At 45.9% G+C, this 72089-nt stretch overlaps 1 protein-coding gene across 1 annotated transcript; it reads right to left on the reverse strand.

Annotated features, from left to right (window-relative positions):
- Window positions 1–29804: 29804 nt before the first annotated feature.
- Window positions 29805–34460, reverse strand: LOC147725773 (uncharacterized). Its single transcript, XM_086964497.1, has 2 exons — window positions 33324–34460; window positions 29805–30161 (listed from the first exon to the last, which is right to left on the reverse strand). Exons 1-2 carry the CDS (start codon window positions 34458–34460, stop codon window positions 29805–29807), a joined length of 1494 nt encoding a protein of 497 aa, XP_086820623.1.
- Window positions 34461–72089: the final 37629 nt, after the last annotated feature.

Below are 72089 nucleotides of genomic sequence, written 5' to 3' on the forward strand. Positions count from 1 at the left end.
TGAGGCAAGAAGGGCATTGCAAAGGCTTATTTGGAATTTACAAAACCAAGCAAGACCTGCTTTGTGCGGCCTTGTGTGATTTCATAAAGAAATGTAATACAATGCAGCCGCTTGAGCTTATTGTGTAGTGGAGCATTCCAGCTACCTACAGGCAGCAAAATCATTAACTTCCCCCAGAGGAGTAATGCTAATGCTAAATTAATTTTCACAGGTTTCTCCTACGTGTGAATACATTAAAACACCACAAACCTACAGTAAAGCATTAAAAGACTAGTACTCTAGTATGAAAAGAAAGGGCAATATTTATTTTTGGAAGCCCAAATAAATTAGAAGTGGTGCACAGGCCATCACCCGGCCCTGTAAACAGGTCCTGGGCCAGGAGGACTTTCGGGTCCCTGGACCAAACTTAGGGGCCGATTATGATGGCGGACGGACCTGAGTCCGTCCGCCACCATAGAGTAGGAGGGACCATCCGCAGGGGCTGCGGCGGTCCCTCCGTGCAGATTAGGATGTGACCGCCAGGGTGGCGGTCACATCCCCAATCTTTAACATTGCAGCGGGTGCAGCTTCAAGCTGCACCCGCCGCAATGTTAAAAATGCATGCACGGCATTTGCGTGCACAAAGCAGCAGGCACCGCGCGGTGCCTGCCGCTTTGTCCACGCAAATGCAGGGGGTTACCATAGGTACTCCCCATGTGCACCCCCCACCCCCCGTCACCAAGGGGGCCCGCAACGGGCCCCGAAGTCAATGTCCGTATGCTTTTCCACGGCAGAAAAGCCGCTGTGGAAAAGCATATGGTTTCCGCTATCCTAATATGGCTGGCGGTGTCTGATAGACACCGCCAGCCATGTCAGAGCTTTTCCGCCGCGGTCGGAAGGCGCCCGCAGCGGAAAGCTGCGGGCGGATTTTGAGACCCACCGCCATCCCAATTTGGCGGTGGGTCTTTTGTGCTTCCACAGCAGTTTTCCCGCATCCTCAGGGCCGGCGGTGGCTTCCGCCGGCCCGGAGGATGCGGGAAAACCGCGATCCTAATGAGCCCCTTATTTTGGGGCCCCCTGTTCAAAACAGCTTTGCATTTATGATCTCTGTTTCAACTCTTTCAAGCTGTGCTTGGCCAGGACACTGACAGTTTACAGGCACGATCTTCCAAATTCTAAATGCATTTACATCTAATATTCAGGGATAATGATGTGTGTTTTCAATAAGTTAACATCGCAGCAGCTCACTTACATAATATATATCTCTGGGACACCCTCCCATTTTGCATCTGTGAGGTGCTGTTTTGATCTAAAACAAACGTTCCCTTTCTGGATGATGCATGAAACATAAACTCAACATTTCTCTGCAAAATGTATGTATCAGACTCTCACACATAACCGGAATTTAAAATAGATTAAAGAAAATCGGTATTTAAAACAATTTGTTTAAGAATTATTAAAGGTCCTCGAGGCAAAACTCTCTGCAGAACAAAGGTGGCTCCTTGAGGGGACCCACTGAAAGGCTGAGGCCCTGGGCCAGAATCCACTTTGCCCATGCTTTAAAGCATCTGAACCGGTCCTACCTGCACGAGGTTCACTGTGTACAGATAATGGTCTGAGGTGGACAGTAGCCCAAATCACGCAGCCCTAAAATAGGGGCAGCCAGTGGGTGTATGTGTTCTAATGTTGCAAGCACTGAGCCTATTGCCGTATATGCACAACAGTGGGTGTCCATTTTAAATGGTTGGTATCACTCACTACCATTTTACCAGAAGCATACAGTGAGTACAACTCAATTATTGAGACTCACTCAAGGCAAATATAAAAAAATCAGAGGTTTGACATCAAAAAATGTAACAACGTTTAAACAGGGTCCCTGTGCTGCGTTAGTTTGGAAGCACAGGGATGCAACATATTTACAACAATATGTCACATCTCTGTGCCACCCCCTGAGCTGGCGCACAAACTGCTGCCATGCGCAGGCGTAGGCACCCACTGCTTGGGTCATGGGCCGATTGTTTTTGTGTAGGAAGGGGCACCTTCCTGCACAAAAACAATCAATTGAGGTTATTTCCTCTGCGATGCGTGAGAAAATTAAAAAATGTCTCTTTGTTGCAACTCTCGGCGCTACTCCTAGGGTGGAGTAGTATTCTGACGCATTTGCCGATTCACGATTGCTCCTAAATCTGGAAATGTATCAGTGGACATGTGTGTTGCATGCGAGCACCCACAGCAACACCCATGTCACACCCCTAACACACAAAGTGTTGAATGAAAAGGAGCAATATTTACAAGCACAGATAAAGTCACGCAGGTTGGCTTTATGTGTGCTTGTAAATATCACTCAGCAGGATGCGCTTGCTGGTGCGTCACGCAACATGACGCACTGGCGGCGCAAGGGGCTTGTTAATCTGCATCTTTGTATTTAGTAATGCCTAATCCACAAAACGTGGACTGCACAGATATGTGTCCCTTTAATTCTGAGGGTGGTACCTTCCAAAATGAAGGCACATGTTACAATTAGTTGATTTGTTGTACAATTTTCATTAGATTTTAGAAATCTTCTTAATAAAAGGATCAGACTCCCTTTATCGAATTTCAAAGTGACTTTTATATCAATTAACGTATTATTCAACCATCCGCAGAAGTTTTACATGAGTCTGTTGTCTCTTGTCAGTAAAGACATCTCTGATCAATAGCCATGCATCCTCAGAATAAATACATTTATTAGTGCATATATGAGAGAGGATGATTAGAACATGATTAGAGCATGTACTTCCTTAGAGTAAACGCTGTATCCCTTTAAGTTAAATAAAGGTATGTGTTCTAAGTTTCATGGAGGCACATTTAGTTCGGGTTCTAGGTGTTGTAAAGAATTTGATAAAGGATAACCACGACTGAATGATTTTGTCCACTCTTCATGGGTACAGATCTCTTATTGTGTTATTATCTCAAAGTGAGGCATTGCTCTAACAAATGAATACCCATTGACCTTTGTCTGTCATCCATTGATCTGTTCAGCGGCAGTTGTTTACACAGTTACATTTGGGTTGTGAGGTGGAGCTAAGTGGAGAAGTCAAAATGTCATTTAGATAGTTTGGTAGAGCGCACTTCTCTACAGTGGAAGATAAATCGAAATGATCTTCAATTACATCTTGATTTAGAAGGCCAATTTTCACAGTCAGTATTCTTTTGGAAGAACAATAGGTTCACTCTGTAAATAGGGTACTTTAGTGGAAAATGAGGGACACCGTCCCATTGAGTGTTCTTGAGCAATATCCTTGTGGCTTCACCTTTTCGGCCTGCTGACTAAACTTTGAGTTCAATTATATGCAGTTGGTGTGGTCTCAGGGTGATCAAGAACTCGCTCAACCCAATTTCACTTTTATCAATCAAAGCATATACAGCCGCAATATTCTGTTACCTGGAAAAATGATTTCTCTTCAATCAAGACATAGTTTCTTTATCCATTATATATTTTGTCGAGCAAGCTCATACTAATATACAGGAAACCTGGAGCCTGCAACACATGGCCTGCATCGTGGGCAAGCTTCGACCATTGGGGCATATTATCAACGCTGTGCAAAAAATATCGCACAGCCTTGATAACGTGGAAAAATCTATCGCCGATTTCACATCGCATGTTAGCAGCGTATTCTCAACGCTAAAGTCAACAGGCGATGTGAAATCTTCGATAGGTCGCATTAGCGCGTGAAAACAAGCGCTGCTTTCACACGCTAATGTGTGCCTTGATAATATGGGGGGGTGGATTCAGCTTTATGATCCACCCCTCATGTTAGCGATGCCTAACACATACTAAAAGCAGGCGTTGGTAGACCTGCGATTAACACGTTTATCGCAGGTCTCCTTCTCCCAAGGCCTGCCTTGTGAATAAGGCAATCCCACCTCCAACCACATTTTATATGTGGTTGGACGTGGGAACGCCCACCCTGCATCTCATTAGCGTTATTCATCGCCCTCAGCGTGGGGGCGATGAATAACGGATGAAATGTGTCGCTAACCGGAGTTAGCGACGCTTCGATAATAGAGCGATAATTAATTCATGCGTTAGCAACCGGAAAAGGTCGCTAACACATGAATTATATGATTGGCAATCAACTAGAAATGAATACGGAAAAAACCCTGATAGTTCCATTCGGTAAGAAACGTTACAGTGGTGGTGGCTGGTCAATTAATAAAACAAGTCTTTCAATTGACCAATCATATAAATATTTAGGTGTCCATTTAGACTCAAGGGGCAGCTTTTCAAAGCAAAGTAATGTGATCGCAGCTAAAGCCACGGCCCTAGTGGTATCCTTGGCCAAGCTATTGAAGAAACTTTCAGGTACAACCTTTCTCCCTCTATTAGAAGTCCTTAGAGCAAAGATCAGGCCTACACTTTCATATGGCATAGAGATCTTTAAAGGCAAAATGAACACTGTCCTAAATAAACACACAACTAAAATCTACAAAAAGGCACTCCATTTGCTGAGTACCGCTTCCCCGGCCCAGATCAGATTAGAGCTGGGATTAACCAACTATGAAGCATCTAATGTTGGTACCTATCTCAAGCTGTGTCATAAATTAAGACAGGCCGAACCAGGTACACTAGAATCTCTAGTCTGGAAAGAAATCAATGAGATGAATCCAGGGGGAACATTCGGCTGCCAGTTGAATGACTACATCCATCAAATGTCAGCTGCCAAACTTTGGGCTCTTAACCCCAGTCAGACTGTTTTTAAAAATACAATCAAAAAATGTGTAAGACTGAAATCTCTGGTTTCAGATAAAGCTCTTATCACAAAACGTAGTCATTCCTGGGCAGTAGTTAACTCTTACAAACGATTAACCCCTGCCGCCTACCTCTCCACGTCATTTTCATTCTATTTAAAGCGTTGTCTGATTGCCCTAAGAATGTGAGATTGGCGCTTTCTTCAAAACCTACTCACCTGGCGTCGCAAGAAGGAGGATACAACATGTAGAGGATGCGGGTTAGCAACAGAAACAATCTTGCATGTGCTCTGTATCTGTCCTTCATTCAATTCCCAACGCAGGTGTCTGCTTAGGCCAGAATGGAACAGGTTGGGAGTTCGGACTTGTAGGCATGCCATTATTGCTGCTTTGTCTTTAGATAATATTGTCTTAAATATAAAATTGGCCAAATTTATTCAGCAAGCATATTGCAATCTAGATAAAAATGGACACGGCAAAGGCCTCATTGCTCACTGTCTAGATTGAATATGTATTTTAATAGAACTTGCAACGATTGGGAGGGCCAAACCACAAATTGAAATGTTTTAACAAGCATGTTTACGGTCAAATTTTACTTTTTCTACTCTTTTAATTACTTTTATTCACAAAACTGTATATAATGTGACTTGGGAAATCTTTTAAAGATATGCTTTATATCTAAATAAAGAATTATTACTACTTACTATTACATGAATTAAGGCCCTTGATAATATGCCCAATTATTGCTCAACCTATGATGAGAATGAGGCAAGAGTTTTTGTCTTTGAGGAGGGAATTTAAACTGGGAAATGAAGATTGCTTGTGATTCTCAAAGGTAAGGTTGACATATTGCATATGTGTTTATCATAATTCCCGGATGTTTCACATTTTTGCTTTCTTATTTTCTTATCTTCCATCCTAAGGGACCTAGTATTGCCTGTAATTGCATGTAAATGCTTGGGACACTGTACCTGCTTTAGGAGATCGCTTCCTTTTCCTGTTTTGAAGCAAGTGTGTTAAGGTCTAATAATGTGGTGTAAGGAATTTCCATTATTGACTTTACCTTGTGTTAGACCTGACAGGCTTAGGGTTCTCTTCCCCCTAAAATGTTTGCTACTTGCCTCACAGTTTTCTGATTGTTTTCTATTGACCTTAGGACTCTGAGCACTTTACCACTGCTGACTAGTGCTAAAGTGCATGTTCTCTCTTCCGTAAACATGATTTAATTGAAGATGTCTACAATTGGCATATTTAAATACTTATAAGTCCCTTGAAAAGTGCACTAAATGTGCTCAGGGCCTGTAACTTAAATGCTCTTTGTGGGTCTGCAGCACTGATTGTGCCACCAACTCAAGTAGTTCTTTAACATATCTCAGGACAGCCATTTTTACTTGGCATTTTAAACACTTGCCAAGCCTTAAACTCCCCTTTTATTACATATAAGTCACCCCTAAAGTAGGCCCTCGATAGCCCATAGAGCAGGGTGCTAGGCAACTAAAAGGTACGATATATGCTTTTAAGTTTTACAAGTCCTGGTAGTGGAAAACTCCTACAGTCATTTTTCACTGCTGCAAGTCCACCACTCTGATGGGATAACATTGGGGATTCCTTACTACACTTAACACACTGTAATTCTTGATTGAGGGGGACTAGATCTGTCATTTTTTAAATCTATAGATTTGTGATGACAAATCCTCTTTAATGGTAAAGTTGAATTGATAATTACAACCTTGAAAACGCCACTTTTAGAAAGTTGGCATTTTATTGCTCATAGCACTTTTGTGCATGATGTCTGTCTCTGATCATTCTGGTGTGGGTGACAGCTGGACTTTGTGTATTTCCACTAGACCACCACACAAAAATGAAACTTAGGTGTGACATGATGACTCTTCCTGGGAGGATGGGAGGGAGGAGCTGAGCACAGCCTCACATGTACACCCAAATAGGCTGGTTCCTGTCCATATACAAAGGGCATTATACCCCCTGTAGTGAGTATGGAGCCAGAGCAGGACATGAGGACCACTGTGCATTTCAAAGACCCTTCTTTGAAGTCAGACCCACTACAAATGCACAACTGGGTATAAGTACTGGACCTCCGACACCAACAATTCAGGACGTTTCTGGACCTGAATATAAGAGCACAATCTATGCACCACCACCAGTTCATCACCCTCAAAACCAGCGCATCACCATCGGAACCGCATCACAGCTACTGCAGAGAGATAATCAAAGCATCCCCTTAACTGTGTGGAGAAACCCGCCAAATCGGCTTTGGAACCATTGGTTCTTGGAACCGGCCCATCGTCTTTGGAACAGGTACATTGCCATTGTTGTGTAGAGGAAAATTGACGCAGTAACTTGACTGCAGGAACGACACTGACGTATCGCTCGGCTGCGCCGCGCATCTTCCCTGCTGCGACCAGGAACAAGGTACTTTTGCTCAGCAGGCTTTGCAGAATATCTGTATCTAGCTCACGCTCCGTCGTGTTTGGCCAGAACTTTTGACTTTGTCCCGGTTCAGTGTGACCAGATATCACAAATAGGTGCTTATTTCTCGTTAGCACTATTTTCATATTTAATCTTTAAAAATTCTTATTTCATATTTTGACTTCTACTTATTGGATTGTTGTTGTTTTGGCCTTGTTTTATTTATAAAATTGAGTTCCATTTTCCTATCTTGGTCTTTGGAGTCTTTTTGTGGTGTTTTCACTGTGTTACTGTTTAAAGTGTTGCCCAAATATTTTCATTACTGCCTCTTAAGTTAAGACTGACTGCTATGTGCCAAACTACCTTAGGGTGAACACAGGATAATTCAGGGTGTGTTGTGACTTACCCTGACAAGGAAGGTGTTTCCATCTTGGACCAGGTGCATAGCCTGCCAACCAGAATCCCAATTTCTATCACCATGGGGGTGGTATTTAGAGACAAATATGTGACTCTTGGATCGGAAGTCTTATTTGGGATTGGACATATTTCTGAGTAGAGACTATTTTTCTTGCTTTATGGATGACTGATCACCTGGGACCATATCATGATGCTGTTTTCCATGTGACGTTGGATCAGAAGGGATCTATGATTTTCTTTTGCAGTCTTTCGTGCATACATTAACTCGAAATAGCTCTGAGTTAGTAAATGTACTGCTGACAGAAGGTTTTGAAACACACAGCAGAAATTGTCACTTTGAGCTCCTGATCTCTGTCTCAGAAAAATATGCACCTACTCAGAGATATTTTGAGTCACTATAAGCCTTCGAGGTGTTTGGTTTTCTTGCAGTCATTAAACCATATTAGGCAGTTAGAACATGGGCAGTGGTAGTGATAAACTGTTTGGAGTGTTTGGAGAAGATATACAGAAAGGTATTTAATGGTGATAGTAATATTTGTGGCCGATGTTGCTATACCAAAACTGTGGCTGATATTGCTTTTATGCAGCAGGGCTCAATGGCACAACGAGATAATTATTTCCCTGTTTCCAAACTCAGCAAAACATGCATTATTTCAGACATATTTGGAGCCAATGTATGCATTCAAGAGTCCAAAAATAAGGGGACATGACCTGACAGGTTGCAGAAAACAGCATCATGATATGGTCCCTGGTGTTTCCCTCACAGCAGGGGGTCCAGTACCTCAGCACTCTGATCTCTCTAGTCAGTCTCCAAATACTCAGCAGAAACCATGTCTTTTTTAATAGAATGGTCCACAGTGTGACTTGAAAACCGATGACTCCAGGCATAGTGTTATGTCAACAACTCTTCCAAACCTCGGAAAACGACCTACATTGCTCCTGGGAGCTGCTGCTGGCTGCGGTGTGAGGGGGAGGGCCTCCCTGAAACCACGTTCTTCGTGACGTGGGGGTGGGGAAGGGAAGAGGTGTCTAACAATGATATGTCACTGGCAGGAGCAGTGAGATTAGCTTGAAATCATGTGAAGAGGGCTATCTGTGGAGGCCCTGGGTAGAAGGATATTTACAACAAGGGGTGGTGAGGGACAGAGTCTCTGAATTAAGCAGAAAGCTCTCACCCAGTCAAGAGATCAGGGCTAAATCCAACACCGTTTTTTAGCTCACTGCACCATCCCAGTTTCAGAACCTGGCTGTATGCAAATTAGTCTGTTCCTGTCCCAGTGCATGAGTGGACATGACCTGACAGGTTGCAGAAAACAGCATCATGATATGGTCCCTGGTGTTTCCCTCACAGCAGGGGGTCCAGTACCTCAGCACTCTGATCTCTCTAGTCAATCTCCAAATACTCAGCAGAAACCACGTCTTTTTTAATAGAAGACCTTGTACCAATTACACATTATTTTTGTCTCTTTTTTTAGGTCGAGCCTAGAGTCAGCGTGCATGCGCTGCTCTGTGAGACTTGCTGTTTTGGAGTATGCACTTGAAGCCCCGCCCACTCTCCGCCAACCCTCCTCCCATATTTGTCATTGGCTTGTGTCTTTGTACTTTGTAAATGCTGCCTTCTGATTCATAAATAGTCTTTTTAGTCCCTCCTTAGTACCGCCTTGTCTTCATTTGTAACCTACCATGGTAACTGGCCCTTTTACTTCGGTTGTTACACAGTACTTGTTATTTAGTCTGTAAGCACTATTTTCTTTATTGAGTTTCTCTTACTGCAGGCAGGCCATGCGCTGCTTCAACTGGGACTTATTTGTGTTTTTAGCAGCATGCCACTCTTTATCTTATTTTATATGTTTTAAATTAACAACATGGGTACCCGCTTTCTCCGTAACCCGGGTGGCCGCTTACAATCACAAAGGCGCTTGCTTTCAATAACATCACAGGTGCCCACTTTCACTTTAACACAGGCACCTATGAAAATGTCACTGTAACATGGGCACCCACTTTTAATAACAACACAGGTGCCCGCTTTCACTTTAACCCGGGCGCCCTCCATTTCTCAATCCTTCACCTACCCCGTAGCTGCTTAATCTCATTCCGTCGCCCTCGTGTCTATTTCTCCCCCACACCAACCAGACCTAAAGCCCCGCCTCCTCCACGAGACCGTCTATGTTGCCTCTATTCAGTATATCTACTTTTTGATTTGAGGACGTAAATTGAAAGTTAATCTATCTATCAAAAGTGTCTTTTAATCAGCAACAAAAATGGTACAGCAACATTCCACTCCGTGTTTACTTCAAAGCAAATTCCTTGTGTATATCACTTGATCAGCAAAACCAATTTTATCAATTCTACATCAGACACGCAGAAAAAAATAGTGCACTTATTATGTGCGCTATCTTTGCACAAGAGCACACTGTATTATTAGGAAATCTGGCTGCGCTGTGCTCCTGTTTTCTGAGAGGTAGGAAACAATCCGCTTTGCACAGCACACAGACCTGTGCCACTGTGACTCCTTTAGACAGAGCTTGAATGTAGTAGCACATTGCAAAGAATTGCTTTGGTTCCAACGGCAGCTGTAAGCTCGCTCTCAGCTCCGCTCATGCCTCTTGACCTGTCACAACGAAGTGCAAACATGGCGGATTTATGACTGTGTCGTCATGACAACAGGGTGGGGAGAAAATGGCTGAACATGAAAAATTACTTCAAGTGATCGCCCAAGCGCTTAGCGATCATTATGCAGACAGAACCATATAGCCGTTCGTGCACATCTTCTACTCGGCCCCCCTCCCACTCTATTTGCACTCTCGCTGTGACCAAGTGAGTACCCTTTGGCTCTGAAAACACTACCTCCTACACTGACTCCTTACCGTAAGTGTTTGAGTACTCACAGAGCACACTTACAAGCCCCACAAACTTAGCAAATGCCCACGTAGGATGTGCAATGAAGGGCAGTAGTGGGCTCTTGTTTCACAAATCAGTGCTCACATGTCACTTTGTCTTGCTGTTTTAAGTGAATTAACCAAATACTACAAGTCCCAGAATGGTCCGCAGTGTGACTGAGACTTGAAAACTGATGACTCCAGGCATAGTGTTATGTCAACAACTCTTCCAAACCTCAGAAAACGACCTACATTGCTCCTGGGAGCTGCAGCTGGCTGCGGTGAGAGGGGGAGGGCCTCCCTGAAACCACGTTCTTCGTGACGTGGGGGTGGGGAAGGGAAGAGGTGTCTAACAATGATATGTCACAGGCAGGAGCAGTGGGATTAGCTTGAAACCATGTGAAGAGGGCTATCTGTGGAGGCCCTGGGTAGAAGGATGACAGGTGCAGAAGGTATGCGCCCACAGGCTGGGGCATGCCTCATCTCTGCCACCCAACCCTCCACGGAAAGGTAAAGCAATCTGACAGTTCAAATTGTTGCTTTTGACATCCACTGGTTACGTTGGTCACGATGTGACCCTCTGGTGTTGTACATTATTTTTATTGCCCAGGTGTGTTAATTAGGTACTTGGGAGTACGGCCACAAAGACCTTCAATCTGTTTCTAAACAGTTTTCAGGGTAATTGCATTTGCATTGAGGATGGAAGGAGCAGAAATCAAAGCATAGGCAATTGGATTTTTGAATTCTGTAGATCGTGGCGCAAATTAGGGGTGGTATAAAAAACTGTCTTGGCCGGTATTGATGGGGTTACACAATGGGTGATTGTCCCTTAAATACACATTTAGAGCTGATTGAACTTGATTGCGCCAAATTCGGACCTTGCCTTACCTTCCAAATTTAGCACTGATGGTCTTACTGAAAGTTTTTGAGGGAAATAAGCATGTCATGATTATACTTACAATGTAGTCACGCTTTAAAGACCACAGACGCCAAATTCTAGTTTATGGATTTTATTATCAGGCCAGAAATAGCTGGATGAACACACAACAGAGTATCAAGGAATATAGATACAGAAAAATAATACAGAGCCACATCTATGCATATAATTGATTCGGCATAGAAGACACAGAGTAATAAACTCCCAGATTAGTGCACAACCCAAGATGGAGGCGGAATTCAAGTCCTTTTTCATTAGGAAGGAAAGCATAACGTATCTTTCCTTACACTACTCTCATTAATGATGTTTCTGGTTGATTTCCCTCCTCCATTTCTCAAAGGTGTCAGCACATGTAGACTTCCTTAGAATTACTCAAGTCAAATGGGGCAAAATGGCTTAAGGCTATGGAGCTCGCTCTTGAGATGCTCCTTCTCCTCCAAAAATCTAAAGTTTGCCTTTTTCTGTCCCTGCCCATAATACAAAAAGGACAACTCAGTCCCCTCCCAAATGTATCACATGATGAGTTATTTCAATCTCTGAGGTTGCGGTGATTTTCCATAACTTCTTTAATTAAATCGTCTTTGCTTCTAGTGACCTTGGAGTGTAGATAGGACAGGCACCGAAGAAATCCTCCCTTCCAGCTTCTCGGACTTTTCAAAGGCATTCCAGTTATCTCCTTGAACTAACTAACAATGTTGAATTCCTTATATATGCAATGGGATGAGAGCATACCGTTCTGGCACACACTAAGATACATTTAATTATTTCTTCAGCAACCAGCCATTCAAAACTATCAACAACTTTTTAACTCTGGGCCTACAGTGCAGGCAACTTTAACAACACGCAGTTACATTAATATGAATATAATGTCATTCTGCGCATTATGAATACAGAAATGATAGTGTCTCTAATACATATAAGTCCTATTTAAAGACATATTATGATTCTAAGTTTAAGATGTTGAATATATGCATTTGATAAACGTAATACACTGCACACAATAGAAATATATATAAATGTGTTTAAACAATGAGTATAATGCACCCCTACATTTTAGAGTGCTGTATGGGCTCTATCAGTTCCCCCCTCTTATGACTAGTGTCATAACACCGACATCTGAGGGCCCGATTCACAGAATAAACTTAAGACTAAATCCTAAACTTACTACTATTTGGTATTCATAGAATGCATTTACTACTTTCGGGATTCACAAAGTGAAATTACTACTTTCGGGATTCACAGAATGAATGAACTTACTACTTTCGGTATTCACAGAATAGATTTAAGACTGCTAACTTTACGTCTGCACTCGGGCTGGAAATTCCGGGCTGGAGGTGGAGTTTCTGGCTTGGGGGTGGAGCTTATGGCCCAAAGGCAGAGCTTCCAGCCCAGAGGCGGAACTTGCAGCTTGGAGGCGGAGCTTACGGCCCAGAGGTGAAGATTTCAGCCGTGGCTAAATACGCACCTCCGAGCCGGTAGCTCCGCCTCCAAGCCGCAAGCTCTACCTCTGGCCCGGAAGCTCCACCTCTGGGTCGTAAGCTCCGCCCCCAAGCCGGAAACTCCGCCTCCGGGCCTGAATTTCCGGCCCGAGTGCGGTCGTAAAGTTAATAGTCTTAAATCTATCCTGTGAATACCGAAAGTAGTAAGTTCATTCTGTGAATCCCGAAAGTAGTAAGTTCACTTTGTAAATCCCGAAAGTAGTAAGTGCATTCTGTGAATACCAAATAGTAGTATGTTTAGGATTTAGTCTTAAGTTCATTCTGTGAATCGGGCCCTTACTCTCTCGTCACTTTTCTCTTTGCAGAAGAGAGCGATCTAAACAGAAGTTTAGCTTGCCGCCCCTGTCTGAATTTCTCTAACCCCTTAAGGTGCAGATAATGACTGTCCTGCAGTCGTTCTAACTGCTGCTCTAATTTTCTTAAGGAGTTTTCATTATGACGTGCCTTTTGCCATTTGTAAGCCCTAATGGTGCCCATTAGCACAATGATACAAATGACTGCTATTATGATGGGTTTTAAAATGTATCACATTATTCCTTGTCCCAGGCATCCAAACTAACTTCCAATCTTCACAAATCCCTTGCCAATTTGTTTCCAAAGACCATCTGCAGCCAAATGACGCAAATGGCCCCAGATGCTTTGGGTCTGGTCTAAATAAGGTCTGCCTATGTTGATCTTCTATCTGAGCCGCAAATTTCTTTTCCATATCAGTCAGCATGCAGGTTAAATTGTGTCTATGAGCATATGACGTATCTAATGTAATAATAGTCACAAAATACGTAGACATCCTCTCTACCTCCTTATAGTAATCATACTTATTCATGTACTTTAGAACTGGAACTTCTGAGAGTACTCAAAATGTGCCTTACCATAAAACATACTTAGCAACACACTACATGTGATTCCATAAGTCAAAGGTAAGTGATGATATTGGATGCCCTCTTCTACTGATGCGGGTAATTGCATGCACACATAACAATCTTTTGCTTTCATTGTGTCCAAATACTCATACAACAGACAAGCATATGCATTCAGTGTAAAATCTCCTTTTGACCAATCTACGTGTAGCATTCAACTAGTTTCCCTAATCATATCTCTATCCTTACCTGATGCACCCTCTTCTATGTCTGCGGTAGATGGTGTTGATGTAATTTCATTTTTTTCAGCATCGTGAGACCCAACCAAAGATGTAACAATCACCACAGATATGACAATAAGCACCACAACTATAAGGGTACCAATTATGCACTTTTGTTTGCATCCTGACTTCTCGGACTCCATTTTGAATCATGATTTTGATTTCAAAACTTATCTGATTTCAACAAAGTCTCTAGTCTCCTTTGCTGCTTAATTTGTTTATTTACACTGTTCTTTTTGTCCTAATGTTCAGATCAACAATACTAAACCTATTAAAGAGATGTAGTCAGCCCTGACCCTCAATTCTTCTCTCTAATGAAAGTCCTTAATTATAATCTTCTTTCTCTTGGGGCTAGGTTATCTTCTTTCTAAGGCTAGTAAAAGTCTTTTATAGATCACTCTTTATCATTTATGATATTTGATCCAAGCATAGCAAGAACAAGCTGCAATATTTCAGCACTTATTTCTCCCATTTCTTGTGCAGTTGGCTGTTGACCAAAAGTAGTAGAAGTAACTTGGTTTAGGATCAGAAAGCGCAATCCACTCAGCCTTGGTGAATTGGGGACTGTCAGAGTCAGGACTCGGAAGGCATCAATTCCAGGAACTAATAACTGAAGATCAATTGGCAGGGTGTTTTCTCCGTGACTCACTGTGCCTGTTCCCAGTCTCCCATATCTCTCCAGTCTCTGCATCTGCAGCAAGGCACGTCCACTCAGGAGATGCGTATTTTCGAGATGGTACTCTCTCCCTTCTGGATCGTCTCAGACCATCCGGCCTTTCTGCAGTTTCACTTTGATCGGATTCAGATGTTTCAGGAATCGAAGCGAGATCTTTCCTTAGATGCAAGTCCTAAGTTCAACCTTTCTTTCTTTGTTGGCCACTTTGCTGTTTCAATGTCTGCTCTCTGTCCTCCCTCCTGATCTTATCCTTCTGCGCCAGACGTTTCGCTCTGCTCTGGTTCAAAGGTAACGTCCACAATATCGTCTATCTCTGAGTCTGCATTCACTTCAGGGGTCGTTTGATTTATTCTTTTTCGCTTGGCTGATTGTTCCACTTCATCGAGAGTTGTCACGATTGGGCTTGTTCTTCCTTCATCTGTTGCACTCTCAATGTTACTTCTCGGAACAAGAGTTGTGTCTTCTACAGGTTCTGAAACTCTGGGAGTTTGTGAATCATGTATCTAATTTGGCAATCTTCTACACTTCACCCGCTGTACTTGTGACTAGATTTGCAAAAACAACAGGTGATAGACCGAATGAGGATCAATGTCACACATTCAACCCAGTCAAAAGATCTGGGTCCTAATCCATCGTTTTTTTGCACTCCACACCACCCTGGGTTAGACAATGGCGATATGCAAATCAGCTCTGACCCTGTTGCCCCATGGGAACAGTCCAGTCCGAACTACAAAAGCCATGTCCTTCCCAGAACGGAATCAAGCATCCGAGGACCGGACCGGTTTCGAGGTAACACCTCTCATCAGTACTTGTGACTAGAAGCACCTGGTATGGTCCTCGCCAACGGCCATCAAGGCAGCTCTTCCTCACATGCTTTCGGACAAGCACCCAGTCACCAGGGCTTAGATCATGCAGCAGGTTTCTCGAGGTGGATGCAGTCGCAGACTTGACCTGGTGGGACACAGAATTAACCACGTCAGCCAGCCCTTTACAATAATCCATAACCAAATCATCTGAGATGTTTATCAATGCTGTAGCTGGCACCATAGGTAGTCGCATAGTTTTCCCATCAATATTTCATGGGGTGAGATCCCTATTCTCCCATCAGGTGTACTACGCAGATTCATCAGCACTGGAGGGAGCGCATCAGGCCATTTCAATGAAGTTGACGAACACACCTTTGACATCCTCTTTTTTATTGTGCCGTTTACTTATTTGACTACACCAGAAGCCTAGGGCCTGTAGCTGCAATGTAACCTTTGGTCGATTTTTAAAGCTGCACATAATAATTTCATAAGTTCGCTATGGAATTGTGTTCCTCTATATGTCTCGGCTGAGGTCGAAATTCAGAACTGCAGTATTAGTTCCCTTAAGAGCAGTTAAGCCACTTTGAGACTGTCACATCGCTTAGTTGGATACACCTCAACATGAAAATATACAGACCACCATCAAGACATATCTCAATCTATTGCATCTTGGCATCTCAATGAAATCCAACTGTATTCTATTGAAAGGACCTCCTGATCTTCCAATGTGACTCATCACAACCACAGTTCTCTTTCCCACATCCGTTTGCTGACATGTAACACACCTGTGACAAACTGCTTCAGCATGCACACTCAATCGGGGGTTAAACCATGTTTGCCTGAACACACCATGACATTTCTTCCAAGATGAACTGCTCCATAAATCTGTCTTGACATTGGGCTTACTAAACAGTTAAGTAGCACTGCACTCTCATCTGTCGATACCCAAATTCCATAATCTCTCTTTTGATAGCCTGCTCTGACCCATGACACTGCTACCTCCTCTGAAACCTCATCCTGCAATCGCTTCACATCGTTCCATGTATCAGCCGAGAGCCAACATTATGTTGAGCTCAGTCTCTTCTGCGCTTTCTCCCTCATATCCTCCTTTGAAAATGAAAACATATAGTGCACAAAAAAGAGCAGAGTTATTGCCTTTGGTGACAAAATCTTCTCCTTTCCCACGAGCTTCACATTTCACTACTGCTATGGCCTTGGGTCTCTGTAAGGCCTCTAGTAACTGACGTACATATTCTCCATTATGGATAGGGGATCCAGATGAGGTTAGAAATCCGTTCTGAGACCATAACTTCCCGAAATCGTGAACCACTCCAAACCCGTATTGGCTGTCCGTATAGATAGTTACTCGGACTCCATCTGCAATGGTACAGGCACGTGTCAGGGCAACAATTTCAGCCACTTGACCAGTTAAACAGGCAGCTTCAACCACCCCCAAAATAGCACTTACAGTAAAAGCTGCTCTCAGATATCCATCAGTGTCTCTTAGGCATGAACAGTCAACAAAAAGGATCGGATCAGAATTGGGCAGCAGTTCATCAACAATGTCAAGTCTGGGTTTGGTAGATAGTTCAGTAACATCCAGACAGTCATGCTCTTCACAATCTTCTCCTTCCTCTTCTGGAAGAGGCAACAATGTAGCAGGGTTCAGGGTACTACAGTTCTTTAGAGTAACATTTTCATCAGCCAATATGACTTGTGCATATTTTGTAAGCCTATTGTTTGTTAGGTGTTGAGTTTTGGTTTTTGTCATTAACAGTTCCACTGAATGTGGCAGATACACCGCAAGCGGGTGACACATTACAATACTTTCACATCTCTCAATGCTGACACCTGTTGAAGAAATGGATTTAAGAAAACCTGACAACTCAGAAGCTACAGGATCTAATGTAGCAGAAAAGTAAGCCACTGGTCTGTAGGCACCTCCATGTGTCTGGACGAAGACCGCTAAAGCACATCCTTCTTTCTGACAGCAAAAGAGCGAAACCGCTTTATTGTAATCTCGCATTCCCAGTGCTGGAGTGCGACATAGGCTCTCTCTCAGCTCATGGAAGGCATTCAAGCTGTCATCATCCCATGGTACCGGATCACTAACGTCTTTTCGAGTCAATCTCACAAATTGCTTTGCCTGCAATGAAAATTTTGGGATCCACTGTCGACAATAGCTGACCATTCCCAAAGACAAGCGGACTTCTTTTTGTGTTTTCGGAGTTCCCATTTTCAGAATCCTCTCTATGCGATCTGGTGACACCCTTTGTTTTCCCTTCTCAATTCGTTGACCCAGATACTACACTTCTGGTTGACAATATTGGAGACACTTTATGTCCATTCTATGCCAAATAATTGAGCAAAGCCACTGTATCAATTCTGCTAGTATCGTCAGTCTTTGACGCGACCAATAGTTCATTGATATATTGAACCAGGACTGAGTTTTGGGGCATTACCAATCCATTAAGATTCATTTTAAAACACTGACTGAAGATAGAGGGACTTTCGGTATACTCCTGTGGGATCCTACACCATGTTAACACACGTCGTCTATCCTAACAGCGAAAACATACTGACTATCTTCGTGCAATGGTATGGAGCAAAATGCCTGAAACAAATCAATGCCTGAGAACCATTGAGCTTCACAGCTAGATTCAGTACCACCGGACGAAATCGGATCACAATTTCATTGACCCTGCGCAAATCCTGCACTATTCTGTACTTGCCGCTAGGCTTCTGTAGTCCCATTATGGGTGCATTACAGGAACTTCCTCTTATCTCCTTCAGAATGCCTTGTGTAATCATGGACTCAATCACAGGGCGTATTCTAGCCATAGTTTCTGGAGTCAATTTATACTGCGGAATTTATGGAAACTCAGCATTGAGTTTGACCTGTATCTTCACAGGTTCAACACCTCCAATCAATCCAATCTCCTCGCCTGTGAAATCCCACACCCTCGGTGAAACTGAATCTCTCAAATCATATGGTAAATCTTTTATTGTGAGAACCACAAAGAGTTCTGCACACAAACTCATATTGGCCATTTTAAAATCAGCGTCATCATCATATGTTTGCAGCTCCCCGCCTCCCGAAGTGCATGATATGGTACAATTTAGTTTACACAAAAGGTCTCGTCCCAATACTGGCTGGAATCACACACCACAAATTGGTGTTCATCTTGAAATGGTCCTATTTTCACGGGTAATGCATTGGTCAAAGGATTAGTCATTTTCAAATTAATCACTCCAACCACTTGAATTGACTTCCCTGATAGGGTTAAATCTGGGACCACTTCTGACCTTACTGTGGAGCGCGCAGCTCCGGTGTCTAACAAAAAGGTAACAGGATGTCCATTTACCTTTGTATCTACAAACGGTCCACTTTGATCCACTTCCAGGGCAGCACCCAAAGTGCATTCTCCCTGCTCCCCTCTCTGATACTCATGAGGGTCTGATATTTGATCTAATCTTTCTTTTATCTCAAAGTAAGGTATTTGACGATATGGTTGATTATTCATAGGTATTCTTGGAGGGTGAGGTATCTGCATTTGGGACTCACAATTACCTCCATACATTGATCCAGTTCTTGTCACAGTATTCATCCCTTCTGACATTTGTCCCTCTCCTTCATATTGCAATTGATTTGCTGGATTTAATCTACACTTGCGCATCCAATGCCCTATTTTATGACAATGATGACAAGCTGTCACTCGTTTTTGATTTGCCACCCACTCAGCTCCCATACCGACATCTGCACCCCTTCCTCTACCCTGTCCAGGTTGTTTAGTAATCTGTTGTTGGTTCATTCCTCAACCACTTCCTCATCCTCGACCTATCGCTCCACCAACTCCTTGCCTTAATCTGACCGTTCAGTATTTCTCAACTGCACTAACATCAACTTTTCCTTTGTCTTCTTTTGTACGGCCTCTACCTGTTCACTGCAGTATTTTGCATAACGCAAAATGCCATCAACAGACTTGTTCTGCCAACATATCAAGTGGTGTAGTATCATCAGACTGATATCGGATCTCAACCCTAACACAAATTTATAAACAAACTGTTCCATATCTATTGGCTCAATAGTATCCAATCCACTATGTTGTTTAAATGCCACTAAAAGTATCTCATAATAATCATGTCCCAGCAGGAATCGCACCACAGGCACCAGCGCACCTGCGTCTCTTCCCACTCCACTCCTCCCTCTGACGTCACAGTCCCCTTGTACTTTACCCCCCTCCTTCCCGCGTACGCGGGACGCGCGTGGGACGGAGCACGGGGCGAAGCCCGGGCAAAGGGTGGGCCATTGTGTGGCTGTCAGGTGTCTGTGGGAGGCTGGGCTGGGGCCCTTCCCTTTCCTTCATCATCTACCTCATTCAGCTGTTTTGACTTTTGCGGCCACATTGCTGCTGGACCCTCATACTGCTTGGTCATAGTATAGTGTTGCTGCTAAACTAGGATTTATTTTCTTTTTGTACTCTTATTAGTATATTACTCTCCTTGTTAGGGTTAATGCGTTAGTTTATTATAGTTTTTTTTTTTAAGACACATTGTCTTAGGATTTTACCTGCTTTGGTTTTCGAATAGTTGCCCTATAGTTACTACCATGGACTCATCCCTGTTAAGCAGCGCGGGGGGGAAACTCTAGTAAGGGCACCTTAGACAATTACTTTAAAAAGTCCACTTCTGAAATAGATAGGGAAGATGCACTGGCCGAAAGAAGGGTGGAGCGTCGCGCTCCATTGAAGGTTACAAAGCCAGACTTTCTTTGACATCAGCTCCGCATACTTTAACCCTTGGTCCAGGGGTGACTCCATTAAATGAGGATCCTTTTGCCACCCAGGGTATTCCGGTACTCTTACGGGATACCTCACCTCCACCCTCCTTAATAGTGGCCTTAAATAGCACCCCCATAATCACTACCACACCTTCACGTAATCCCGGCGCAGGGCTGGAAGTTGCATCAGCTGCCCTGCGTACAGCCAAATTGACTGCAAGAAATAAACCTAGAAAAACGGAGGTCCCAAAAGTTCATGGTCCACCCCCTAACAAAAGAAGGAGGAGGGGGGGCTCACTCCAAAAAGGTAGGACCAGTCATTCTGATTTTGGCAAGGGGAAAGGGGGGAATTCAGTTTCTGTCCCCAATCCAAGGGAGGATTCAAGATCTGAAATAATTCTAACGACCCCTCATGAAATACTATCATCCCCCTTGTCATCTGCCCCAATAACTGGCGCAGAATCCTTGAGCGGCAGATTGACGGACTCTCAGTCATCAGTCCCCACTCCTGACTTTTTTGAGCATTTATTCAGGATGTATACCTTTCCAATTTTAGAAAGATTACTGGGTATAGAGCAGCGATTGGGGAAACTGGAAATGGCAATTTCCAACAAAGTAGACCAACAGAAAGTTCCTGTTAATCCAACCCCAGTTCCGGCCACTGTAGTTGCATCCTCTATTACTACATCAGACACAATGAAAGAGTCCAATGCACCTAGCAAAATAGCGAGTCGAAATCCACAAGGGGCCAAATCCCTCACCACTGCACCCCGACTAGCCATGCATGCTACAGGCGCCATCCCGAAGGGGAGAAATAGCTCGGCTGCAAGAAATTTGCGGCCGGTTAGAGGGAGGGCGTCCCCAAATAGAGCTGAACATCGAAGGGGCCGCCAGGTTGAACTTCCCCCGGAAGCAGTTCCCTATGTGGTGGTGCTTACGGGTGTTCCTACTCTTGAGCCTGATAAGCGTGAAGGACCCCTTCAGCTCAAAAATAAAACCATGCACTGGCTGACTCGGAATAGACCGCTCCCCGGTAATATCAATGGGGAGATTGTGCATGTACGTCGACTCCCATGGCTGGGGGGCCGAGAAAAAGACATCGAGGGTGATCTCATTGTGGTTAAATTTAGAGACCCTGAAGCGGTTAGGCACATTCTGAGCTGGATGCCTGGGAACTTAGGTAAATCAATCATGCCCTGTGACCTCACTTACTTTTATCCAAGAGCTCTAGTGGCTCCCGTGTCATGTCCCTGGCCACCCCCTGCCCAGTTGAGCAATCCAGGTTCTAAATTTAACAACCAATACTTGCCCTTGTTGCCTGGTTCCAAGGCTCCAAAGAACGTATTTGGGTGGGAAACTGTTCCCCAAAGGGGCTATGGCAGTACTCTGGGAGGCTGAATCATACATTTGAAACAAGGGGGATGGAACATCTGCTTCCCTTTACTCCTTTGGAAGTTAAAAATAGATTTGAAGCCTTTTCAGGCCTGGATAATTGCGACTGACTGTTGGGAACGTGCTGTAACCCTACGCCTTCTCCGAGGGGCATCATTAACAAGCTTAGTTGTTGCAAACAGACCTGTCCAACTATTAATGTGCAGGGAGGTAAAGGGAACGCGGGAGATAATGTAGTTAGTACCATTGGTGAAAACAGCATGCTCCAGATAGACAATCCGATTCTGTGTAGCATGCGGGTCCAAGATAATATTCTCCCTGATAGTGCATATCTTTATGCACAGACTTCCCATGATCCGCCTGACATGACCTCAACTTTCTTAGTCCCACTTAACCAGGATCCATCATATTTACTCGGGTCCCCTTCCCCGCATGCGGGCATTGTTCACGTTAAAACTGGGCCAGCGGGCTTCAAATCTAAAGTTCCACCTGAAGCCTAGAAGGTCATGTCATGGAACGTTGCAGGTATAGCCAACAAACTATATACAGATGACTGGGATTCCATAGTAACAAATAGCGATGTCTGTCTTTTCCAAGAGACTTGGGCTAGGGAACCCCTGTCAAGAACGGGATACGCAATCTTTGAAATTAAGGCCAGTTGGAGTGGCAAGGGGAGGCCTTCAGGGGGTTTGGCGGTGTGGGTAGCTAGCCACATTGGATGCACTGCGGAGAACATAGCTACGTTCTCCCAGGACATACAGTGTGTTATACTGAAGTGGCCCAACGCTCCCAAGCTAGCAATCATAAATGTCTATTCCCGTCCTGTTGGCCCAACCATGGAGTCTCCTACACTTGAAGATCTTTCGTCCTTCTTGTGTCAGTTACCGGATGACTACAAGATAGTGATGGGTGGAGACTTCAATTGTCATTTCGAACCATTGGAGGGGCTAAGGGAAGGGGCACTCACTGCCGAAGATGATTTTTGGGGTGTCCCGGTGTGTCAATCGCCCCACTCCAAATCTTGGTCCCCACTCGCAGAACAAATCATGTCCCTGACCCTCAATTTTGCGTTAAGGGCATGTAATGAACGAACAATCTCAGACACTCCCTCACAATGCACTTTCAATAGGAAGGACCACAAGTCGCGATTAGGCTACATTTTTGTAGATATTAGTTTGTGGCCTAAGGTCGAGGATTTTAAAGTAGTCGCGCGTACAGATAGCGACCATAATGCACTTTTACTTCATTTGGCGCATTCTGCATTAGCACCTGGCCCTCAGCCTTCTGAGACTAGGGATGATTCAGGCAATTTGGTACTTACTTCTAACAGGCGTAGGGTAAGATGGGAGAAACTGTCAAACTCGAAAGAAAGCACCAGGAAAATGAATGAGCTAGTACTGCCCAAATTTGAGGATCTGGACAATCTAATCAACCAACCCAGACCTCAAGACTTTAATAAGACTTTAGCTCTAATTCACGGAGAGCTAGTGGGAGTTCTGGGTGAGGTCCTCTATCCGGAGGTAGTGAAGCGCAAGCAAAAGACCCAAACTTCCTCCTGGTACAACTCAGCCTCTAAAAAGGCTAAGTCTGAATTAATTGCAGCAGTAAAAGCAGGTATAGATAGGACTAGGGTGGCCAAGCTTAGGCGTCAGTATAAGGGTGTAATGGCCCAGGCCAGGTCAGACTGGGACTGGGACAGATGGCAGGACCTCTCTTCTGCCCTTGGATCTAAGGACTCTAGGAGATTCTGGTCATTAGTAAATATTGGCTCAGGAGAACCAAAAGCCGCAGTAGAGCATAATATTGCAGCTTCCCTGTGGGAAGCCCACTTTGGTAAACTCTATGAAGAAAGTTTTGATGATACCAATGATGTGGCCGCTGCTCTTTTATCCCTTTCTGGAGACAGTTTGGAGTTTAGTCTCGGGGAGGTGGCAAGCGCTATAGATAGACTGGCGCTGGGTAAAGCACCGGGACTCGACAAACTGCCTGGTGACCTTTTTAGGTCCCAACCTGAGATCTGGGCCCCATACCTTCACATTCTTTTCAATTCCATTGCACGAGGCATGGAGATCCCCTGTACTTGGCTGGGGGCAGAGATAGTTCCCATTTTCAAGAAGGGCTGTCCTCTCCTTCCAGCCAACATAAGGGCCGATCAGCCTTATAGATGTGCCTCAAAAACTTTTTTCCTGCCTCATACTGGACCATCTCCTGGACTGGATGGAGGATAAAGACATTCTAAGCCCCCTTCAGGCTGGCTTCAGGAAAAACACGTCCACCATGGATCAGATCTTCCGCCTTGTACTCCTCTATTGGAAATCTGTGAGGATTGATGGTGGGAGGTTGTATATGGTGTTTGTGGACCTGAAGTCAGCATTTGACTTGGTACCCTGAAAAAAACTCTGGGAGGTTTTAAATGAGATGGGAGTTCCTACCCATCTCTTACAGGCTATAATTAGACTCCATGAAGGTAATTTTGCTCAGGTTCGGTGTGGGAGGGGCGGAGTTTTGTCAAAGAGGTTCCCTGTCCTGAGGGGGGAAGGCAGGGTTGCGTCTTGGCGCAAACACTGTTTTGCCTTTACGTCAATAACGTCCTGACTCACCTTAGTAATGTCAGGGACAACGATGCCCCATTTTTGGCGGGCAGGAGGGTGCCGACTATTATGTTCGCCGACGACACCCTCCTGCTCTCCAAATCTCCAATGGGAATACAGCGGATCCTGGATGGATTTGGTCTTTTCTGTAGACAGTATGGTCTAGAGATCAATACAGGGAAGACCAAATTCATGATTTTCAACCCCTCCCCTAAGACAAGACCTAACCCTTCACTGAGCTCAGTAAGTCTGAAGAGGGTAAAAACATTCCAGTATTTGGGCGTAACATTGCACGAGAAGTTAGCTTGGGAACCACAGATATCAAGCTCTCGAATAAGGCTGTCACAACTGTCCGGGGCAATCTTGAAGGTTACGAACACTTCCACCTACAAACCTATAGCCCCTGCAGTTGAAATGTACAAAACACAAGCCAAGCCGGCTGCATTATATGGCAGCGAGTTGTGGGGGTACAAAGCTGGAAAAGTGTTGACGAGTGTTAAAAATAATTTCCTGAGACGTCTTCTGGCCCTTCCGCGTGGTACACCTCTGCTTCCTTTATAATTAGACTTGGGTTCACCTTCTATAGGGGAGGACCTTGAATTAAAACCGTTAAGATTCTGGCACAGGCTTTGGACTACCAATGAGCTTAAACATTATAGGCTAGATCTTATTCATGTTATGAACTTAAACCATAGCGACAAAATTCCATGGTTATCCTTTGTAAAGCAAGAACTGTATCGGTTGAGTCTCCAGGAGCTGTAGGAGGCCCCTGAGTTAGGCTGCCAAAGGGTTTCCCGGAAAAGACTTGTGGAAGTTCAAAAGGAAAAAAGCCTTGCTTCCTTTGTGCTTGCACCCCGCATTGGGATTTTAACTGAACGTTTTTTGGACTCCAAAAATTCTTATTGCTTTGAAAGTTTTATGGATATTATCTTCCTGATTCTGGCAAGAAAGCTATTTATCCAATGGAGGCTTGGCACTTTACCTATTAAATCCTTCACGTGCAAATGGGCCAATGGGGGGGACAAAATATGCCCCGGCTGTAGCCACTGCAATGAGGAGGAAAGCCATGTTCTGTTCTTCTGCCCGGCCTATGACAGACCTAGGAAACACTGGCTAGTGCCTCTGTGTAGGAACTTGGGCGTAAGGAGTCATGTGATCTCATACAGAATACTGAAAACCGATTCCTCCTCTCATATAGTATTCGCAGTTGCTAAATTTCTAACGGCCATGTGGCACATCAGGAGCAAACTACTTAAAGTCTGACTATCATAGGATAGTACTGCCAACTTAGCCTCATTGCCATTGCATCTCCTGACTATTATTCGGGAAGTGGTTGTTCTTTTTATATACCCTTTCAAAGTATGTCTTAATTTAATGCTTTATTTTATATGTTTTCTATGTATGCTTTTTATGTATCTTTTATGGCCTAAACGGCCGAAATAAAGAATTTTTGGATTGGATTGGATTGAATAACCTGAGTGAATGCCAAAAGTATGAGTGATTAATTCAATTTCATTGATTGCCTCAGTTAGATTTGTTGTTAATACGGCCACGTCATCAGCATAGGCCAAAATTTTTGTCGAGAACAGGCCCACCGTGACAGGTTGAATAACAAGTGAGGAAAGTAATTTTAAAATAAGGGGATTGATATAAAGGGCAAATAATATCGGAGAGCAGGGACAACCCTGCCTTGTGCCTCTTTGTATCTCAGTAAACTCCGACTCAGAACCACTGATGGAAAGTTTTGCCTTTGGACATACATACAAGGCCTTTATGGCTTTGATAAATTTATATCCTAAATTATTAAGTTCCAAGATGTTCCACAAAAATTGCCAAGAGACATGGTCGAATGCCTTCTTGGCATTGAGGAAGATCATCGACATCCTGCCCCCCGTGGGGCCCATGATGTCAAAGAGGGTAATGGCTCTACGGGTATGATCTGTGGTGCCCTTTCCCGGAATAAAGCCATGCTGCCACGGGGAGACAAGACACTCGACAACCCGACTCAGCCGATTAGCTAAGACCTTGGCATATAGTTTTGAGTCGGATTTTATAAGAGATATGGGCCTATATGAAGATGGAAGCTGGGGGGATTGCCTTTTTTTTTGCCTTTTTTAGCAAAGATCGCTATATTGGTGTATTTCTTGGTGTATTTCCAGGACTCAGGCGGCATTGCATGATATTGGACCCCTAACAACAGATCCAATAAATAGGGAAGTATTTGTTTGCCCAGTATCTTGTAAAGGCCCAAGGGGATTTTGTCAGGACCTGCGGCTTTGCCGTTTGCGAGCTCAGCCAATGCAAGCTCCAGTTCCGTAATTGAGATTTCCCTTTCCTTTCAGTGAATTGGGACCTATCTCTGACAACCAGTTGTTAAGGAAGGTTTTTAGATATCTACCAGAATATAAATCTTCACTTTGATACAGCTTTTGATAATACTTCCGGAAAGCCTCTGCTATATCCTGTGAGGACGTATATTGCTGACCCTCGTACTCAATCATCTTTTATAGATTGTTTTTGGCGTGTACGTAGGGCTAACTGCCTACCTACATTTTCTCCAGATTCATATAAACTGCTTTTGTTTGATTGATAAGTTTCTGCGGCTTTCCGGATTAGAGAGCTATTGATTTCGGTCTTCAAGACTAGTATTTTATGAAGAGTGTCAGTAGCTAGATCTCCTTGATGGATCTGGGTGGCATGATAAGCCTCAAGATTAGATAACTCCTGCTTGAGCTCAAGATTGTTGTTATCCTCTATCTTTTTACTTTTGGCAACAAATGATATGGTTTCGCCCCTTAATGCTGCTTTGAAACAGTCCCAGACAATCAATCTGGGTGCACTATATTGATTGCAGTCAAAAACCCCTAGGCCCAAGATGTTATATGGGTTATATATTCCAAGTTGACAAGTAACTTTCTGACAAAGGACCATTGTGACTTAGGTCTATTAAAACTGGGTAAATCAAAAATAAGGGTAAGTGCGTTATGATCCGATATTGTTTTTGGAGACTTGATTATATCCAATAACTCCAAGTCCACCAAAGAAGTCATAATGTAATCAATTCGAACATATTTGTTATGCGGATATGAAAAAAAAGTAAAACCAGAATCGTGATGTTTCCTCAAGTCCCAAACATCCCGCAAGTTGTGGCTATACATCAATTGGCGTATGGCCCTATATACCTTAGGCTTACGTCCGTTGTATTTCTTAGGTAATCGGTTATGTACAAAGGTCCCTAAGGAAATGTTAAAGTCTCCACAAAGAATGAGAGGACCAGGCCAGGAGGCTAATTCTATGTCTAGATCACTAAGCATTAAGGGATCATCTAGATTTGATCCGTATATCGTGCATATAGTAGGACCTGATTCTAACTGCACTATAACCTATCTGCCATGTTTATCAGCCAACTTGCGTCTAGGATTACCAAGCGCAGGTTTTGCTAAAATTTCAACCGCCCTTGTTTTAGATGTTTGAGAAGTGGCTACTATCACATTGTAACCTGGGATCTTTAACAGTTCTTTATCAGATTCTGCAATATGGGTTTCCTGTAAGCACAGAATATCAACAGGATCTTGTCGCAGTAGTTGATATAGTTGTGCCCTTTTATTTCTATCATTAAGACCTGCGATATTCCAATAGCAAAGTTTTACTCTCCCCATTTAGGATGGTATATCCTAGACTTGATCATTACAAAACAGTAAGACATGTAAATACATATATTGAGCCGCTGGTTCTTAATCTGATTTTTCTTTGTTACTATCATTTGATCCTGTATACAAGAAAAGAAAATTGCTTGACATTGTCTTATTTGATTGAAGTTGCTTATTTTTGTAATTTTACCCCTGCCCCTACCCACCGCCCCCCTCCCCCCACTCACCAACCTTCGAGGCATTTAGACTCAAATAGAGTCTATGGTGATGGTGAGACGTTCCCTGACCAGTACCATTAATATTAAACTTGTGTTATTCACAAAGCCGAAAGAAATGAGAAAGTGCAAGAATAGTGCAAAAATAGTTTCTCAGAAAAATAGAGAGAAATACAGACCAAATATGTCAAATGAGAAAGTAAGATGATTATTTTAACGTCTATAATCCTAATGACATAATTCGCAAATTATATCTGCATATGCAACCAACATATGCCAGATATCTAGCTGCTTCACTGTGAAATCTCTATTGTAGCTCAGTCTCAAACTACTCTACACATTCAGTTACTCTAATGATACAAAAAATATCGAAACTCAGGTCAGACTGTCTAAGAACTCTTTTGTTTCTATCTCTGAGGTAAATATTTTAACCTGGCTTTTATAAATAACCTTCAGCTTAGCAGGGTTGTTGAGATACACCTAAGCCTTTTTGTCCAAAAAGGGTTTGATCATCTGGCGAAGACGCCATCTTCTCTCCACGGTAGTGTGGCAAAAGTCAGGCCTGACAAAGTAAGAGATAGTGTTTCTGGCACGCCGAGCTTCAGGCTTTGCTTTGTCAGCAATGGCCTGGCGAAGAAGAAAGTTTCCAAAATAAACCAACACTGCACGGGGATATCTCCCCTGCGGTGAGGAGGCCTTCAGGGTAGATGGAACTCTATGGACTCGTTGCACTTCTATATCCCAATTCCAAGAGGCAAGCTCCGGGAGAGTATCCTTGAATAACTGGATAATGAAAGTGCGTATATCCTCGCCCTCACTTTTTTCAGGAATTCCAAGGACGCAAAGATTATTGCGTCAAAGACGGTTTTCCATGTCCTCCAATTTCCATCTAACATCCTTTAATTCCTCCTCATGGGATTCCACTCGTTCCTGAGAAACTGTGGCTTCTGCTTCATTGATTCCTATGCGATCTTCCATCTCCGTCATCCTTACATTAGAAGCTGCAACAGATTTTAAAAGTTTGTGGACTACGCCCTGTACCTTATGTAACGCTAATTGTGCCCTTCGACCATCCCTTGAGGTCTGTTCCCGGTGGGAGGCGATTGCCTGCAGAACTGTATCCATTACTGTGGTCAGTGTAGCACTTTGTTGATCTAAAGAGATAGATGACTCAGGCTGAGATGTGGAGGCATGCTCCTGAGAATTATGAGCTGGTACTGATGTTGGAGAATAGTCCCACAGTAGACCTGATGCGCCATGAAGCCCAATACTATAGAGTTATATTGTCCCGGGGGCTCAGGAAGGATTGGAGGTTCGACCACTGGAGCGGGAGGGGCCGGCTCAAAGAGAAACACTGGGTCCTTGATTAAAGGTTTTAAGGAGGGCTTTATTGTTATATACGTTTTCTTCATGAACAGGTAAGTAGTCTTTAGTCTCTGGGTTTCGCTGAATGCCGCGGTGCCTTCTGGTCGTGGAAGTCTTTATCTTGATACGTCTCAACAACAGGATTCCACGTGGTACCGGAAAGAAAAGGAAATCAAGAGAAGGCGAATTACTGCCTGCACTCTGGTTGGACACATACAAGGACCGGGAGTGAGGGACACGCAAACCCCGTGAAGTGCTCCAATTAACTATGGGAGTGACGGAAGGTGCTCGTGCTCAGGTAAGGGTTTGGTTGCAGGAAGTGTTACGCCGGGGGCTGTCTCCGCCTCCCAACCCAACCCGCGACCCGGCCCCGTACCTCTTTAAGCCACGCTCCTCCCGTGGGCGCGTGGCAGGGCGACTCGTCCGACCGTTGGCCTCCTGGCTTGTCGTTTCCGTCTGCTTCTCTTCCTGGACTTGGTTCCGTGCTGCTCTCCTCCTCGATCTCCTCCTCGGGGAAAACGCCGTCCGTCCTCGATGCCGTGCTTCCTGCTTTTGTCGTCACTAGGGGCGTGACTCCACAATCCCAACCGTCGGCCTTAAAGGAGCCGTATACATTCACACCTGATGGCCATTCCGTGTCGGGGTCTCCTTCTTCCTCATGCCACGTAGAAGTCTGCGGCTGTTGAGACAAGACGCAAGGTGAAAGGGGGGTGGCGCACCACCAGTCTTTAAATTCAGATGTCTCTTGACAGTCAGACCCGTGACACACCTCCCCCCCTGGCATCTCCCGATCGGGGAGAGGAAACACCCGGGATAAAAAGTCTGCATTTGCATTGTCTCTTCCTTTGCGGTGTTGCACAGTAAATGCATAGGGTTGTAAGGACAGAAACCATCGCAACACCCGGGGGTTGTGGCTACTGTTTTGGTGCATCCATTTCAGGGGAGCGTGGTCTGTATGTAGAACAAAGGGCTTGCCCTCCAGGTAGTAATGCAATTTGTCAATTGCCCATTTGATTGCCAAGGCCTCCTTTTCGATGGTAGAGTATCGGCACTCCCTGGGGAACAATTTCCTACTGACGTATAGGATCGGATGTTCAACGCCCTCTTTGACTTGTGATAGTACCGCACCTATCCCCTGATTAGAAGCGTCCGTGGACAACACAAATGGTTTGCTGTGATCCGGTGATATCAAAACAGGAGCCGTTGTCATCGTGGACTTAAGACGGTGAAAAGCCTGTGAGGCCTCTCTCGATGGGTTACTAAATTCCTTGGCCTTGACGTCTTTGCGGAGCAGATTGGTTAAGGGGGCTGCTAACTCTGCAAAGCCTGGAATAAAGCGCCTGTAATAACCCACCAGGCCAAGAAAGGCTCTAAGGTCCCTTTTGTTATTGGGGAACGGAACTGCTGCTATCGCTCTTACTTTTTCGCTTTGGGGAGCGATGGTTCCTTCACCCAACACGTAGCCCAGGTATTTCACACTTTGAAAAGCTGCTCGCGATTTTCTTGCATTGATGTGTAGACCTGCTGTTTGTAGGGCTTCCAGAATGATTTGTAAGTGTCTCAAATGTTCCTTCCAGTTCTGACTGTAAATGACTATGTCATCCAAGTAAGCTGAACTAAAATGTGAATAAGGTTGTAAGACTTTGTTCATCAGGCGCTGAAATGTTGCCGGGGCGCCGTGTAATCCGAAAGGCAGGACGGTGAACTCAAAAGCACCTTCATCGGTTACAAATGCTGTTTTCTTTCTATCCTCCTCCCGAAGGGGGACCTGCCAATACCCCTTCGTGAGGTCAATGGTGGTGATAAATTTGGCGTCTCCAATTTTTTCAATCAAGTCATCGACTCGAGGAATCGGATACGTATCAAAATGCGAGACAGCATTTAATGCACGAAAGTCCATACAAAACCTTTTTGTGCCATCAGGTTTAGGAATTAGAACAATCGGGGATGACCAAGGACTCTGCGAAGGGCGTATGACTCCCAATTCGAGCATGTCCTGCACCTCTTTCCGTACAATCTCTTTTCTTGCTGCGGGAATTCTATATGGTCTTTGTTTTACCACTTCCCCCGGAAGAGTTTCTATGCAGTGCTCTGCTAACTCCGTCCTTCCTGGTAAGTCGGAAAACACTGCTGTATACGGGGTTAGAGTCTCTGTTAACTCCTGCTTTTCCTGGGGAGTCAGCTCGGGGTTCACCACCAACTGTTCTAGAGTAGAGTCATGTCGGACATCCATCTGCCCTACGAATTGTCCCACCCGGGGTAGGGGTCCCAACCACTCTTTCAAGAGATTTATGTGGTAGATTTGTGTTTTGTGAGGGGTTAATCGGAGTCTATAGGTAGTGTTTCCGATTTTTTCCGTGATCTGATATGGGCCTTGCCACTCATGCTTATTCTTAGTACTGATGGAAGGCAGTAGCACTAGAGCCCATTTTCCTACGTCCAGGGATCTTAATCTTTTACCTTTGTCATAAGATTTCTTGTATCTCTCATGTTGATGCTCCATGGATGTATAGGCGAGTTCTCTTAATTTACCAAGTCTAGTTCGGAGCTGAGAGGTATATTCCAACATGGATTTTTGCTCCTGGGACGTTTCGTTTTCCCACATCTCTTTGGTGATGTCTAGGAGACTCCGGGGCATCCTCCCATACAGTAACTCAAACGATGAGCATCCCAGGCTGCTTTGCTTTTGGGCTCTTATCACATAAAGGGCGATAGGTAGGAGCCGATCCCAGGCGGGCCCTTCCGCCGTCAGCATTTTCTTTAGTGTTTGCTTCAGAGTCTGGTTGTATCTTTCCACCAAACCATCAGTTTGGGGGTGATACACCGAGGTTTTCAAGTGTTTTATGTCCAATGAGGCACACACCTCCTTCATTAATTTTGAGGTGAAGGGAGTCCCCTGGTCGGTCAATACTTCTTTAGGAAAACCTACCCTGCTGAAAAGTTCCACAAATTTTTCAGCGATGGCCGCTGTGGTAGTGTTCTTTAAGGGAAAAGCCTCCACAAATCGAGTGGCATAGTCCACGATTACCAATGCATATAGAAAGCCTCTTCCCGTCTTTGGTAGGGGCCCTATCAGATCCATGCCCACTCGCTCGAAGGGGACACCAATTAAGGGCATCCTTTGTAGGGGGGCAGCCGGAGGGCGCTGTGTGTTTCTACGTTGACAGACCTCGCACCGGGCACAGAATTCTTGAACATCTTTGTAAATACCCGGCCAATAGAAGTTGCGCAGGATACAGTCAGTGGTTTTTTCCTTGCCGGCATGTCCTGCCATCAAGTGGGCATGTGCAAAGAATAGCACTTGTTCTCTGAAAGACTGGGGAACCAATAGCTGCATCTCTGCTTCTTGGTTGGCTTGTCTGTATAACAAATCGTTTTTGATCAAAAAGCGGGGAAATACTGGAGAGGTCTGATTGTCTGAGCTATGGGCGATTTCCCAGGCGTTGAAAAGGGATCTGTCTTCAGTCTGGGCAAATCTGAAACTGCGATCAATAACCCAGGGTTCGGGGGACAGGTAGGATGGTATATGCACCCCACTCCTGGTTGTGGAAAGGTGTTCCTTAAATAGGGACAGGAATTCTGGATTGTCGGTCCCCAGGATCATATCTTCAGGCAGGGAATCAACTACCCCTACGCTAACAGTACAGGGGTCCCTATCCTGCGGTGTTAGAGTGATGGAGGCCATGGGGTAAGGCTTCACGTCCCCATGGACGCACCTGATATATACGGGAGTTTTATGATTCATCTGATCCGGGGTTACGAACCTGGACTGTACCACAGATTGCCTACACCCTGAGTCTAACAATGCTTTCAATTGGAACCCATTCATCTTTATACTCACGTAAAACGTGCTGCCCATTTCGGCGGAATACATCACAGTCCGGGGCAGGTACCCCACCTCCATGGGTTCCTCATGGCTCTTCCTTTTGGGACACATCCTGGCGATGTGGCCCCACTCGCCACATTCGAAACACTGAGGTCCTTTTGTTGGAGGAACCATCATACCGGGAGGTCTGTAGGGTCGGGGAGCCTCGAGTACTGGTTTTGGCCTTTTGTCCATTTTGATGATAGGAGTACCTTTGGAGTTTTTTTCTGGCTCCCACGGTATAGACTTGGGTTGGGCCCTGGCATATTGGGATGCCATCTCAATGGCTTGTTCTACTGTCAGGCCTACATGCTGTTTGAGCCAACGCTGGGTCGCATATGGTAACGCCTCCATAAACTGCTCTACATAGATTTTATTCAGTATTTCTTCCTTGGTACATACATCAGGGCGAAGCCATTTGTCAGCCGCCATTTTTAGCCTGAAGAACAGTGTTTTCGGGTTTTCCCCAGGAACCCCTTTTTCTTTTCGGAAACGGACCCTATAGGCCTCCTGGTCCAACCCTAGATGGTCCAATATGACCATTTTAATAGTCGCATATGGGGTTGTCCCCAGGGGATTCGCCGCTTGATATGCAGATTGGGCTTCGGCAGTCAGGAGAGGGGCGAGAAAGAACGGCCATTTTTCTTCGGGCCAGCTCATAGCCCGAGCCGCCCTTTCAAAGTTTACCAAAAAGGCGTCAGGATCCTCACCGGGTACATATTTTTGGAGGGCCATCCCTGACGGATGTGGCGTGTGTACCCGTCCTTCGCCCGTGGCTGCCTGTTGGACAGAGGGTATGGACTTAAGACCCTCTACGTGTGCGGTCATTGTTTTAGTAAAAAGTTCTCGGTCCGCTTGAGCAATGGACAGCTGGTTCTCCACGGCCCATCCTAACTTCTCCTGCCCTTTTATGAGGTGGTCGATCAGGGTCTCCATCTTGATCTCTCTGATGGATGATGAAGCAGATCCCACTTCTGACACCAAATGTCCCGGGGGCTCAGGAAGGATTGGAGGTTCGACCACTGGAGCGGGAGGGGCCGGCTCAAAGAGAAACACTGGGTCCTTGATTAAAGGTTTTAAGGAGGGCTTTATTGTTATATACGTTTTCTTCATGAACAGGTAAGTAGTCTTTAGTCTCTGGGTTTCGCTGAATGCCGCGGTGCCTTCTGGTCGTGGAAGTCTTTATCTTGATACGTCTCAACAACAGGATTCCACGTGGTACCGGAAAGAAAAGGAAATCAAGAGAAGGCGAATTACTGCCTGCACTCTGGTTGGACACATACAAGGACCGGGAGTGAGGGACACGCAAACCCCGTGAAGTGCTCCAATTAACTATGGGAGTGACGGAAGGTGCTCGTGCTCAGGTAAGGGTTTGGTTGCAGGAAGTGTTACGCCGGGGGCTGTCTCCGCCTCCCAACCCAACCCGCGACCCGGCCCCGTACCTCTTTAAGCCACGCTCCTCCCGTGGGCGCGTGGCAGGGCGACTCGTCCGACCGTTGGCCTCCTGGCTTGTCGTTTCCGTCTGCTTCTCTTCCTGGACTTGGTTCCGTGCTGCTCTCCTCCTCGATCTCCTCCTCGGGGAAAACGCCGTCCGTCCTCGATGCCGTGCTTCCTGCTTTTGTCGTCACTAGGGGCGTGACTCCACAATCCCAACCGTCGGCCTTAAAGGAGCCGTATACATTCACACCTGATGGCCATTCCGTGTCGGGGTCTCCTTCTTCCTCATGCCACGTAGAAGTCTGCGGCTGTTGAGACAAGACGCAAGGTGAAAGGGGGGTGGCGCACCACCAGTCTTTAAATTCAGATGTCTCTTGACAGTCAGACCCGTGACATATATATAATCTTTATTATACACCGGCAAAATTGTTTTCCTGGGGCTTACGGGCTGATGACAACTGCCCAAGATGTAGACAACCTCAAGCGAACTTAATTCACATGTTCGCCGAATGCCCCAAACTAGATCCATTAAAAATTATGATTATGAGATTCTGGGCCCAGGTTTTTGGACGGAATATACGAGATTCAGTAACCATTTAAATGTGGGACACCCCCGCGCCGCACGGCCACCAGCTGCTGCGTGTGCCCCTTGCCTGCCCTCTGCCTCGCTGCTGCCTCGTTTGCCGGCTGCCGCCGCTGCGAGTGTTTTTGCCCTTGTTTTGACGGTTTTTTATGCTTGCTTGGTTTAACTCTCTTTTTTTTGCGTTTATTTGTGCCTGTTTCATTGTATTTGCATTTTCCCCGTGTTTGCTCTCCTTCCTTGTTGTCCGCCTACCTCGCCGCCCCGCCCTCCCTTCCCGCCACCGCCGCTTGTCCTCGCCCCTTTTTTGTCTTCTGTAACCCTCCCCGCTCCCGCCTCCCAGCTGCTCCGCCCACCCGCGCACTTGGCCTTAAATGGCGACCGTGCGACGCAGGTGAGTGTGACCCACTTGTGGGACACCCCCGCGCCGCACGGCCACCAGCTGCTGCGTGTGCCCCTTGCCTGCCCTCTGCCTCGCTGCTGCCTCGTTTGCCGGCTGCCGCCGCTGCGAGTGTTTTTGCCCTTGTTTTGACGGTTTTTTGTGCTTGCTTGGTTTAACTCTCTTTTTTTCCCCTGTTTTTGCGTTTATTTGTGCCTGTTTCATTGTATTTGCATTTTCCCCGTGTTTGCTCTCCTTCCTTGTTGTCCGCCTACCTCGCCGCCCCCCGCCCTCCCTTCCCGCCACCGCCGCTTGTCCCCGCCCCTTTTTTGTCTTCTGTAACCCTCCCCGCTCCCGCCTCCCAGCTGCTCCGCCCACCCGCGCACTTCGCCTTAAATGGCGACCGTGCGAACGCGCAGCGGTCACGCGCAGCGGGCGCGCCGATTGTGCGCCGAAGGCGCGCCAAAGGTAAGCCCGTCTGCGCCCGTCCGCGACCGGATCGCGACCAGCGCCAGGACCCCTGGACCTCGAAGACCTCGACCTACCCGCCTGACGTACTCAGCCGCCACCCTCATCGCTCTCAACACCGGCCGACTCCCAGAATGCCACCAAGCCACTCCAAGACGCACCCACGGACCTTTCAGCTGCCACGCCTGCAAGTTCTCCTGCATCCGGACCAGCCCCGCACCAGCACCCGCCAAGTCGAACTCCAGCAGCACCCACCTCAAGTGCATCCTGCTCAACACCCGCTCCGTCCACAGACACGCCATCGAACTCTGGAACCTCCTAGACGCCACAGCCCCTGACGTTGCCTTCCTCACGGAGACCTGGATGAACGCCTCTTCCGCTCCCGACATCGCCATCGCTATCCCAGAGGGCTACAAGATCGTCCGGAGGGACCGAAACGCCAACCAGATGGGAGGAGGCATCGCCATCATCCACAGGAACACCATCCGTCTCACGACCAGCACCGACAACACCCTGACCAGCGCCGAACACCTGCATTTCCAGATCCACACCAACCCGAACACCACCCTCAGAGGCACCCTGATCTACCGACCCCCTGGACCACGCACGCAATTCAGCGAGGACATCGCCGACTTCATCAGCCCGCATGCCCTCCCCTCCGCTGACTACATCCTCCTGGGAGACCTCAACTTCCATCTGGAGAACAACAACGACCACAACACCAGCACCCTGCTCGACAACCTCGCCAACCTGGGACTCAAGCAACTGGTGTCCACCCCCACCCACCTCGCCGGACACACACTCGACGCCGTCTTCTCATCCAGCACACACATCGACTTCAGCCACGCCACAGAGCTTCAATGGACGGACCACAGCTGCGTCCACTTCACCTTCAAGAGAACGACGGCCCACCAACACCAGCAACAGACCGCCCGCAGAAGCTGGAACAAGATCACAGCAGACCAGCTCGCCACCTCCCTGAGCCAACACCCTCCTGCCAGCTCAGCGAACCCCAGCCAGGCCGACGACAACCTCACGAAGTGGATCAGCAACTGCGCGGACGAACTCGCCCCGCTGAGGACCCCGCCTAGCAGACCCGGCAGCAAGAAGGCCCCATGGTTCACCGACGAACTCAAGAGCTCCAAGAAGAACTGCCGAGCCCTCGAGAAAGTCTGGAAAAGGGAACCGACACCGGACAACAGGACCTCCTACAAACTTGCCACCCGGAAACACCACCAGCTGATCCGCGCCGCCAAGAAAACAGCATTCAAGGACCGGTTGGACAACAACGCACACAACTGCAAGGAACTCTTCAACATCGTGAAAGAGCTTTCCAACCCCAGCGCAGGAAACAACGACATCACCCCATCGCAAGACCTCTGCAACTCCCTCGCCTCATACTTCCACAACAAGATCACGGACATACACAGCAGTTTCAACAACCAACCAACGCACACCACGACCGACCAGCCAGCCCCCCCCCCACCACCACCCTCCACGCCTGGACCCCGATCAGCACCGAAGACACCATCCGCACGATGAACTCCATCCACTCCGGATCACCGACCGACCCCTGCCCTCACCACGTCTTCAACAAGGCCGACGCTGTCATCGCACCCCACCTGCGAGACATCATCAACACCTCCTTCGACACCGCCACCTTCCCTGAAAGCTGGAAACACGCCGAACTCAGCGCTCTACTCAAGAAACCAACAGCGGACCCCACCGACCTCAAGAATTACCGCCCCATCTCGCTTCTCCCGTTTCCAGCCAAAGTCATCGAGAAGACCGTCAACAAGCAGATGGCCGCCTTCCTCGAGACGAACGGATCCCTCGACCCCTCACAGTCCGGCTTCCGAGCCAAACACAGCACCGAGACCGCCCTCATCGCCGCCACCGATGACATCCGAGCCCTGATGGACAATGGAGAAACAACGGCCCTCATCCTCCTAGACCTCTCCGCGGCATTCGACACGGTCTGCCACCGCACCCTAGTACGGCGCCTCAGCAACATCGGAATCCAGGACAAGGCGCTGGAATGGATCATCTCCTTCCTCGACGGAAGAACACAGAGAGTCCGCCTACCACCGTACAAGTCAGAGGCCTCCGAAGTCATCTGCGGCGTCCCCCAAGGATCATCCCTGAGCCCCACCCTCTTCAACGTCTACATGAGCCCCCTCGCGGCCATCGTACGCAAACACCACCTCAGCATAATCTCCTACGCCGACGACACCCAGCTGATCCTCTCCCTGACCAACGACCCCGCCGCCGCCAGAGCCAACCTGCACGAAGGGATGAAAGAGGTAGCCGAGTGGATGACGACCAGCCGCCTGAAACTGAACTCGGACAAGACGGAGGTCCTCATCCTGGGCTCCTCACCCTCCGCCTGGGACGACTCCTGGTGGCCTCCCGCCCTGGGCACCGCACCCAAACCGACAGACCATGCACGAAACCTGGGCTTCATCCTGGACTCCTCCCTCTCCATGACCAGGCAAGTCAACAGCGTCTCCTCGGCGTGCTTCAACATCCTACGCATGCTACGGAAGATCTTCTGGTGGATCCCCACAGAGACCAGGAAGACCGTCACCCAGGCCCTCCTCACCAGCCGACTGGACTACGGCAACGCCCTCTACGCCGGGACCACCGTCAAGCTCCAGAAGAGACTCCAGCGGATCCAAAACGCCTCAGCCAGACTCATCCTCGACATCCCACGATCCAGCCACATCTCCGGACATCTGAGAGACCTTCACTGGCTCCCCGTCAACAAGAGAATCACCTTCCGCCTCCTCACCCACGCACACAAAGCCCTACACGACCAAGGCCCGAGCTACCTCAACAGCCGAGTCAACTTCTACGCTCCAAAACGCCACCTCCGATCAGCCAACCACGCCCTCGCCGCCGTCCCCCGCATCCGAAGAGCGACTACAGGAGGAAGGTCCTTCTCCCACCTGGCCGCCAAGACCTGGAACTCCCTCCCGTCCGACCTGCGCCTGACCCAAGACCACCTCTCCTTCAGGAAGAAGCTGAAGACCTGGCTGTTCGAGCAGTAGCGGCACCCCCCCCCCCCCCCAGCGCCTTGAGACCCTACGGGTATGTAGCGCGCTTTATAAGTGTCACTGATTGATTGATTGATTGATGATTCTCTGGGTCATAGTATTGAGGAGCAAAGGTCCATATTTTTAGCTACTGCAATTTTTCGTATTATTCTTGCTGCCCGTTGGAAGGACCTAGAGCCACCTACATTTCAGATGTGGCTTGGTCGATTTCTGGCCACTTACAAACAGGAGATCTCAATCTATGGCACTAGGCGTAAAAAAACTCGACTTCTTGGAAACCAGATTTGGGCCCTAATTTCTAACTGGTACTCTAATGTGAGACCTCCTGCCCTTATTGTCTCATCCTGATTTGATAGGATTACACTTTACTGAAATGTATGATATAGGATATATTCAATTTTGTTTTTTCCTTTCTTGCTATGCTATCATTTCCTTTTTATGAGTGATATAGTTATTAATATGCTTGACTATTCTTTTTGAAGTTTTAATATGTTTGAAGTACTTTAAAAAAATTGACAATTATGTATTACTGTATTTTTTGATTGAACGTTGCTCAATACATTTTTTTTAAAAAAAAACAATAAACAAAGATACATTTAATTATTTCTCCAGCAAGCGGGGCTTTCGAAACTATCAACAACTTTTAACTCTGGGCCTACAGAGCAGGCAACTTTAACAACACACAGTTATATGAATATAATGTCATTCTGCATGTTATGAATACAGAAATGATAGTGTCTCTGATACATATAAATCCTACTTAAAGACATATTATGATTCTAAGTTTACGATGTTGAATATCTGCATTTGATAAATGTAATACACTGCACACGATAGAAATATAGATAAATGTATTTAAGCCATGAGTATAATGCACCCCTACATTTTAAAGTGCTGTATGCGCTCTATCAAACTTCAGCAAGTCTATAGCTTCCGGATATCAAGCTTGAAGTCAAATTCAAGGCAGTTGTGTCAGTTAAACACATCGTTTAATTTGGTAGGAATTCGCAAGTACTGGATACCTACACTTTTTAGGTTAAAAGGCAAAGCACCCACACTTCTCAGCACAATTGCAATTCTTATAATGGGTGAGAACCAGCACTTATCAGTAGCACTATAGGTACTATGTTATTGTATTTAATCAGTTTACAGAACCATCATCAGTATGATTACTTACTGGATGACTTCAGGTCATCAGGGCAGTATATTCAACTTCCGAACTTTCCTTTTACTATTGTTTTCAGGGGCGTCAGTCCAATTGTTTATGTTGAAATGAGCCAGTGCTGCTGTGCTACAATGCATGAGGCTAATAAAGGAAAGCAGTGTTGAGGCAACATAAAAATGGCAAGATAACTCTGGTGAATTATGGGCCTGCTGTAGAGAGATGGAATTTTGTTTAGTGGAAGTTTTGGTTTGTCATAAATCAGTGCAGAGGCTTAATATACCTTCTGCAACTCAAGTATACCATGCAGATCACTACAGGGGATTTATTGTTCAGTGGGTTACTGCTTTTGTCAGAGAGATACTTTTGTTACTTGCAGTTTATAAGTTTAAATCCAATAATATTACGGTTAGGTATTACATGCCAATAAAGAACTGCATTGAAACTCCAAGGTATTGGTAGGGCCACATGAATTATGCACAGAGAAGGGCTGAGTAAGTTATGTGGCAGGCAAATATTGTAGCATATTATGGCACATATTGTGATAGTATTCAATATTCTGTCATTTGTACACTTGTTAACACTGTCTGAATATTGTTTACAGCTCAAAAGTACTGCCTTAAAGCCCAAATATAGCAATAAGCAACAGTAAGTGACCACTCTGTCTTTACAAAGGGCCTTCCACTGCATGACAACATGTTTTGCAGTGTTTTGAAATACCATGTACATACATACATAATGTAAACAGTCTGTAACCAACATGATGTAAAGCGTGTTCTTCGGTGACACTGAACTAAAGTGACACAGAATATTCTAAACATGTAATCCACTGTATATGTTATTAAACGGAATGCAAATTTGTGCCTGAATTTAGACATAAAATCACAGTGCAAATTTATGGCTATGAGTTAAAGCGCCTCAGATATATTTTTTCAGAATGGAGATTGGACATCTGACATCTCTGGACCCTCATCTGGTTCACTTCCTGTACGTAAGTGTTCTTATAAGTTGCAACAAACTGAATGTTAAGACATTAACTGGCATTATGTTTGGTGTAGCATAACATCCCAAAGGGCCATATGTATAAAAAAAGAGTTTTGCGATTCTCAAATTGCGATTTTAAGCGAATCGCAATTAGAGAATCGCAAAATGCAATGCATGTAGGTTTTGCAAAAAATGTTGCGTATCCTACATATTCCTTATTTGCTAATCGCAAATTGAGATACGCAAATAAGGAATACCTTCCCATTCATTCTTATGGGCTAGAAAGCCCGCAGGAATTAATGGGAAGACATTATCGATTTGCGATTACCAATTAGAGAATATCAAATTGAGAATGCAATTTTAAGGTTGCAAGGGTGCCAAAAGGACACCCTGTTGCACACCTGAAATATGCATGTGTGCACATTTTGCACAAATACATGCCCTAAGGGCATGTATGTGCAACATATGGCACTTTAAAAAAATCAAAAAAGTGCTTTTGTAACGAAAATTACAACTTACCACCAACTTGAAGTTGGTGATAATTTGCTATTCCTTAAGGGCAAATAGCAAATTTCTGGTGCTTCCAGAATTGCATTTAAGGAATAGCAATTAATATTTCTTAATTTCATTAGCAAAATAGAGAATCGCAAATTTAGCAATTCTCTATTTTGCGATAGCCTTTTGGGATGATACATCTCAAAAGGTTTTTTCCAATTTGCAAACGGGCTGATTCTGAGAATCTCCCCGTTTGCAAACAGGAGAAAGGCTTGATACATATGGCCCAAAGCCTCCAACATGACTCAAAGCATTGGTCTGTAAGTGTCAAGTTTGATTCCGGGCTGGCCAATTCTGTCTTCTATCCTTTGAAAGCCATACATGTATTTGATACCCATTCCTTTATTTGGGTGCCCTCCCCTTAATCACCACGTTCCTTGCCGCCACCCCTCCCACAACACTGTTTACAGGCCCCCACCATCCCTCCGAGGCCACCGCTCGTTTTGCTAATCTTCTATCCCCACCTTGTTTGGTTAATCTTTGCAAAATTTGGAGTGCAGTGCCCTCATTTAATCCCCTCCTCACCCTCTTGCCCAACACTGCTTGCCTACCCCCACCTCCGAGATCGCTGCATTGACTTCTTATCCTTACTTTAAAATAGTAGTTTTCATTTTTCTTGAGCCAACACCAGACTCAAACACGGATCCCCAGCTCCAGAGTTGGCAGCTCTCACAGCGGCGCTAAATCTTTTCCCCATCCCTGTTGCAGGGTGCAGTACCTTATGTCGCCAATAGTAGTCCATAAGGACAGCCTATGGTAAAGCACCCTTTTACTGCTTTGTGCACAGTACAACAGTATATGCTGCTGTACTTGCAGTAAAGTGCTACATAGCTAAATATTTATAAGGTTCCAAAGGCGTGACAGATTGCATTGCAAATGGTTATTTATTTTACTTGCTCGGTAGAGGCAATCAGTTGTGTCTGCAAGATAATCCAGTGGAACTTGAACTTTCTCCAGTTATCATAAAGTTGGGGGGTTAATTCGGGACTGTCTCCTGACCAGTGTCATCATTCATGGGTGTTGAGTTAGTGTTTCATTCATTTGAGCACCCTTACCTTCATATCACATGGTGAGAGTTTCAAGGTTGGCGAAGAATCTACATTTTAATTGGGAAATGTACTCTTTTTTTTTTTTAAACATATTTTTATTGCAGAGTTATAAACCACAGGATACAATTATTCAGCCAGTACACTTTTTGGATCCCCCCGTCCAATAAGAATACCCAGTCGTACACAGCCATTCAGCCCGCATCCCGGAGGCCGGGCGGCATATTATATCGCTCAAGAGGAACACATCACAGTGCACGTCCCATAGGGACCCTGGTTGAAAGATCGTTTTGCGTATCTGCTTTTACCCCCCCACCCACAACAACATTCCCGTCAGCCATCCCAATGATAGTCAGTGATGTCGCCCCTGTCGGGACCTGCCCTAGGCGCTGTGGGTCGTCACACCTGGCCGCCCTACCCAGCCATTCCACCCTCCACATAGTACCCACCGTCCCAGTAGATCCAAGGCCCTATCAAGCGACCAACTAATGGCTTCCGGCCCTCCCTAAACACCCTACAACCAACTCCCCCAAAGCCCCCCCTCCCCTGGCAACTGCTGAGGTGTGTGCCTCGTTCTGTCGAATTGGATGGGTCCACTACAGTGCGTGGTACTATACTTCCGTGTTCGCCCCGCGGTGTCCAGCGGCTTAGTTCTCTCCATCCTCATCCTCTACCAAAGAATCACGCAAAGCCTGTACCACTAATTCCCATGCACGCGCCGCATCCAATGCCTTCTCGTTCCCCAACTTCACCGCCTGCTTCATCCGGAGCACACTCTCGCAGTCAGACCAACGCAGCAGCTCATTCTTCCATCTACGCAGTGAGGGTCCCCCCCTGGACTTCCAATGCCACGATATTTCCCTCTGTGCCAATATCAGGCCCAGATCTATGAATTTGCTTGTCACCCTGGTGTGCTTAGTGTGCGGGAACCAGAGCAGTAGGCACGCCGCCATGTCGAATTCCACCTCCCTGTCAGTCACTTCATTCAGAAGTTCCCCTACCTCCGCCCAATAGGTCCCCAGTTGTGGGCACCCCCAAAACAAGTGGTCCATGTCCGCTCCCGGGGACGAGCACCGCGGGCAACAGGCATCCGGCACCCGAAAGTACCGCTGTAATTTCTCAGGAGTTAAATAGGCCCTATGGAGCACATAGAAATGCACCTGCTGAAAACGCGCGTTTCTAGTGCCCTTCCACGTGCGTCGCAGGATGTGACCCCATGCCGGTTCCGGTATGGGCCGGCCGACGCTCGCCTCCCATTTAGCCTTGAGCCCTTGGAGTGGTTCCAGCCCCTCGTTCAGCATTCTATTATGGAGGCACGTCACAGCTTTGAACGTACCAGCCGCCATCACCACATATTGGCACGCCATGGTCGTCGTGGGTTCCAGGAGCCCCTCTTTCCAATGCTTTTGTATGGCAGCCACTACTGCCGCGTGTAGGAGGAAGCCCCCAGCAGGCAGCCCGAACTGGTCCCGGAGCACTTCGAACGGCGCCAAAGCCCCATCTATGTACAAATCGCCCACCACCTGCAGTCCCGCCTCCTCCCAATCCAGCAACGGGGACCAATCTCCTCCGTGCGGCAATGCCGTCAACATCCCGATCGGGATCTCCGGGGCATAAGGCCTCGATGCCCTCGCTCTCCGAAGGCTCCTTTGCCAGCACAGCCGGAGCGTCCGCTCTTCCATGGAGAGGGCCCGTAACTCGAGCCGCTGCTGCATGATGATGTAGGACAGCACGTGGCGTTGTATTCCCCGATCCCGGTCCTCCTCCGGGCCCCGGAACACCCTGGCTACGTTCTGTGTAAGGACCTGCAACTGCGCTGCAAGATAATACAGCTCGAGATCGGGCACAGCCATGCCCCCTTCCAGCTTGGGGCGAAGTAGCGTGCTTAGGGCTACTCTACGGCGGCCGTGCCCCCATAGAAAGCCAATTATCATTGATCGCAGTTCCTTAAACACCCCCTGGGGAATCCAGACAGGCAGCGTTCGGAAATAATAGAGGAAGCGGGGGAGCGCCACCATTTTCAACAGTGCTATCCTGCCCAGGACTGTCAGCGGGAGGGTTGACCAGAAAGACAAGCTGCCCCGCAGCGCCCGGACACAGCGGCCGATGTTGCCCTCCAATAGGTCCGCAGCCGCGTGGTAAATGTGGACCCCCAAATAGGTGAAGCAAGAGGGTTCCCATACCACACCCAAATCGCTGCTAGCGGCTGGCGATCCCGCTCGCAGCGGGAACACACAAGTTTTCGCCCAGTTGACCTTAAGGCCCGACAGCCGGCCGAACTCAGATAACAGATCCATCGCTCCAACCAATGCCCCCGAGGTGTCAGCTAGGTACAGGAGCAAGTCATCCGCGTAAAGCGATATATAATGCCTCTGCCCGCCACTAACTATCCCCGCGTATCGGTCACCTGACCTCGCATGGACCGCCAAGGGTTCCATCGCCAAGGCAAACAATAGGGGGGAGAGAGAACATCCCTGTCGTGTGCCCCTGCCCACCGGGTAAGCCGCAGACACCAGGCCGCCCAATCGTACTCTCGCCATCGCCGAGGTATATAAGACCCTCGTCCACCTCCGAAACCCCTCGCCCATGCCAAACCTCTCTAGCACTCCATCCAGGAAAGGCCATTCCAGGCTATCAAAGGCCTTCTCGATGTCCACAGACAAAACCGCCGGTGCTCCCTCCCTGTCCAAGATGGCGTCCATTATTCCCACCAGGCGGCGGATGTTCAGCGCCGTGCTCCTCGTGGGTATAAACCCGGCCTGGTCCCTGTGTACCAGGCCCGTCATATGCGGGGCCAGCCTGGTGGCCAGGATTCGGCTCAGGATCTTATAATCCACCGTCAGCATGGACAGCGGGCGATAAGACCTCACATCCGCGGCATCCCGGCCAGGCTTGAGGAGCGGTACAATCAAGGCCTCCCGCATGGACCCAGGCAATGCCCCCGTTTCGAAGGCTTCCGTATACACCACCAGCAGCCTGGGCGCCAAGCTGTCCACATATTGTTGATAGAATTCAATTGGCAGTCCGTCCACCCCGGGCGTCTTGTTGCGGGCCATATGTTTGATGGCCACCCGTATTTCCGTGAGCGTGATCGGGCTACCCAGTTCCCTCACGTCGTCCTCGTCCAGGACCGGAAGCTGCCTCTCCCCCAGGTAGTCCGCGATGTCCTGACCCTCCACTCCCAGCTGACTCCGGTATAGTTCCTCATAATACCCCCTAAATCGTTCCAATACCGCTGCCTGGGAGTACACCATCTCTCCCTGCGCGTTATTAATGCCGAGTATCGGGCAGCCCCTTAGTTCCGGGTTAGCTAGTCTGGCCAAGAGGGTACCCACCTTGTCCCTTTCTGCGTGCGCCCTGATGATGTACTGCCTATAGTCATAGCTCCTCAAACGTTCCGTCTCGGTGGCAACCACTTTCTTCGCCTCCAACAACTGGGCCTGTAGACCTGGCCTAGCCGGTCTGCGGCGCTCCAAGTCCCTCAAAGTTTCTTCCGCTTTCATTAGGTCATTCAGCACAGCCGTACGAGCATTTGAGAACCTACCCAAACACACCCCTCTCACCACCACTTTCATTGCATCCCATTCAGTAGACCTACTCGCAGCCGTGCCCTCATTCACTCCGAAATAACTATCAATGCCTTGCCGAACCGCATCGCTGAACACAGAATCCTCTAGTGTCTCCGGCCGAAGCCGCCATGTTGGTATCACTGAGCGCTCCCTCTGCCACTGAATGTGCACCAATAGGGGGTTATGATCGGATATAGTCCTAGCTAGGTACTCCGCATGGGTAATCAATGGGGCTAGGGATCCTCCGCAAAGCACCGAATCGATCCTGACATGTAGATCATGGAGAGCGGAATAAAAGGAATAATCTCTGGCTCCCCTGTGCCGCTCCCTCCAGACATCCAGCAACCCCCATCGGCCCTGCCAGTCCTTCCTGTGCGCGGCCAGCCTGCGCACCGGAGAGTCTACTAGGGGGGGATGGGACCTATCCAGAGTAACATCCGTAATCGAGTTGAAGTCCCCCCCTAACACTATCGGACCCGCCAGGAAAGAGGCCAAGGACCCCGAGAGACCATCAAAGTATCGGGCCTGGTCAGTGTTCGGTGCATAGAGACAGCAGAAAACCACATCCCGTCCATATAACCTCCCCTCCACCGCCACAAACCGGCCTTCCGGATCTACTACTTGGTTCAGCACTTGAAAGGGTATCCCCGCCCTCACCCAGATCAACACCCCCCTGGCATACGCTGAGTAAGTGGTGCCAAACACCTGGCCCCGCCATCTTTTCTGCAAGGCAGCGCACTCTTTTTTGGTGAGATGAGTCTCCTGGAGCATAGCAATCTGAACCCCCCTGCGTACCAGATATGCATGGACTTTGTGACGTTTCACCATGGTCCGCAGCCCCCGGACATTCCACGTTAGGCATTTCAAGTTAGGTAATGTCCCCATTCCAACTTCGTACAGTCCAAATCAAATAACAAAGGTCCATGGCCCCCCCATTGCAGTTGCCCCGCCCCGAACATTCCCAGAACTGAAACACTTCCCAAACCCCACTCCCCAGGATAGAGCACACGAACCCAATGGCCGCCCCCATCCAAACCTTGAACCAACTGCCCATACTCTTACCCTGTGGTCTCCACCACAGTCGGCCTTAAGGGCCCAAGGGGGGTGAGTCGCCGCCGACCCCAGCTAGCGGAGCCCGCACCCCGCGCCTTCATCCCCTCCAAAGCACACAGCTCCCCCTCCCGGCAACCCGCCCTCCATCAACAGGATATCACCCTACCATGAAGTCCTGATCTAGTCCCATTTCAATCTCAGCCGCAGAAAATACCATCCGATGTCTGTGGGGTTACTATCGGCCCCTTCGAGCTTTCCGCCTCCAAAAGTTCCTCTCCTGTTCTGCTGCCTTCCCCTCCCGAGTCCGTTCCTGCTCGTTCACTGTCCTGTTGCGACCCTGTAATGGCCGCCGTCGCTGCGAGCGCATCCCTCTTCTCCGCCGCCATTTGAGCCTCCCGTTTCTCCCGCTGACGCCTGTTGCGGGATCTGATGCGTTGTGACTGCCTCACCCGGGGCTGCTTGGGTTGGTCTCGCCTACTCTGGTGTGATCTGTCCGTCCCCGCTCTATATAACTCGAGCCATTGCCAAACTTCGTCCGGAGTCTGGAAAAAGTGCGTAGTGCCGTCCATAATGATCCGCAGCTTGGCTGGGTAGAGCAAGGAGTACTGGATGCCTTCCTCCCTGAGCTCCTTCTTCACAGCGAGGAACGATGCCCTGTTCTTCTGGACCGCTTGAGTATAGTCCGGAAAGATCGTTACCTTACTGTTCTCCACCTCAAACGGGCCCGACATCCTGGCCCGCTGGATGAGAAGATCCCGGTCTTTGTAGTGGAGGAGCCGCACCACCATCGGTCGGGGGGGGCGGCCAAGCCCCGGCGGGCGAGCAGGCACCCGGTGGGCTCGCTCCAGAGTGAAAAAAGGAGTAAGCCCCTCCGGTGCCACCACAGTGCGGAACCAGTTCTCCATGTAGGCCACTGCATCCTCCCCCTCAATCCGTTCCGGCAGGCCTACGACCCGCACGTTGTTCCGTCTATTGCGGCCTTCGGCATCTTCCGCCCTCCGCTCCAGGGAGTCCAGTCGGGCCAAAATGTCCGTGATCCTGTGCTCCGCGGTCACCACCGATGGCTTCAGGCCCAGCAACAGCTGGTCATGGTCCTTGACCCTGTCTGCCAGCTTCGCGTGATCCGCGCGTAGCAGCCCCAGGCCCGTGGCCACTTGGGCAATGTCATTGTGCAATGCTTCCTTAGTGGAGGTGATCGCATCAAGGATGGCATCCAAACGCCGGTTTAGCCGCTGTTCCTGGTCAGGCTCCGGGGAGGGACTCTCACTCAGCCGAGTTGATGTCGCTGAGTCCCCCTCGCGACTCCCGGGCATCGGCCCTCCGATCGCCGCCATGCCAGGGTGCTGCGTCACAAGTCCAGTCGCCCGTTTAGCGATTACGCCCGTGGTCCCGTGCCGGTCTCCGGGCACCGGGCAGCGCGATGTCCCCGCCGACGCTCTCAGGAACAATGGCCAGGTGGACGGGCTCCGTTCTGTCACCCCCCTCCGGCCTGAGGGGGGAAGGATGAGTCTCAGGGCGGTGGCCAACGAGGGTTCCCGAGCTCCTGGGTGAATCAGGTCAGCGTCCCCTGGTCTCAGGACACAGCACCGCCAACCCTAATGCCTCGGGCATCTGAGTGCAGGATCTCTTGCCACTCGGCGACAACTTTGCTCAGGGCTGAAGTTCGGGACCGTCCGACCTCCTCGCCGCCATTTTCTTCTCACCCTCGGCAACACCTCGGCCGCCTCCTCTCTCGATCTTCTCGGGGCCAGCAGTCCCCCAGCGACTCTCCGATCGCGCCCAGCTGTCCCCTTACACTTCAGAGGGCAGGAACGTCGTCTTCGGGTCGCCTAGGGTCCCGAAAACAGGAGAATTAGCAGGATTCCGCGCGGAGCTACGAGCTCACGCCGCCATCCCGATCGGCATCCAAGCCACGCCCCCCGAAATGTACTCTTCTTAAATATTGCATCCCTTTGCTTTTCTCCAGTGCCACTGTCTTCTGTGTGCTTTGTGTTCTCTTCCGGAGCCAGCATGTATGAGCTTGCACTGACACATTATCTTTCTGAGACACAAATGCCATTTTTTAAGTTGTTTATTTGAAAAACTGAATTAAACCATTATAGCTTACTGGTTCGACTATTACGTTTTTGATAAAAGAAGAAAGGAAAGGTGATAACCCATTTGAAAAGCATAGTACTGAGACTAAACTGATTTCTAAATCCGAAGAAAACAAGAAGGAGACATTCTTACTCGCTGACTTCAAACCTAAGCATTTCTCATACACGGTCAGGGCAGTGCATGTGTGTGGGTGGGAAAAGAGGTGCTGCGTTGTGGCAGGGTCATTTATTCTTCTGGTTTCCGGAAATGTCATATTGTGAGTTTAATAGAATATTGTAAATGATTCATTATCCAGTGATTGTTCGGGTTAGGAAACAACCGTTCAGGTCAGCATGTTCTTATGCTATTACATGCTTGTAAAGAAGAGTGTCCTTGAGATTCAGAAGGTTGGCTTAGCAACGCCCCACAAATACATGACATTTGTTTTTTTAAAAGCAATGAAATTCAGGTATACAAAAGGCTCGAACTGATTCAAAATTTGATGCTGTGTTTTTATGTTCCTTGATATATAATTAATGTAAGAAATTTGGCTAATGGTGACTCGGGTGTCAGCCCTGGTCAGGCAGCAACTTCAATCATTTTCAGGGTAAGGTACACAACCCCTGGTAGTTTGGCACAGAGCAGTCAGGCATAATTCAGGGGAAATTTGTAAAGTATTTATGAAAACACTTCAAACAGTAGAAAAGTGAAGACACCACACAAAAAGGATCACACACCAGATTAGAAAAATAAAGTTATTTTTAATAAATATAAGAAGACCAAAATAACAAAATTCCAATCAGTAGGACCGGAGATATGCAATTTTAATAATGTTAGCAATAAAAGTTGCAAAAAGCACAAAGTGCCAACTGTGGATATCTGGTCACATCAGACCAGGGCAAGTCTGAAGTTCACGCTGACAGCGATGGAGTCTAGGATGGCTACAGGGATCCAGCTAGGTCATCTGAACAAAGTACAGTAAAACTGGTTTGAGAAGCATTGCAAGGATCCTGCAGAAGATATGTCGCTTAGCGGAAGCGGTGCGTCAGTTCTGAGATGCGGAGAGTTTGTGAAACAAGTTCTGGCGTTATCATCAAGACTGCCATCAATAAGGGATGAGTGGGCCCGCGGTGATGTTGCATTATACAGTGGCTTTCTGATGAGGTTGCCAGCTTCAGAGCCAATGCGGGTCTGCAGCATCTTCGATACATGCAGGAGTGCAATGCATCGGTTCTGCTCTGGGCTGCACTGCCCAGAAGGGGAGATGTGTCAGTAATGCTAGGTCCACAGAGGCTGGCAGAAACACTTAGGCTCATTTCCAAGGTCCAGAACTGTGGTGGCATTACTTGTCAGGATAGTCTCGCAGATATCAGAATCCAGGTGCTGGGTACACATTTGTTGGAGCTTTCCACCCCTGAAGTTCAAGTCAGCAGACTAGCAAATTATCCGTTTGAGTCACCCTAGGGTCCTTAGTTCAGCGGAGGCAGGACAAGTCCTTCTCACCCAGGCAATAGGGCAGCAGACAGCAGGTCATACAGCAGGTCAGTAGTTCTTCAAATAAACTGTCTAGCAGAGTGGCAGTCCTTTCAGTAGCACACAGTCCATCTTCCTGGCAGAGTAGCCACAGGTCCAAAAGGATACTGAAGTGTTGGTGTCTGCTGCCCAATAAGTATTCCCGATTGTGCCTTTGAAGTGGGGAAAATCTTCTAGAGGTATGCCATTGACGTGCACGGGTACCCTGACTCCCTGGCCCTGATTCCAGACTAAGTACAAGGGGTGAACAGCCCTTTGTGTGGAAGCAGGATACAGCCTTTTCAAGTGTAAGTGCGGCTGAACTCAGCTCCTTCCTCTCTTCCTGCCAGTTATGGACAATCCAGGCACACCTAAGCTCTCTATTGACTGTGGCTGTCTAGGAGGAATACACAAATTCCAACTATAAAGTACACCCAGTCATGTGACCCCAACACAGGCTGCAGGAACCAAAAGGCTATGGCAGGAAAATGACAACTTTCTAAAGGTTAGAAAGGTAAAGGTGCCTACAAGGGATTTATTCACAAAAGTAATCATTTTGAGTTACTCAAAGTAAATTGAACAAAAGAAAATGGTGAATTAATTACAAAAACCGGGTGGACTGAAGTACAAAAATATATTTAAAAAATGAGGGTACTGAAATAACAACGAAAAAGCTCATCAATCATTGACAACTGAAAACATTTAAGATCAAATATATGAAGATATCCTAGTTATCAATGCATAGTTCACCAGGATTCTACAGTCAGAGATACATCAATTAACAATCATTTGAGAGAAGAATGAGTTATCTCCAGTGGCAGAGGTATAAAATCAATTAGCCTCTTCAGAAGGACTAGGAACATTATTTTCTTGTTTCAAACCGCAGCAGCATATGTCTCATGATCACGATGTGAGTTCCATGTGAATTGACATGAAACATGCTGCAGTAGTTTGAAGCTTGAAACTAATTTTCCTTATCCTTTCAGAGAGGCTAATTGATTCAATACCTCTGCCCCTATCTGTCAATGGAGATATCTCATTTGGTCAAGGGTCAAGAAATTGCACAAGACTACGTTTGTCCTGAAGGTGGGCTCATTGACTTGACGCAACAGAGACCGAATCATCAATGCCTATTCCATTCTTGTCTCAAATGATTGTTAATTAATTTATCTCTGAGTACAGAATCTCATGTATAGGACAGACTCACAGTATTTTTCAATGAAGATGGAGAAAGAACTATACATTGTTTTTTGTTCTATATGTTTTCTGTTGTAAATGTTTGTTGAGCTTTTTCTTTGTTATTTCTATACCCTTATTTTTCCTATTAATGATGTTTGAAATATATTTTCTACTTTGGTCCACCTGGTTTTTGTAAATATTTTACTAATTGTTTTTGTTCAATTTAGTTTGAGTTTATTCCATTGAGTGTGATTTGATGACATTCCAAATATACATGTAGAACTACTCAAAATATTTTTTTTTGTGAATAAATCCCTTGTAGGCATCTATACCTCTTTAACATTAGCCGGCACAGGTTTATTGGATCCCCCAATTACCTGGTATAAACTTTCTAAAAGTGCCATTTCCAAAATTATAATTTAAAATGAGGCTTTAACCATAACGTAGGAGATCTCATCACAATTCCATAGGCGCTAAACATGAATGAGTTACTTGTTTCCAATTGGAGTTTATCACTACCATAAAATGTAAAACTAAAAAGTACACGTCCCAGCTTTTAAGTACATGCAGCCTGCCTTTGAGCTGTCCAGGGTCCACACTAGGGATGACTTATATGTGATCAAAAGAAAGGTCTGGGTAAGGCAAAAGGTTTATTAAGCCAGGTCGAAATGGCAGTTTAAAACTGCAGAATTTTTAAATAAAAGGAGACGCACTCTTTTATCATATGGGAAAAAACCAGACAGGTATTTATCCAAGGGTGCTTTCACTACAAAAGTGTGTTAGCATCACACTTTCTAATGTACAACAAAACTAACTGGGATTGCCCTGATTGTAGTGCGCACTGTTCCCAATGAGTTTAAAACTGCACACTCAGGCTACAATGGTAGGCCATAGACAGGTTTAAATGAAATGAAATGAATGAAATGAAATGAAAAAGGGTTTTATAGAGCGCGATAGCTGCCCTGAGGCGTCCAAGCGCTAAAGAAAGTGGTGCTACCTGATGATACCAGTTGGCAGAAAGAAAGTTAGTCGTGTTTATTGAAAAGGAAAGTTTTTAACTGTTTACGAAATGAGGACAAATTGGGGTTGGATCTCAGGTAAAGAGGGAGTGAATTCCACATCTTGGCCGCATTATAGGAAAATGACCGGCCTCCTGATCTTGATCTCCTGATTTTAGGGACTATGGCCAAAAAGGCATGGGCAGAGCGCAGTTGTTTGTTAGGCTGAAATGGAGTGATTAGTGAATGGTTAATCACCAGGCCTGTTTTCCAATAGGCCTGAAGGGAGATGCACAGGGAGATTCTCTCCCTAACAGGGAGCCAGTGAAGGCTCCACAGTCCGGGCTTGGCTGAGAGCCTGCGAGGGAGCTGAAGCAACGCGCGCGCGGCACAGTTCTGGATCAGTGGAAGTTTCCATAAGGTGTATTCAAGGGCTCCTAAATAGAGAGCATTGCCAGAGTCCAGGCGGGACTGAATCAAGCCTTGAACCACAGTTTGTTTTGCTTCAAAGGGTAGGAGGGGGAGAATCTTCTTAAGGAGTCTGAGAAGATCAAAGCAGATGGCTGATAGCCTGGTAGCCTGGCTGTCGAAGGTCAAAGTCTTGTCCAGCCAGACACCAAGGCTTTTTATGGTATCTTTGGGTATTGGAGGTGGACCCAGACAGGGGGGCCATATAGAGTTAACTATAAATGAGGTAGAGCAGTCAAGGAGCATAAGCTCTGTTTTGTCTCCATTGAGCTTGAGACATGATGCTGTCATCCAGCTTTTTACTTCCTCCAAGCAGCTCACCAAATCAGCTGGTGCTGATTTGCAGTCCCTCTGCGCGAGGGAGACCACTAGCTGAGTATCGTCCGCATAGGTAATGATCTTAATACCATATGGACGGACGATCTCAGCTAGTGATCTCATATATACGTTAAATAATGTAGGGCTCAAAGATGAGCCCTGCGGTACTCCACAACCCAATGGTTTACTGGAGGAGATAATATCCTCTTCAAAGACTTGAAATGATCTGTCACTCAGGAAAGATTTAAGCCAGGTTATCGCTCTCCCTGATACTCCTAAACGAAGAAGTCGGTGCATTAAAATTCTGTAGTTCACCGTATCAAACGCGACGCTAAGATCGAGGAGGATGACTGCCACCGATACGCCCGATCCAGAATCTCTCTGTTTTCCTCTGTTACCGCAAGCAGGGCCGTCTCTGTCCCATGCTTGGGGCGAAAACCCGTCTGGGTGGCATCGAGCAGATGGTTACTCTCGAGGAACAACATTAAATTCCCATTATTATGCTTCTCGAGGATTTTGCTCGCCCAGGGAAGCAGAGAGATAGGGCGATAATTATTGGAGTTGTTAGCGTCCAAATTTGTTTTTTTTAGGATTGCTCGTATCATTGCTTGTTTCCACATATGCGGGACAATACCTGAGGATATAGATGCACTGAGTAGGTCAAGCATGGTGGGGAGGATAGTATGAGTGGCAGTGACTAAAGTGCAAGGGGGAGCTGGGTCACAAGGGGAACCTGATTTTACTTGCAGAATTATGGGTACAAGTGATTCCGGATCCAACAGAGGGAACTGATCCAGAATATTTGAAGAGTGGCACACAGTTTCTTGGGGAGTCAGGGATAAAGCGTCGGCGTGAGGGTCCTTAACTGGATCTGGAAAGATAAAGAAATTTGATGGATTTTTTGAAAGAAGAATTCCGCCGGATCGTTACAATGGGATTATATGTTCTAGTTGGGTGGAGGGGTTTGGGGAAGCTTGATAAGACTTTTCACAATTTGGTATATTTCTTTAGGTTTAGAACTGGCCGCAGTGATTTTTCCTGTGTAGTATGCAGATTGTGCCGTTTTTATCTCATGTTGTAAGATCTTACCGCTTCTCTATAGAACATTTTATCTGAAGCAGCATAGTCCAATCGCCATTTCCTTTCCAATTTTTTACAGTCTTTTTTTCTCCCTAAGCCCGACCGAGTACCGGGGGCAGTTTTCCGAAGTTGTTTTGGAGTAGTTTTGCAAAGAGGAAGTATGGAATCGAGAGAGTTTTGAAATCCAGTTATTGAAATTATTGTTAGCTGATAGAGGCTAATGGTTAATTGGATGTCTGGAGGCCTCTAGAGCTCTGGTCCACAGTTCTAAAGGAAGTTTGGATCAGTTTTGTAGTTTTCGTGGGATAGGCGTTAAGGAGGGGGATTTGTGTATATCCCAAGTGAAGGGGATCAGTGTATAATCAGTCCAGGGGAGACAGATATGAGACCCTACCGTAAGATCGATACAATTACTGAACACAGGGTCAAGAAGGTGACCTTTAATGTAGGTGGGGGAGAGGGCAAGTTGCTCCAGTTGTAATGCGGAGAGACTGGACATCAGCTCTGAGGCAGTGTGGTCCGCAATATTGTCGAAGTGGATATTAAAATCACCCAACAACGTGAAGTTGGAGGGGGTGGTGGCTAGATCGGCAACGATAGAGGGTAGGGCAGCGTGAAACAGTTTTGGGGGTCCGGGAGGGCGGTATATGAGTGTTCCAGAAAAGCTGGTTTTCGGAGAAAATTCAATCGAAAAAGACAAACTTTCGCAGTCTGGAATAGGGTCAGTGGCGCAATGGCACGTATAATGATCTTTATATATAATTGCCAAGCCACCTCCTTTCCCATGGGAACGATCTTTCCGTACGATCTGATAGCCCTGGGGGAGTGCTTGTACTAAGTCGGGTTCGGAGTCCAGGGTTAACCAAGGTTCCGCCAGGAAAATGGAGTCTGGCGCGAGTTCATCTAGCAGCAGGGCAATTATGGTGCAGTGTTTGGGCAGGGACCTACAGTTCAAGAGATACATTGTGAGTTCCAGTCTTTTCTCTTTATATGATGTAACGTTGAGCTCAGTGTTACATTGAGGACAGATGGTGGGCAGATCTAAAGGCTGGTCGGAATAGTAACATGTATCTTTTAATCTGGTTGTTAATCTAAAAAGAGAACTTGGGCTATAGCGCCTACTATGCCCAGTAAAAGGTGCAGGGGTTATGGCCCCTGGCCCCAGCCGGCCGCGGACAGGCGCAGACAGGCTTGCCTTAGGCGCATCCGGGGCGCGGCCGGCAGGAAGAGCTCAATATGTACAGTGAGGAGGGAGTGGCCGAGCAACTATGCCTGCAACACCGTCTTACCCCCAATATGGCGGCGGCATGCTCCCCGTGACAGCACCTAATCGGCTGCAGGGGAAAGGTTCAAGTGAGGAGAGGTAGGTTGTACAATTTTTAAAAAAGATATCAGCAGTCTTAAAATGTAATTAACAGCAGCTAATTCTCCCTGCTTTCCGCCTCAGGAGATGTCACCAGATTTTAACCGCGAGCGTGGTTGTGGACGTGACTTATATGCAGGTGTAGGTGAGCGGGAGGTCCCAACGACTATGCCGGCAACCCGGTCTTACCCCCAATATGGCGGCGACTTGCTCCCCGTGACAGAGCCTACTCGGCTGCAGGGGAAATGTTCAAGTGAGGAGAGGTAGGTTGTACGATTTTTAAAAAAGATATCAGCAGTCTTAAAATTTAATTAACAGCAGCTAATTCTCCCGGCTTTCCGCCTCAGGTGATGTCACCAGATTCTAAAGTGCTTCTTAAGTGGGTGGCACAATCAGTGCTGCAAGCCCACTAGTGGCATTTAATTTACAGGCTCTGGGCACAAATAGCGCCACCTTAGTAGGGACTTACTAGTAAATTAAGTAGGCCAATTGATTATAAGCCAAGCTTACCATGTTTTAAGGGGAGAACATAATCACTTTTGCAGTGGTTAGCAATGGTAAAGTGTGCAGAGTCCTAAAACCAGCAAAAATTAAGTCAGCAAACAGGAGGTTCGGAGGCCAAAGGTCAGGGGGTAAGCTACACCTAGGATGCCAGGTCTAACAACTAAGAAAAAGTTACTTGTGATAATCTACACCTCACATTTCATTGTTCAGTCGATATGTATTATTAATATTAATATTATTATTATTGTATTCTAATAAGCACTTCATGCACCTCTTGTTCACTTTTCAAAACAGCCTATCTATCTATCTGTCTGTCTGTCTGTCTGTCTGTCTGTCTGTCTGTCTGTCTGTCTGTCTCTCTGTCTGTCTGTCTGTCTGTCTGTCTGTCTGTCTATCTATCAATCTATCTATCTATACATACATACATAAAAACATACATACATACATTTCTATATATCTACACAAAGTTTAAAGGCAAGTTATAGATAGGAAAGCCTAATTATTTATCTATATACAAAAACAACTTAAACTACACAAACATTAGAACTTCTATCATTATAGTTGTGTGTTAAAGTTATCCTTTCTGCACCACCAATATTAAAATAAGTTGTAACATTGCAGCTCACAGTGTTGTGAACTCTCTACATAGACTAAATAAAATATGTGAGTGAAGTGGGGTAGGGTAGAGTGGTGGAGAGAGCAGTGGCTTAGAGTAAAGCAGTGTACAATGTAGTGGCATAGAGGGCAGGGGAATAGAGTGCAGTTGCATAGAGAAGAGTAGTACAAAGTATAAAAGAGTGGGGTAGATTGCAGTGAAGTGGGGTAGAGTGGAGGGGCATTGAAGGAGTGGCATAAAGTGCAGTGGTGTAGAGTAAGGTGGTTAAAGTGCAGTTGAGTAGAGAAAGTTGGCATACTGTGCAGTGGCATGGAGTAGAGTAGTTCAACGTGGAATAGAATGGTATAGAGTGCAGAGGAATACAGTACACTACAATACCATCATAAGGTGCATTTGCATAGAGTACAGTGACATAGAATGGAGTGGTGTAGAGTACAGTGGTGCAGAGTAGAGTAGAGTGATGTAAAGTGCAGTAGTGCAGAGAAGAGAGGCGTAGAGTAGAGTGGTATTAGGTTAAGTGGGGGTGGGATTAGAGTCGCATAGAGTGTAGTGGCATTGTATGGAGTGTTTTGGGTTAAAGTTGCTTAGACATAGATTGAAGTAGAGAAGTGTGCACTACAGTGGCTTGGAGTAGTGTAGAGTAGAGTGGCATTGTGTGGAGTGGATTACACTAGAGTGCCTTTGAGTGGCTGTGACCGGCTGGGTGGGGAAAGGCAGGAGACGAGTCTTGGTGATGTTCTAACCAGGTTTTATTAGGCTAAACAAATGGTCTGTACAAGTTTTCCTGGAGTTGGTTCTTCTCGGTGACCAGCTTCCTTCCCGCCGACACTTTCGTAGCACGCCTTCCTCTCGTCGTCGGGACGGGTTCCTCCTCCTCCTCCGCTCCTTGGGCTTCGTTGGGACCCAGGCTCCGCCAAAGGGGGAGACACAAGAGAGGGAATATCAGGTACAGGTGTGAACAACAGACAGACTCAGGGAAAGGGAGTGAGGATAAACTTAGTGCTCGGGGAAGTAGCAGGGCAGTGCAGGACGTGTGCCAGGGGATTACACTAGGGGCTACGGGGCACCTCTACTCTTGTATTGAACCCAACCGCTATACGGTCACGCACCTCGGTTAGCCAAACCCCTCCAGGGGAGCGGCTGGGCGATATGTGTGTCCGTTGGCCTCCTGGCTCCGTTGGCCCCGCGGCTCTCCTCAGGATTCCTGTCCCGCGGCGTCTCGGAGTCTTCTCTGCTGCCGGGGAGTCCTCCGTCCAATACTCCATTCCCGTTTTCGCCTCGTCCTCCGATGTTGCTCTCGCCTCCTCCGAAGCACCTCCTGTCTCCTCCATGAATACCACTCTCGCCTCCCTCTTCGCTTCTCCACTCGCCTCCTCGTCCACGCTCTTGCTCCACGCCTCTCCTCTCCACTCACTGACCGCTCCTCTGGTGTAAAGACACACCTGGTCCTGCTGGCGTTCGTCTCTTAAGGCGTGTCTTGACTCCTCCTCCGCTATACTCCCACCTGGCCACTTAAAGGGCCTGAGGCCCATTTCTTCGTCGTCGCAGCTATACCTCTCCTCATGCCTGTTCCATGTAGGGGCCGCGGACACCTGAGGAAACAAGAGGGAGGGGTCACAGGTTACGGGCTCACTCCGGGGCACAGGGGGCGGGGGCCACCCGTCCTGGTTACAGTGGCATTTTGTGGAGTGATGCAGAGTGGAGTGAAGTAGAACAGTGTAGAGTAAAGTACAGCTGTGTAGAGTGCTGTGGTGAATAATGGTGGAGAGTAGAGTGTAGTAGATAAGAGTGGTGGAGATTTAAGTGTCGTGACGTAGAGTGCCGTGGGACAGAGTAGAGTGGTGTGGAGTGGAGTATAGTTGTAGGAAGTAGAGTGGGGTAGACTAGAGTAGTATAGAGTGCAGTGGCATAGAGTGGAGCACAGTAGAGCTGAGTAGTGTAGAGTGCAGTGCCATAGAGTGCTGCAGAGTAGAGTGTGGTAGTGTAGAATGTAGTGGATTAGCATAGAGTGGTGTGCAGCACAGTGGTGCACAGTGTAGTGGCTCAGAGTGCAGTGTAGTAGAGAAGAGTTGTGCAAAGTACAATAGAGTAGCATGGAGTGCAGTGGCATAGAGTAGAGAGCAAAGGCTCGGAGTGCAGTGGCATAGAGTGCAGTGGGCTACAATAGAGTGGTGCAAAGTACAATATAGTAGAATAAAGTAGAATGCAATGGCTTGGAGTGCAGTGGCATAGAGTGCAGAAGACTAGAGTAGAGTGGTGCAGAGTAGAGCGTCACAGAGTGCAGTCGCATAGAGTGCAACAGCGTAGAGTGCAATGACTTAGAGTACAGTGGTGCAGAGTAGTGTAGAGTGGCCTAGAGTGCAGTAGTGTAGAGTAGAGTGGTGCATACTAGAGTAGAATGGCATATAGTTTAGTTAAAAGAGTGTTGTGGAGTGGCGTAGAGTAGAGAGGAGTAGCATGGCATGGAGTGGCATTGAGTAGAGTAAAGTGAAACAGACTAGAGTAGAGTGGTGGAGCTGTAGAGTGCATTAGAGTTGAGTGTAATATGGTGGTATAGAGTGGAGTGGCAGAGTGTCTTAAAGTGGCGTTGGTTACAGTGGCCATAGAGTAGATTGGCACAGAGTAGAGTGGCATAGAGTGAATTGGGGTAGAGTGAAGTAGGCTACATTGAAATGGTTTGCAGTAGAATAGGATGGCATAGAGTGCAGTGGCATATAGTGCAGTGGTCTAGAGTGCAGTGGCACAGACTAGAGTGCAGTGGCTTTGAGTGTAGTGGTGCTGAGTAGAGTGTAGTGGCATAGATTTCTCAGCAGGAGGCACTGGCTGAGATGATGAAGTGCAGGTCAGGTGCCCCAGGGGAACCCTGCCCCCCAGAATGTGATACGGTTGATCATGCTATCTTGGTTCAACGCCTTCTCGACTTCATCATTGGCGAAACCGCCCTGGAGTGGGTGAGGTCATTCCTCCACAAGCGGACTCAAAGGGTGGCTGTACAACCTTACCAGTCGGAGCAGAAACAATTGTGGTGTGCCGCCAGGATCAGCGATAAGCCCACTGTTGTTCAACACTTACTTGGCACCCTGTTTTCGCTCATTGCCAACTGGGGGATCAAGGCAATATATTATGCCAATGACACCCAGCTGATGTTCCCTTTTCAAGATCAGTCAGCTGAGTCATTCGAAAGCTTTAAGAGCTGTCTCATTGATGTTGCAGTTTGGATGAACAATAATAAACTAAAATTGAATGCTGAGAAAACAGGGGCGATATTTTTTGGGACCAACAACCCTCATGACTCGGAGCTGTGGTGGCGCATGAATTGGGGACACCACTCACCCTAGCAGGCATGGTTAAAAATTTAGGAGTTTAATGGGAGGCCAACCTGTCTTTCTCCTCTCAAATTCAGCAAGTAAAATCTTCCTATTTTGGAAAATTCAGATATATGAGAAAAATGTAACATTTGCTACCAGAAAACTGCAGCTGCACCGTAGTTCGTGCAACTGTGACATCCAGGCTGGACTATGCAAACAGCCTTTATATGGGCCTACCTGCTTATATGGTTAAGAGGCTGCAATTGGCTCAAAACGTCGCTGCGTGATTGATTAGATGTGTGCTCATGCGACAACATTGCTCCCCGCACATTAAAGAACTTCACTGGCTCCCAGTGGCTACTAGAATTAAATTCAAGGCCCTAACCTTAGCGTTTCAATCATTCCATGGTCTCTGTCCCAGATATTTGAAACAACGATTATCTGTCTACAAACAATTTCCCCTACCGTGGTCCAACAATCAGAATTTGTTGGCCACCCCACGAATTGGGAAGGAGCGATGGGGCGGCAGATCGTTTGTGGCAAAAGTGGCTAAACTCTGGAATTCCTTGGCACCGGCCCTACGGCAAATTGATTCAGAAGGCCTTTTTAGGAAGGCAGTTAACCTGGATTATTCCTGTGGGATTAATTGTGCTGTCACATGTTGTTATAGCGCCAGGGCACCTCCTTTGGGAGGTAGCTGTTTTGCGCTTTATAAATGGCCGTATTAATATAGACAAGAGTAGTGCAGAGTAGGGTACGGTGGTGCCGAGTGCACTGCCATAAATTAGAGTGGTTAAGAGTGTCATAGAGAGCAGTGACCAAGAGTGCTGCAGAGTAGAGTGTGTAGCGTAGAGTGCAATGGCATAAATTGGTGCACATTAGAGTGCAGTGGCATAGAGTGGTGCAGAGTAGAACGGTGCAGAGTGCAGTGATGCAGAGAACAGTGGCATAGGGTGTAGTGGAGTACACTAGATTGATGCAGATTAGAGTACAGGGACACAGTTTATAGTGGAATGTAGTGCAATGGCACAGAGTGGTGCAGAGCAGACTGAAGTGGCATAGAGTGCAGTGGGATATTTTTTAAACATTTTATTAGAACTATTGTACTTTGTAAAACTTTAAAAAAATATGTATATCACTAAAAATAATTTTTCCTACCTCAACCCAGTGTGCTAAAGTGGCTCCTGTCTTCCTACACACTACACAAATAGTACTTATCTGGATTTCACTGTAAAACAGAGAACACACACAAATTGTGGTGTAAACAATATGGCTGCCTTTTAATTTTGTTGGGGCTTACATGAACCAAGAGTATACTATTTTGTCATCACTATATATTGCGGTATACCATGAAAGTAATGCAATATACTATGGCCCAATATAGCCCTTCTTTTTTACCCTTATACCCTTAAAACTTCAAAACTACTAAACTCATTCAGATACATTAACAAAAAGGACCCTTTCCACACCATAATCTATATTTATGACAAATTTAATAAAAATATTTCCAGCCATTTTACCGCAAGTTATTGGAAAGTTTCAGGGTGATCCATCAGGTGGCAGCTGACAAAAAGGAGGGTAGGTCTAAAAACATGTTTTCCCCATTAATTTTTCCATCAGAAAATTAGACACAGCTACAGCCAAAACAGCTAGTCAGAATGACACGAAATTTGGCAGAAAACTAGATTATGGGCCAGAAAACATATTTTATGTGATTGGCTGTAAATCCATTAAGTATTTTGGAGAAATTAAGACTCAAAAACTTTGTATATATCATGCTGCAGAGGCCCTGAAGAGCTGACAGATATCAAGGTGAGGTCTGATTAGCTGCCACCACATCAAGAAAGGATTGGTGGCATTCATCTTGGGCATTGAGGACTCAGTTGCTAGTCCTAGATTAAAGTAAAAAAGAATATAAAGGGAAGCATGAGAGAGATACCCTGCCCCCTATGCCTTATGGGGAGGCCCAGAGGGCCAAACACTGCAGTTTGTTTAGCACGAAACTGAAGACGTACAGAAGATGCTCCACATCTTTCTAAAGAGTACTAAAGAAAAATACAACGTACTATAAAAAATACATAGTAATGCATTTTAAGGACCTATATTGCTATGTGAGCTTCTTGTGACATTTAATAAAACCCTAGACTTTCAGCCTCATGTTCTATGATATATTTTAAGGCAATAAGGGGACACAAGTTAAGTCAACCAGGGACCTTGAGATTCAATAATTTTAAGCAACAGTGGTCCCTAGCGAAATTAGGAATGGCAAACCAATAAATAAATACAGACTCGATCAGTGCTATTTTGATTGGACTTGTTCAGCCAGACAGAGGTCTAATATTTACTTATAAACAATTTTAGACAATGGTTACGAACAAAAATACACAAAGTGGGACACAAGCCTGTGTCCTACTACACCAACCATATACAGAACAACAGAGGGCTAAGGCAAAGGTCACGGTTTGTTACAAACAGGATTTTCACACTGTAAATGACAAATCTCAAGGAATGCATTTACAATTTCGAATGAAGAATTTTGATAGAATATAATGTGTTTTATAGTGTCGAAGGCGTTTCGATCAATTGGGGTAGTGTGCGGATCATCATCAGGACATTAATTACATGCCTGTATAGTAGATCCTTAGTTTACTTGGGAGTAAGACCCGCACGATTGCATCTAAAACATGCATGGGGTTCCCGGGCTTGTGGAGGCGGTTCCGGCAGATCCATTGATAAGGGCACTTGATACGGAAGTGGCAATGGGCTCTCGGAGGTGTCGAATTTGGAAAATTAGGTAAAGTCCACGATGTGGTCGGTAGGAGCCAGATCTGTGTACTACTGCGGTGCAATGGCTGTAGTGAATTGGCCACTAGCTGTATAGCTGGTGGTCTGTCTCCGGCAGTGCATGTTTTATGATGCCACCAGTAACCAATGATGACACTATATGCTCATATTAAACAGCTTCCCATTCATATCTTATATATATATTACATCTTTGTCTGCTTATACTTGATCAAATGCAGTGATATAAAACCCATATTTCACAAGGAACAGTGGAATATGGGAAATATTTCAGAGTAGGCTGTGAAGTAAGGATTATATCTTAATAATAATCTCCAAACCACTCTACAAAGTGCTAGGACTGTCAGGGCTACTACGATTATATGGCATGGATAACCAATTTATGTGCGAATGCTTTCTAAAATATACAGCAAAACATGAAAAGTATGTGGCACATTGTCTGTCAATATTGTTGTTATCTGTTTTAGGTAAAAACTATTTTTTATGACATATGCAAATGCTTGCAAATCATGTAGTAAAAGTAGTAAATCCATATTTTTTGGGGATAAAAGTTGCAATTACAGACTTATATAAATTGTATCGCCCTCACCGTTGTTTCATATTTTACCACTTCTTTGACACATTAGCAACATCAAAACTATTGTACTAAACAAGTATTGCAGCGAAACTATTGTTGTCTTAAATATCCACTTTACATTCTTACAATGCAAAGTACACAAATAATATCTACACATTATTGCAGTAATAGTTATTGACATTTCATAGATAAAAACAGTTAGACAGGTGAAGATAAATGCACTCATGAAAGCTCTAGTGCAGTGCTGCTTTATTGTTAAGTCACAATGTCCAGCATCTAGTACTGATTTGAAGTGGGGTAACACAGAATGATGGGGCCCTCCATAGATAATGATGAGGGGCCCCAGAGTATACCATAGCTCACAGATATCCATTGGCATTGGGATGAATTGGGGGGCACCTGACATTTGGGGCCACTTAGGTGGTCCTCCTCTACCACAGGGGCCAGCGTTATGCCCCTGCCAATCGGTTTTGGTGACGAAGGACCTTCTTCTTGGGGGGGTCCAAAGTAAGTCAAATATGTAAAGTGTTCAGTGTAAACACTGAGTACGGGGAATACATATACATTAAATGCATCAGTTGCCAAGGACTCCATATTGAAATGTGTTTATTCCACTGTGTTGAAGTCACACAGAGATAAAATTACAAACTCGTTCGAAACCAAGTACTATAAACACGATTTGTATCCAACAATCCCGGACCCCATAACAATTACTAGTGCTTTTAATCTGGAACAATTACATTTTGGTTCTGTTATGTAGAACACACGTTGAATACCTTAGTCAAGCAATAATCCAAAAGGGGGAGCCATTTTGAAATACTCTTTCTATAGTTACAAAATAATTTGTTATCAGGTGTTTGGAAAACAAACTCTATTAAAGTACTCATAGATATACTATGAACAATAGTACTTCTTCTAATTGAAAAATATATATTAATTGGGTCATGCACATCTTCATGCCCATTTGGGCACACTAAATCACATTCAGGTATCTGTAGTCAATTAATCATTCCGTGTAAAGCAAAAACTTCTTTTACATCCAATGCCATTTAACCTGATATCAAAGGTAGAACAGACACTTATCCTAGACTCAATGTTGAGATAACCCCAATTTGGTCCATGCCAAAGGGCTTATATGCACAGATCAATATCCCTCTATTACATATAGGCAGGCAGGAACTACACATTTAAGTGTACAATAATGTACTATACAAAACTATCTAAAACTAATGCCAGTGAGAAAATTGAGTAAAAAGGAATGTCCACCCACAACAAATAAACGAAAATTAACAGACTTAACAGACTTCTGCAAAAATTTAATTTAAAGCAGCCATGTATATGGTGAGCCTCATCAGAGAAATGCACACTCCAAACAGTACAGGTATTTTTCAACTGACAAGCATGACTAGAATGTGCTTCAAATCCATGTTCGAAAACAAATGTATCACCTTTTAAGTACTGTGTGTGAATATAGCATTAATCACAATTCCAATGTGATCCTTGTGAGATGGGTATCTTAATAAATGTCCACTTAAATATACATTGATCAGGTCCCTGATCTTGAACATCTGAAAACTTTTTACAAAACTATTAAAGAACTTATAAAACTCCTTACTGATGTTCTACATTCAAGACAGTAGTTATGTAGTTAGAAACATAATTTAAATATACTACCGAATATTTGTCAGAATGAAGACGCGTGGGCATTATTGTGTTCCTCGTTTTATATACCTCACTTCCGTACTGCATAATTTAGATGTTCTATCAAAATATGTTATGCTAGGTGCAACATAATCGTGAATTGCAGGAAATCACTCTTGCCCAAGTATACCTCACTGCAATGACTAGCAAGAGGATACTGTTTATTTAAATTAGTGATAACCTTCATATGCTTATTATCCATATTTTGATGGGAGAAATAGCACTGCCAACATGCAGTTTGTTGAGTCATTCTTTTCTGTGGAACAGTGGATCCACTGCACAATTGAAAGTAAAAAAGGGCAGCCCTTTTCACTTTTAATCTGCCCCGAATGGGGCAGGGTCACAGCATCATTATTTTAGGGGAGAGAAGCGTGCAGCCCCCTCCCCAAGACGTTGCTTGGCTCTGCTGACCTCATCTCCCAGAACTGCATCATGATTTAAAGGGGAGGGGAAGTATGCCCCTTCCCCCCCCCCGAGAGCCATTACATGACCTAGAGAACCCCATTCCCTGTGGCCTAGATGAATAGAAAATTGCCGTGAATGTCCCAGTCGCACCAAGGATACCCAGAGCTATCAGACGCACTGGGGCCTTCGGGGGATGCACATGACTTCCGCTGGCGGCCCTCCCTGGACTCATCCCAGATATATATATATATATATATATATATATATATATATATATATATTACCTACTGGCGGTCGCCAGTAGGTAGTTATAGTTAGGATAATTTTCAATGTTAAATCTCAACATTCTATTTTGAATAACTTTGGCGCCGGTTGACGAATCTGCCTGAAATTTTCAGGAAAATGGTCTCATGGCGGTCCGGTCCTTCCCTGAAAGTTTGGGGGGGATTCGTCAAGCGGGGGCCGAGATAAAAGGGGGGTCCCAAAACGCGTTTTCCCCATGTTAATTTCCATAGGGCGGTCGATTTCACTTTTAGCCCGAACGGCTGAATGGATTTCCACCAAACTTGGCAAAATTGTAGGGACTGGTAGCCCGATGTGCCTTTGCTATGTCTCAAGATATGTGCTCCAGTGGATTTTGAGTAATTTAGGTTCAAAAAAATATATATATCTATAGGCGCTCTCCCGTGCGCGCACCCGAGTGCGCTCCAGGCGCGACACGCGACTTGCGCGCAGGAAGCTGATTGGATCTCAGTTGTCTGTAAACATTCTAAACAGTGCGGAGCGGCCGCCATCTTGTGTCTCGGTAAAATCGAGACACAAGGGGTTTGAAAAAAAAAGGGGCAAATGACCATAAGGGGGAAGAGTAGACCCCCTCTGACCCCCTAGGTTTGATGTAGGGACTAAAATAGGGTCCTGCAGGGCATTAAAAAATTTTTTTCGTTTTGCGCGGGGGAAGCGCATGGTACGCGCACCGGCGAAGCACGGGGAAAATCCAGGACCATATTTATGAAGGCCTTGCGCTGTTAGTTTTGCGCTTCCTGTGCGTCAATTTTTGTGACGCACCAGCGGTGTAAAAAAATGCGCATTGTTATGCAATATTTAAAAAGTGACGCATCTATCTAGATGCGTCACTTTTTAAATATAGTGCAACGAGGTACATTTTATTACACTGCTGGTGTTATGCGTCACTTTTCTGTGCGCACTCCTTATGACATTCCAGATGTGTCATATTTAATGTATGACGAATCATGTTGCAGATACAATATGGCGCAGAGTTTTAAAAAGTGACCCATGTACCTAGATGCGTCACTTTTTAAAAATAGCGTCAGGTATAATGCATGCAGAGGGGGTGTTCTCCCGCAAAAAGCTTTGTAATAGCGACGCAGTGAAATCTTTGAGATTTCACTGCGTCAGTTTTAGGATGCTGTTGCGTCAAAATCTTGTGCCTGCTTTACAGCAGGTGTTAGACTGAGGCAAGACCTTTCATATGCTGCTTTCCCCATTTGAAAGGACACATTACTGGAGTTGCGTCACTTTTGTGACGCACTCCAGCAATGCGTTACTTGGAATGTCATAAGGAGTGCGCACAGAAAAGTGACGCATTGCACCAGTAGTGTAAAAAAATGTGCCGCGTTGCGTTATATTTAAAAAGTGAGGTATCTAGGTAGATGGGTCACTTTTTAAAATCAAGCGCCACATTATATCTGCGTGAGGTATAATGCATGCAGAGGGGGTGTTCTCCCACTAAAAGCTTTGTAATAGCGACGCAGTGAAATGTTTGAGATTTCACTGCGTCACTTTTAGGATGCTGTTGCATCCTTTAAATATAGTGCAACGAGGCACATTTTATTACACTGCTGGTGTGATGCGTCACTTTTCTGTCCACAGTCCTTATGACATTCCAGATGTGTCATATTTAATGTATGACGAATCATGTTGCAAGGAGTTACAGATACGTCAGTATTTCTGACATATGTGTAAACATAAAAGTGATGCGAGGCCGGCGCAAAATTTTGACGCAATAGCATCCTAAAAGTGACGCAGGGAAATCTCATAGATTTCAGTACGTTGTTATTACCAAGCTTTTTGCGCGGGATTGCCCCCTCTGCATACATTATACCTGATGCAGATACAATATGGCGCAGAGTTTTAAAAAGTGACCCATGTACCTAGATGCGTCACTTTTTAAAAAATAGTGTCAGGTATAATGCATGCAGAGGGGGTGTTCCTTGCAAAAAGCTTGGTAATAATGACGCAGTGCGTCACTTTTAGGATGCAGTTGCGCCAAAATCTTGCGCCTGCTTCACAGCAAACCTTTCACATGGTGCTTTTTCCATGTGAAAGGACACATTACTGGAGTTGCGTCACTTTTGTGACGCACTCCTGCAATGCGTTACTTTTGTGTTTACAGATATGTCAGAAATACTCCAGTTTATTCACTGTGTCATAACTTTCTTTTCTAACACTCACCTTCTTTCATTCCTCCTACTTCACTTCCTTTCACCTCTCATACCTTTCTGTTCTTTCTTACTCATTCTCCTTTCAATTATCAATGCACTATATTTCACTTACTCTTCATTTTTTAAGATTATAGCTCTTTGATGAGAATTGGAGGTAGTTCTGAAAAGAACTTTTGGTTTTCTTCTTTTAACTGAAGAGGAACAAAAACAGGGAATAGAAACTGCTCAACAGGAGCAAAAAGAAAAGAAAAAAATTAGGGGTGGGAAGGGCAGTGATGGTTCTCCAATGCCCGAACCATGAGCAGGACACTTTGCTCCCCATAGGTGAGGAGTTGATTGCAGTATCTGCATCTGACGACCCCATGGTTGAATGCAGGTTGAATGTTTGCTACCTGCCCCTGAGATTGTTCTCTTCCAGAAGAAGTTGCTCCTCCTGTTGATGTAGAGGCCCCATCTCTGGGAACCTCCTGTGCCAGAGCCCTGACACTTTCCCGGGCAAAATTCTGGGGGTGCCTCCTCTCCACATGGCGAATCATGGTGAAGTTGCCAAAAGAGTATTTTTTTTGGGGGTTACCCCGTGACAGGACCTGTTTGCAGATCCTGCACTCTACTTTTGGTGCATTCACCTTCTTCTGGCCTTCTGGAAACTTAAAAAATTTCCAGATGAAATGTTCCTTCACCTTTGGGGTAGGAGGCTCTTCATCAATGAAGTCATCTTCACTGCTGGATGGTCTGGCAGCCATGATGAATCCAGGAATATGGAGCAGCAAAAAAGGCAGGTCTTTCAGTCACAAAAGTGAAAGAAGAAGTGAAGGAAATGGGTGGGGATTTCATTCATTGTAAAAAAAAACTGTTAGCAACCAATGAAAAGTGTTATTTGAGGGTCACATGACCCGACGCGTTTACGCTGCGCGCTCCGGAGCACTTCCGGGTGCGTTTACGCAGCGCGATCGTAGGCGCTTCCGGGGCGCAAACGTGGCGCGATCGTAGGCGCTTTTCCGTGCGTTTATGCGCCGCGCACGTATGCGCTTCCGAGGGCACTTACGTTGCGCGCCGAAGTGACGTCATCAATCTTTTATAGAAATGCATAATCATTTTCCATATTAAAAAAAACAAATTTTATTTGTATGGTACGAAATGTTTTGCATTATTATTAACTTTTCATTCATATTTTTTTTTCACGAACGACAGTTGCGCTCTGGGTGCGCTTTCAGATGAGCTCTCGGAGAAGCTTACAGGAGAGCTTAGCTGAAAGCTTCCCGGAGCGCGCACCCAGAGCGCAAAAGAAAAAAATTATAAGAAAAAATGAATACTTAAAAAAAAACAGCAAATTGTGAAAAAAAAAAAGGTTAGAAACTCGATATACAAAGGAATTAGCATTTAAAAAACCTATGAAATTCACTGAAAAAACCATAGGTTTCACACCAGTTATAGTTAGGAATTAGCATTTAAAAAACCTATGAAATTCACTGAAAAAACCATAGGTTTCACACCAGTTATAGTTAGGAATTAGCATTTAAAAAACCTATTAAATTCACTGAAAAAACCATAGGTTTCACACCAGTTATAGTTAGCTGGAAATTTTACTGATATAAAACCATTGAAATTCCCACGTTATAGTTAGATGGACTCACTATAACTTGCGCGTGCAATGCACTGCTGATGATGTCTTATTAAGCCAGTTAACCAATCAATTTTTAAAAACCATCCATTTAGACACTTATTTAAACATTTATTCTTCCATCAACTTTTACATATACATATATAAAATATATTTATTTTTCAGAAAGACACACATTCACTGGATGGTGTCATCAGTGATGTCATGAGTGATGTCACTGACCATGTCATGAGTGATGTAATATGTGATGTCATCAGCAGTGCATTGCACGCGCAAGTTATAGTGAGTCCATCTAACTATAACGTGGGAATTTCAATGGTTTTATATCAGTAAAATTTCCAGCTAACTATAACTGGTGTGAAACCTATGGTTTTTTCAGTGAATATATATATATATATATATATACATATATACATATATATATATATATATATATATATATATATATATATATATATATATATATTACCTACTGGCGGTCGCCAGTAGGTAGGATTTTTTTCAATGTTAAATCTCAAAATTCTATTTGGAATAACTTTGGCGCTGGTTGACGAATCTGCCTAAAAATTTCCTCAAAATGGCCACGCGGCGCCCCGGTCCTTCCCTGAAAGTTTGGGGGAGATTCGTCAAGCGGGGTCTGAGATAAAAGGGGGGTCCCAAAACGTGTTTTCCCCATGTTAATTTCCATAGGGCGGTCGATTTCACTTTTAGCCCGAACGGCTGAATTGATTCTCACCAAATTTGGCAAAATTGTAGGGACTGGTAGCCCGATGTGCCTTTGCTATGTCACAAGATATGTGCTCCAGTGGATTTTGAGAAATGTAGGTTAAAAAAATATATATATCTATAGCAGCGCCCCGGTACGCGCCCCGGGGAGCGCTCCGGGCGCGCCACGCGAGGTGCGCACGGAAAGCTGATTGGTTTTTGGGTGTCTGTAAACATTCGAAACAGTCCGGAGCGGCCGCAATCTTGTGTCTCGGTCAAATCAAGACACAAGAGGTGGCTAAAACAAAGGGGGAAATGACCATAAGGCGTCAGGGATAGACCCCCTTTGACCCCCTAGGTTTGATGTGGGGGCTATAAAAGGGCCCCGCGGGGCATTAAAATTTTTTTTTTTTGTTTTGCGCGGGGGGAGCGCCCAGTATGCGCACCGGGGAGCGGCCCGGGGAGCGTACTATGAGGAAAAAAGATGACAGAGTTTTTAAAAAATGAAGCCTTTTTTTAGAAATTGGAGGTAGTTCTAAAAATAACATTTTTTTTCTTCTTTTTGTTGTTTTATATTTTTTTTGTGTTTTTTGAACATTTTGTACTTTTTTTGGGTTTTCAAAACAGTTTTATATTTTTTTTGTATTTTTTTAGGGAGAGAAACAAAAAAAGGGAATTGAAACTGGCTCAACTGGAGCAAAAAAAAAAAAAAAAATGACTTCTTTTTGGGGCACTTGTGATTATCACCTGCAAGGACG

The sequence above is a fragment of the Lissotriton vulgaris genome, chromosome 3_2 (genome assembly GCF_964263255.1).
Source record: "Lissotriton vulgaris chromosome 3_2, aLisVul1.2, whole genome shotgun sequence".
NCBI classification, from domain to species: domain Eukaryota; kingdom Metazoa; phylum Chordata; class Amphibia; order Caudata; family Salamandridae; genus Lissotriton; species Lissotriton vulgaris.

What these genes read in the sequence shown, in the direction of transcription:
- LOC147725773 (XM_086964497.1), bottom strand. Translation starts at nt 34,460, where the DNA reads ATGAAGAAAACGTATATAACAATAAAGCCCTCCTTAAAACCTTTAATC. An exon ending in AAATGGGCAGCACGTTTTAC is followed by an intron (nt 30,162 to 33,323) that starts GTGAGTATAAAG and finishes TTGTCTCAACAG; the next exon opens with CCGCAGACTTCTACGTGGCA.